Source organism: Ornithorhynchus anatinus, chromosome 3 (genome assembly GCF_004115215.2).
Source record: "Ornithorhynchus anatinus isolate Pmale09 chromosome 3, mOrnAna1.pri.v4, whole genome shotgun sequence".
Taxonomy (NCBI): domain Eukaryota; kingdom Metazoa; phylum Chordata; class Mammalia; order Monotremata; family Ornithorhynchidae; genus Ornithorhynchus; species Ornithorhynchus anatinus.
The window spans coordinates 17,964,426-18,025,373 of NC_041730.1; the positions used below are offsets into that span (position 1 = coordinate 17,964,426).

The window sequence follows — 60,948 nt, forward strand, 5'->3', positions numbered from 1 at the left end:
CATCATCATTTACTGTCCCCACCTTCAGAGCCTTATGGAAGGCTCCTCTCCTCCAAGAGGCTTTCCCTGATTAAACCCCTATTTCTTTTTCTCCCACTCTCTTCTGCATCACCCTTGCACTTGATTTTGCTCCCTCAGCCCCACGGCACTTATATACATACCTGTAATTTACTTATTTATATTAATGTCCGCCTCCCCCTCTAGATTATAAGATCCTTATGGGCAGAAAATGTATCTACCAACTCCGTTGTATTGTACTCTCCCAAGAGCCTCCAGTCCTTCCCCACTCCGGTCCAGACTTCCGGATCATTTTTCTACAAAAACGTTCGGGACGTAATAATAATCATAATGATGATGGCATTTGGAAAGGGCTTACTATGTGCCAAGCCCTGTTCTAAGCACTGGGGTTGATAGAAGGTAATCGGGTTGTCCCATGTGGGGCTCACACTCTTAATCCCCATTTTACAGATGAGGTTACTGAAGCACAGAGAAGTTAAGCGGCTCGGCCAAGGTCACACAGCAGACAAGAGGGGAATCGGGATCATATCCTCTGACTCCCAAGCGCCTGCTCTTTCCACTAAGCCATGCTGGTTCCAACCTGTCACCCCGCTCCTCAAAAGACTCCAGCGATTGCCCATCCACCTCTGCATCAATCCAAAACTCCTCCCCATTGGCTTTAAAGCACTCCACCACCTTGCTCCCTCCAGTGACTGGCATATAGTCTTAACAAATATCATAATTATCACCTCACCTCGCTACTCTCCTATTATAACCCAGCCCGCACACTGTGCTCTGCTAATGCTAACCATCTCACTGTGCCTCGATCGTGCCGCCGACCCCTCGCCTTTATCCTGCGTCTGGCCTGGAACGCCCTCCCTCCTCAAATCCCACAGACAATTACTCTCCCTCCCTTCAAAGCCTTCCTGAAGGCCCATCTCCTCCAAGAGGCTTTCTCAGACTAAGCCCCTCCTTTCCTCTTCTCCCACTCCCTTCTGTTTCTCCCTGACTTTGTTCTTCCCCCATCCCACCCCCACAGCACGTATGCACATATCCGTAACTCATTTATTTGTATTAACGTCTGTCTCCCCGTCTTCTAGACTGTGAGCTCGTTGTGGGCAGGGAATGTGTCTGTTTATTCTTGTAATGTAACGTTCAGTGCTCTGCACACAGTAAGCGCTCAATAAATGCAACTGAATGAATAATTGTGGAGTTTAGCACAGTGCTCTGAACACAGTAAGTGCTCAATAAATACGATTGATTTTTTGATTAATCCATCCTCCTCCTCCTCCTCATCTTCTGCTACTATCCATCCCGCCCTGCCAAAGACCCGCCGACCCCCTCCTCCGCCAGCTTTCCTGAGCACCACTCACTCTCCCAGTTCAGAATCGGTGATGTGAACTGGGTTTTCATTCCACGGGAAAAGGAACAACTTACCTCATCAGAGGAATGGCTCTTGGCTGTGCATGAGAAAATGACCATTGCGATTGCTGGCAGGAATTCCAGGGCTGAGAAGACCATCAGGACTATCTCAAGCTGCTGAATATGCAACTGTGGAAGATACAAAAGATCTGCCTTAAACCACAGCCAAAGTCTAAGTCAAGGGAGGGAATAACCCAGGGTCTTATCTATGAGAAAAGAATAGGTGGTTTCCACTTTGGAGGGAGATTGGCTCTCCCCGGTGACTAGGATACCTATTAAGCTTCGACTCCTTCCTATTCACCCGGTGGTAATTTAAGGGGCCGAAGCAGTGTGGCCTAGTGGAAAGAACAAAGACCTGAGAGTCAGAGGACCCGAGTTCTAATCCCAGTTCCATCACTGGTCTGCTGTGTGACCTTGGGCAAGTCACTTAACTCCTCTGTGCCTCGGTACCCTCGCTTGTAAAATGGGGATTCAATACCTGCTCTCCCTCCTATTTAGACTGTGAGCCCCGGGTGGGACAGGGACTGTATCCAACCTGATTATGTTGTAACTACCACAGTGCTTAGAGCAGTGCTTGACACGTAGTTAGTGTTAAACAAATATCATGCTTATTTATTATTATTTATTCCTGAGGGTATTGATTCCCAATCTAAAGAAAGGGAGCCATATATGGAAAATTCTATGGCTACACACACCAGAACGACTGAAAAGATAGGCTGTTCTGGAGAGAACATGCCCATGGGGACGTTATGAATTGAAATCGACTCGCTGGCGTATGGAAAAGATATTCTTTATATTTTATTTATTTTATTAGTGATAGGTATATATCTATAATTCTATTTATTTATATTGATGCAATTGATGCCTGTTTACTTGTTTTGATGTCTGGCTCCCTCCTTCTAGACTGTGGGACAAAGACTGTAACCAACCTGATTATGTTGTAACTATCCCAGTGCTTAGAGCGGTGCTTGACACATAGTTAGTGCTAAACAAATACCATGCTTATTTATTATTATTTATTCCTGAGGGTACTGATTCCCAATCTAAAAAAAGGGAGCCATATATGGAAAATTCTATGGCTATACACACCAGAACGACTGAGAAGATAGGATGTTCTGGAGAGAATATGCCCATAGGGACGCTATGAACTGAAATCGACTCGCCGGCGTATGGAAAAGATATTCTTTATATTCTGTTTATTTTATTAGTGATAGGTATATACCTATAATTCTATTTATTTATATTGATGCTACTGATGCCTGTTTACTGGTTTACTTGTTTTGATGTCTGTCTCCCTCCTTCTAGACTGTGAGCCCGTTGCAGGCAGGGATTGTCTCTACTTGTTGCTGAACTGTACTTTCAGTACAGTGCTCTGCACACTGTAAACGCTCAATAAATACGATTAAATGAATGAATGAATGAATATGTGGAAGGATAGTTGCCTAGGGGAAAAAGCATGAGCCTGGGAGTTGGAGGACCTGGCTTCTAATCCCAGTTCCCTCATTTGCCGTCTGTGTGACCATGGGCAAGTCACTTAAGTTCTCTGTGCCTCAGTTTCCTCCTGAGTAAAATGGGGATTCAATGGAGATTCTCGCTCTCTCTTAGACTGTGAGAAGTCTGTGGGACATGAACTCTGTCTGACTTGATTATCTTGTATCTAGCCTAGTGCTTATTATAGTGCTTGACTCCTAGTAAGCACTTAACCAATGCCACTATTTATTATTATTATTATCTTTATTTATTTTAGTATATTTATTACATTTATTTATTTATACTATAAACATATTGCATTTATTATTAATAATAATATGCATGGAACTGGGAGTCATTCCCCATCTGTAAAATGGGGACTAAGATGCCCATATTTTACACCTTTTTAAAATTGTATTTTTTAAGCACTGACTGGGTGCCAAGCACGGTCCTAAGTAAGCACTGAGGCAGATACAAGATCATCAGGTCAGACCCAGGCCTTGTCCCACATGGGACTCACAGTCTAAGAGGGAGGGTGAACAGGCATTGGACTGAGTCTTCATTTTACAGTCAGGTATTGAAACTGAGGCGCGGAGAAATGAAATGACTTACCCGAGGTCACACAGGAGTCAAGTCCTTGAGTCAGGACTAGTTCGCAGTTCTTCTGGTTCTTCATTCGTTCAACCGTTATTTATTGAGCACTGACAGTGTACAGAGTACTGTACTAAGTGCTTGGGAGAGTGCAAAATAACAATAAACTGACACATTCTCTGCCCACTATGAACTTACAGACTAGAGATGAGCTTACAGTCTAGATGATGATGATAACGGTATGTGTTAAGCGCTTACTATGTGCCAAGTACTGTTCTAAGCGCTGGGGTAGAGACAGAATTAGCAGGTTGTCCCATGTGGGGCTCACAGTCTCAATCCCCATTTTACAGACGAGGTAACTGAGGCACAGAGAAGTGAAGTGACTTGCCCAAAGTCACACAGCTGACAAGTGGCAGAGCCCGGATTAGAACCCACGACCTAGTAACCTAGAGACTGGTTACTAGGCCTGTGCTTTTTCCACTAGGAAACGCGGCTTTCATTAGGTTGTGAGTCCAGTGAAGGACAGGGTCTCTCTCCAGTCTGACTGTAAGCTCCTTGTGAGCTTCATCACACTGTACTTCCCCAAATGCTTAGTTCATTCAATTCAGTCGTATTTATTGAGCGCTTACTGTGTGCAGAGCATACTCTATACACAGGAAGTGCTCAGTGAATACCATTGATTGATTAATTGGTTATTTTGTGTCTGTTTCAGTGCTTAGCACAGTGCTTGACGCAAGAAATGGCTTAGTGAATACCGTTCATTTTTGCGTCTCAGAATACTTCATCATCACCTCACCACATTGGTAGTGGGGAGTAAATCGAGGAAGTATAAGATATTATCCCTGCCCTGGAACAGCTGATCATCTAATGGATGGGAAAAGCCAAAATAGAGCTTGACAACATAAGCCATTTTTAAAAGAGTGAGAGAAAACAACAACCCCAAAACAACTATGTATATAAATAAATAAAACTAGTAGAGTCAAACTTTAGAGGACGCGGGCCTCGGACCATATGGTTATAGTTGGAATAGTGAGAGGAAAAGAAACCCAACTATGTACATAAATAAATAAAGTAGTAGAGTCAAACTTTAGAGGACGTGAGCCTTGAAGCATAGGCTTCTGGTTAGAACAGTGCTTGGCACATAGTAAGCGCTTAACAGATACCATCACTATTAATTAGGGACAACCTAATTACCCTGTATCTACCCCAGCGATCAGAACAGTGCTCGGCACATAGTCAGCGCTTAACAGATACCAACATTATTATTATTATTATTAATTATGCATTCACTTTGTGCTTGGCATCGTGCTAAGTGCCGGTTGGGAACCGAATAATTAGGTTAGACAGTTTCTGTGTCCCCAGGCCCCACGATCTAAATGAATCCATACATTTATTTATTTAATATTAATGTCTGTCTCCCCACTCTAGATTGTATCCAAGCGCTCAATAAGTATGATTGAATGAAAGAATGGATGATTGTAAGCTTGTAGGCAGAGAATGTGTGTACCAACCCTGTTATATTCTAGCCGGTGAACCTGTTGTTGGGTGGGAATTGTCACTACCTGTTGCCAAATTGTACTTTCCAAGCGCTTAGTAGAGTGCTCGGCACACAGTAAGTGCTCAATAAATTTGATTGAATGAATGAATGAATATCGTGTCTCCCAAATGCTTGGTAGGGTGCTCTGTTCATAGTAAGTGCTCAGTAAATATGATAGATTGACTGCCCCTCCCCTCATCCTGTCCTGTTTTCCAAAGTCAGTAGCCTGTGAGAAAAAGCTTTTGCCAGAAACCTTGGGGTGAAGAAATCTCATTTTTTTAGGCAGGGATTGTGTCTACCTATTCAGCATGGCTTAGTGGCAAGAGCCCGGGCTTGGGAGCCAGAGGATGTGGGTTCTAATCCCGGCTCTGCCACTTGTCTGCTGTGTGACTTTGGGCAAATCACTTAACTTCTCTGTGCCTCAGTTGCCTCGTCTGTCGAATGGGGATTAGGACTTTAAGCCCCATGTGGGGCAACCTGATGACCTTGTATCTACCCCAGCTCTTAAAACAGTGCCCGGCACATGGTAGGCGCTTAATAAATACCATTGTTATTATTATTCTGTCATACTCTCATACAGTGCTCAGTGTGTGCTTATTAAATACCAGGGCTTGACTGATGTTTTCAGGGTTTGAAAGGCCCCTAGGGTGGGCAGTGATTAGTTCTGAAGGAACCTGGATACTCACTATGTAGAAGGGATACAGAGTCCATAGAGGAAATACGTTCTCCAGAAATAGGTCCTTAATGAATACAAAGACTCCAGACAGTGCACAGAAGATGCTAAAAATGTTCATCACCAAGCAACAAGGTTTCTGAAAGAAAAATAATACTTTTATCTAACATCCATTTAGTGAAAACCTAGAAAAGTGCAGGCTCTTGGGTAAATACCATCTGATTTGTGAAAAACAAGTTCTAGGCTAATCAAATAAAGAAAAGTAGTGTGGCCTAGTGTATAAAGTATAGGCCTGGGAGTCAGAGGACCTGCATTCTCATCCTGGCTCAGCCTCCGGTTTGCTGTGTGACCTTGGGCAAGTCACTTCCCTTCCTCGTGCCTCAGTTACCTCACTGGGGATTAAAACTTTGAGCCCCCTGTGAGCTCTATACTGAAAACTTGTTGTGGGAAGGGAAATTATAATAATAATTTTGGGATTTGTTAAGATCTTACTATGTTCCAGGCACTAGTTTAAGTGCTGGATCTGCTAACTCTATTATATCGCATTTTCCCAAGCACTCTGCACATAGTAAGCACTTAATAAATATCACTGATTGACCGATGTGGGACGTGTACTGTGTCCAACCTCAATAGCTTGTATCTACCCCAGGACTTAACAAATACCATAAAAAAAGTCTTCTCTGAATGGCCCTGGTAAATGAGAGAAATCAATAGATCATGTCACCAACTATAACTTCGCCCAACTCATCAATTCCAGCTTCTACAGAGCACGCTACAAGCAAACCATGCGACATATATGCTGTTAAAACCCTAAGAGTGTAAATGTGGCCTAGAGTGAGAACCTCATTTTAATAGAAAACAAGGGCTCTGTTATATTAATAATAATGTTGGTATTTGTTAAGCGCTTACTATGTGCAGAGTACTGTTTTAAGCGCTGGGGTAGACAGAGGGGAATCAGGTTGTCCCACGTGGGGCTCGCAGTCTTAATCCCCATTTTATAGATGAGGTAACTGAGGCAATGAGAAGTGACTTGCCCACAGTCACACAGCTGCCAAGTGACGGAGCGGGATTGGAACCCAGGACCTCTGACTCCAAAGCCCGGGCTCTTTCCACTGAGCCACGCTGCTTCAATGTGACCACATGATTATCTTGGGTTAGAATACACCCTACTTCTAACTGATATTTTTCCTCTTTTATTAAATGCTCATTATCTCAAAGTTTTACGGATGGTGACATCTTGAGTCGTCGTCTCGAATCAAATCTTGGAAGGTCTCTTGAGGTCCCACCGTAGGCCAACATCCTGAATGCATTCAGTTTTGGATCCCTTAAGTGTCTTGCATGACATCACCTTACTTTACGTTCACTGCCGCCGCATATGTCTGTAATCTATTTATATATCTGTTTATTTCTGCCTATTAATGTCTGTCACCCCCTCTAGACTGAGAGCTTGTTGTGGGCAGAGGATGTGTCTGTTTGTTGTTATATTGCACTTAGTACAGTGCTCTGCACACAGAGAGCGCTCGATAAATCCAACTGAGTGAATGAATGATGAACATTGTGTCCAGAGGCAACATATTAGAGAAGTTGGAATTTTCCAGTCTCGCCACTGGGATCTTGGGAGATTCCTCTTAGGAAACAATCTACTCCCTTGTGGAAGTGGGAGAGGAATTCCCCACTAATAATAATAATGATACTTATGGTATTTATCAAGCGCTTACTCTGCAGTCCTGTGGGCTTGCGCTCAGGCTGCTTCCTCTTCCAGCCCAACATTCCCTTCCCTTCAATCGACCCATTTTGCACTGCAAATATCACTCAAGTCTTGGAGAGGATGGAAGTGAGCCAACTTACCATACCCCGTTTGGGAATTTTCTCTACGATCGCTGATAAGCCTCCAGAAAGGAAATACTGCACAGAAAATTAGAACATGGAAAGGAAGTTGTAATCTCCTGAAACTGGATGCCCCTTAGAGGAAACTGCTTAAGCACAGGAATATGAGGACCCGGGTTCTAATCTTCCCTCTGCCATTTGCCTGCTGTGTGACCTTGGGTAAGACACTGCAATTCTGTTTCCTCGTCTGTGAAATGGGGATTTTTTTCCTCCTTCCTTAGATCAGGAGCTCCATGGAGGACAGGGACTGTGTCTCATCTGATTATCTTCTATATCCCCAGTGCTTAGTAGAGCGCTTGGCACATGGTAGGGACTTATCAAATATTAACAAAATAATAGTAATAATAATGATGATGGTATTTGTTAAGCGCTTACTATGTGCCGAGCACTGTTCCAAGCGCTGGGGTTGATACGAGGTCATCAGGTCGTCCCACGTGAGGCTCACAGTCTTCATCCCCATTTTACAGATGAGGGAACTGAGGCACAGAGAAGTTAAGTGACTTGCCCACGTGGAGAAGAGTCGGAGCCGGGATCGGAACCCACGTCCTCTGACTCCCACCCTCGTGCTCTTGCCACTAAGCCAACCTGCTGCTCTAATAATAGTTACTATTATCATTAATAATGAGGGGCAGAGTGGTCCCTTCCCTCACCGGTCCAGGCAAGCAGAGGAACACTGACATGGAGAAGGAATAAACTGAGGAAGAGTCACCGGTTTGGTCTCTGGTGGGCTTCCGCTGGTCCCAGTTTCCCCCAGCTTGGTCCGAGGGGAGAGGGGCCATTTCGATGCAATTATCTCTTAGACTCTCCTGTTTGCTCCTGGGGGGTCTGGGGATTGTAGGCCGCTCAAGCTATGGGGAAGGGGAACTTCCACTGGAACCAGAAGAGTCATCGATTTTTCTGGCCATCACTGGTATTCACTGAGGGCTACCGAGGGCCACCCCTCTCAGGGCGGCACCTGGAGAGTTTCCAGTCCTCTACCGGTCTCGACTACGGGAGGGAGAGTCGAGCAGAGGCCTGTCCATTCCATTCCTAGCTTGGCCAGTGGCTAGCGAGTGGAAGGCCATCTACTACGTCATCTACTCCAGCGCTTAGAACAGTGCTCTGCACATAGTAAGCGCTTAACAAATGGCAACGTTATTATTACGAGTCAAAACTCCCCTGTGCCGGGCAGCAGCGGCACGGGAGAGAGTCGACTGCCATATTTTTACCAAGAAAACTCCATGGATACTCTACCAGGACGATCGCAGCTGGAGGTGGGATGTTCTGGGAATGGCGTGTGCTTGGGGTCGCTACGGGTCGGACGTGACTCGACGGCATAAGGCAAGACAAGACTGAGTGCCGAGCACTGTACTAAGCCCTTCAAAATGCATGCTCCTTGCCCTCAAGGAGCTTGGAGGCTCCAGTTGGATTATTGTAGACTTCCAAACGGACCTCTCTCCCGGGAAGATGACTCCGATGACGCACCGTTCAAGTGAAGTCCCTAGGTTGAAACAGTCCTCAGAGAAGCAGCGTGACCTATTGGCAAGAGCACCAACTTGGGAGTCAGAGGGAGTGGGTTCTAATCCCGACTCCACCACTTGTCTGTTGTGTGACCAAGGTCACTTAACTTCTTTGTGCCTCAGTTACCTCACCTGTAAAATGGGGATTAAGACTGCGAGCCCCAAGTGGGACAATGGGATTGCATTGTATCTACTCCGGTGCTTAGAACAGTGCTTGGCACATAGTAAGCGCTAAACAAACACCATCATTACTATTATCATTAGAGGTCCAACACCTTCCCCAGGCTGCCTTGGGGGATGGCTATAGTGAGAAGCCTGGTCATCCCCAACTCTTCTGCGATCACCTGAATCCCGGTAGAATTTATTTAGAACTAACTGCTTCCACTCACCGAGAGGCTTCCCCAGATTGGATACCAACTTTTCAGAGCTACCAGGTGGAGATTCTGGGAGATAGCCATCAGCCAGATCCCAAAAGAGAAATGAATTATCGCACTCATGAAGTGGAAGATCTGTGGAGAAAACAGGGAACAGTGAGCAAAGGGAGACAATTCCAGTTTTACAGATATCTAGGTGACCTGTGTCATCCCGGCATCTTCTGCAGTGTAAAAGAAGCCAGAGTTTCAAGCACATTTCATAAGGACGGTAGGAACCATCGGTATATAATGGGACTCATCATGGCCTAGTGGATGGAGTCAGGAGACCTGGGTTCGAATCCCGGCTCTACCACATACCTGCTGGGTGGCTTTGGGCAAGTCACTTCACTTCTCTTTGTCTCCGTTCCCCCATCTCAAAATGGGGGACGTGGAATCTCAAAAGGGACTAACCTGCCTGTTTTTCCCAAGAATCCTAGTTAAGGTGCCAGATAGATCTCTAAATTCCTTGTGAGCAGGGATCGTGCCTACCAAATCTCTTGTGCTTTTCTGGGCTCTAAGTACAGTGCACTGCTCAATAAATACCACCGATTGAATGACGAGGCGTTACCTGTGATACCATCTTCCCTCCCAGTCAAATTAAAGGTCGGGTCCACGAACCATTATGACTATCCAAAATAAGGGGCCATTCTCTGTCTGGTTTGCTAACATCAATTACCACAGGGGATAAGGGATTGCCTCACAGATTTGTATTTGTCCTCTTCTGCCCCTCATTTAACAATTCCACTCCCTTCCCTTAGTCATTTCCAGGTTCCTTCTACTGCTCCCCTTAAAAATGCGGAAAGCAATTTGCACCTGGACTTGTCTGAAGTACTAGGGTTGCCGTCTGACCTCAGCCAAGTCACTTCACTGCTCTGTGCCACCCGGAAAATGGGGATTAAGGCTGTGAGCCCTATGTGGGGCAGGGACTGGGTCCAACCTGATAATCTTGTATCTACCTCATCTTAGAACTGCGCTTAACACAAAGTAAGTGCTTAACAAATACCATCACTATTATTATTTTTATTATTTCATGGAGTCGTGGAATACTGAAGGACTCGGGAGAGTTCACGAAGGCAAAATGCTTCTGCCTTCAGGTGGGATCAGATTTTTGAGGATATCCACAGCCTTGTCAGTAATCGATCAATCAATCAATCAATGGCATTTATTGAGTGCTTATTAAGTGGAGAGCACTGTACTAACTTCTTGGGAGAGTTCTATATAGTGTAGTTGATAGACACTTACCTGGTACAAAAAGAACTCGTAGACTACAGGGGGAGACAGATGTTATTACGATAAATGAATTTTAGATATATGCATGAATTATGGCTCTATTCCAATATTAAATGACCCTACTGACAGAAATCTTTCCCATTCTAACATATCCACCCTGATACAGTTTAATTCCATCTTCTTCTTCTGTTCTCTGGGGAGGATTATAGTTAGGCTTTATCAACTTCCCTTCATCTAGAGCATTTTTAGGTGTCATTCCCATCATTTTGTCTAAAATATAACTAAAGCTTTATTTGTGAAAATGCAAATAAAACAATGAAACAACTGGGAGATTTGTTTATGCTTTTTCCCCTCCCACGTCGTCTTCATGAGTTTCCCACACCAGCCCCTTTCCCCTCAGCTTGGCCTCCCCCAGAGCATAAATGTGCGTTATTACGGAGTCAAGGGTCAGGGGAAAATCACACTCACTCCCATCTGTTCGGAAAATCTTCTCTTCGGATTTCCAGATAGCGCGTTCTCTCCAGGCTGGATTCCCAGTGCTATGACTTGCTGGCTTCCACAAGGCGCTTTCCACACGGGTTGGGAGGGAGTGAGGTACTCCCCTTGATCTCTAAAGGTGCCATCTATTATCGGGGCAGGACTGTCAGCATCTCTGCAATTGTCCTCATTTGCCATGGCTGTTGGGTTGAAGATCCTGCAGCGGCAGACCAGAGAGGAGCAATTGACTCAGGGAGATGTGAGTGTTTATCAAAACCCGTCTCTGTGTTAGGCTGTCGAATCGTCTCCGACCCACAGCGACTCCACCGACGCATCTCTCCCAGAACGCCCCACCTCCATCTGCGAATGGTCTGGTAGTGGATCCGTAGAGTTTTCTTGGTATAAATCTGGAAGTGGTTTACCACTGCCTCCTTCCGTGCGGTAAACTCGAGTCTCCGCCCTCGACTCTCTCCCGTGCCGCTGCTGCTCAGCGCGGGTGAGTTTTGACTTGTAGTAGATGGCCTTCCACTCGCTAGCCACTGCCCAAGCTAGGAATGGGACGGGTAGGCCTCTGCTTGACTCTCCCTCTCATAGCCGAGACTTACAGAGTACTGGAAACACTCCAGGTGCCATCCCGAGAGGAGCGTCAGAACTGAAGCGCCGCTAAATAACATGCCCCGGTTGGTCCAGAGTGTCCCAACTCAGAGCGTCCTCGTCCAGAGTGGCTCTGCCCAGAGTGGCCCGAGAACTTCTCATGGAGGAGAAGCGAGGACTGTGAAGCAATGTTCCTCTCCCAGGCTCTGTGACGTGATGGGGTCCCTATTCTCGGGGTAGTGTAGGGAAGGGAAATAAGAGAACAGAATTGCTTTGCCAAAAGAAAAAGGTGACAGACTGTGAAGAACAGTGACAGAAATCAATTTTGCTGAGCTAAGATTCCCAGAGAATCCTGTTCAGAGGAACGTCCTTATCAGTCGAGTCCCTTCCCCTCTGGTTTAAGCGGCAGTTCTCGCCAGGTGGGTAGCAAGATTTCCGAGCTTGGCCTTCCCCTTTGTGGTAGGGGCACCGAAACCCCCAGGATTTTGTTACAGGTGAGGGGTGCTGCTGAAGGGTTCTACCCAAGGAGAGAGAGAGAGAGAGAGTCTATGTGAGATGAGTCTACTCAGTGAAAAAAAAGCCTCTCCGGGAAGGCCTCTGTGGGAAGCGGCGTAACCTAATGGGAAGAGCACGGAAGGCTCTGCCACTTGTCTGCTGTGTCATTTTGGGCAAGTCATTTAACTTCCCTGTGCCTCAGTTTCCTCAACTGAAAATGGAGATTAAACCTTCTTCCCTCCCATTTCGACTCTCAGCCCCATCTGGTATAAGGATCGGGTTCAAACCGAATATCTTGTATCTACCCTAGCGCTTAGTACAGTGCCTGGAAACCTTGTGAGTGCTTAACAGGTACCAATGAGAAAAAAAAAAGGCCCCAGGGAATCCCAGGTTTTAACAGAGTCTCCGATCCTACCCTAAGCCCCGCTCGCATTACGTTGTGGGGTGGTGGGATGGGGAGGAGGCCTATTCCTTTTCTGTGAGGAAGGACAGGTGGGAGGATTTCTCTTCCAAAATAAACTCACCCTTGCTGCTCTTACTACCTCTTAATAATAACGGTGGTATTTGTGAAGTGCTAACTACATGCCAAGAACTGTCCTAAGCACTGGGATAGATACAAGAAAATAAGGTACCCCATGGGACTCACGGTCTAAGTAGGAGAGAGAACAGGTATTGAATCCCCCTTTTGCAGGTAAGTGGCTGAATCAGGATTAGAACCCAGGTCCTCTGATGCCCAATCCCGTGCTCCAGCAGCGCGGCTCAGTGGAAAGAGCACGGGCTTTGGAGTCAGAGGTCATGAGTCCGAATGCCGGCTCTGCCACTTCTCAGCTGTGCGACTGTGAGCAAGTCACTTCACTTCTCTGTGCCTCGGTTACCTCATCTGTAAAATGGGGATTAAGACCGTGAGCCCCACGTGGGACAACCTGATTCCCCTGTGTCTACCCCAGCGCTTAGAACAGTGCCCTGCACATAGTAAGCGCTTAACCAATGCCAACATTATTATTATTATTAGGCCATGCTGCTTCTCCCTCTCGAGAAGGTGCAGAAATGATGGAAGGCTGGCAAACTGCATTGCTTATCTAAGTGGCTAGACTATAAGCTCCTTGTGGGCAGGGAACATGTCTATCATCTCTGTTATATTGTGCTCTCCTTAGCGCTTAGTACAGTGCTCTGCGCACACTAGGTATTCAATGTATATGACTGGTTGATGGCTGGCTTCAAGGGTTTTCCATTGCATTTGACATGGCTAAGTGGGGACTCTGACCTTATTGTGATCTTACTGTGGGGTTTTTAAGCATTTCATGTAAATTAAATTAAATTGAGAAGCAGCACGGCTTAGTGGATCGAGCACGGGCCTGGGAGTCGGAAGGACCTGGGTTCTAATCCTGGTTCTGCCACGTGTCTGCTGTGTGACCTTGGGCGAGTCATTTAACTTCTCTGGCCCTCAGTTACCTCTTTTACAAAATGGGGATTAAGAGTGTGAGCCTCGTGGGGGACAGGGACCGTGTCCAACCTGATGAACTTCTATCTATCCCAGTGCACGGCACTGAACATGTACCACATTTAATTAATTGATTAATGTCACCATGAGGGAGAGATGAAAGTAAGGATGTTGAGCGAGAAAGTAAGCTCCCCTCAAGGACGGGGACAGGAATGATAAGAAGTCACTTTTAGGGAGAGCACAGAGAGCTCCCATTAGAGAATGACATTCTTTTTTTTTATGGTATTTGTTAAGCGCTTACTATTTGCCAAGCACTGTCCTAAGCATCCGGGTGGATACAAGTTAATCAGGTTGGACACAGTCCATGCCCCACGTGGGACTCACAAGCTTAATCCCCATTTTACGGATGAAGTAATTGAGGTACAGAGAAGCTAAGTGACTTGCCCAAGACCACACAGCAGACAAGTAGCAGAGTCAGGATTAGAATCCAAGTCCTTTTGACACCCGGGCCTGTGCTCCATCCATTAGGCCGCACTTTATTCCACAAGAATATTCTTCTCTTGGGGACCCCGTGAATTTTGTAATTATAAATTGGAATCAGAATCCACCTCCTTTCCTAGTGGAGAAGTATTCCTAGATTCCAAGGAAGAAGAACCCAGTTTTTTTCTGAAGCTGCTCCCAGAGTGAATGTCATCACCATGTCATTAATTCACAGTAATTCACAGTGCTCTCTCTGCTCCCTAGAGGTACCTGTGGTGTTGACAGTTAGTCTCGGAAGTCATCATTTCCTGTCTGTCATAACTCGATTATATCGATGAGAATTTGCCCTTTGCTCCTTTACTTCTATGTTTAACCTTTGCAAAGTTCCACTCGTAGGCTGAAGGCAATTTCTAGCAAATACTAAACTAAGAGGAAGAGATAAAAGACTAGAGAAACTGCCACTGGACTTGAAAAACAACAAGAGGATGTATATTGCAGTGAGAGGGACTGAGGTTAGCATTTCTTACAGGTGAGCCCTAGATTGGATTTCTAATAAAGGCTGAGACTTGATTCTAATACAAGAAGGGACTGTTTTAGGTGAAATCTGGACGGAGGTAAGATGTGTGGGGGCCGTGGATTAGGTGATCTCTTAGAAGGACCTCTATAATCCTCGGATTCTAAGTGGGAGGTCTTGAAATAATCAGTGATATCCTATGTGGCTCAATAATCCCACTGGTTTATTATCCCAAACTTCACCCGAAAATATGTCTAGAAGCAGTCTCTTGTGTTCAAAGATGCTGCTGCTGATCACGAGATTTTAATCAGGATTGTGGGTGTGATGAATAGTCCATTCCACAGTGTTTACCTGTCGAGAGAGTTCTTTGTTGATAAACAATCAATCGTATTTCTTGAGTGTTTACTCCGTGCAGAGCACCGTACTAAGCAGTTGGGAGAGTAAAGTACAGCAGGTAGACATGTTCCCTGCCCACAGGTTCATTAGGGGACGCAGCGTGGCTCAGTGGAAAGAGCCTGGGCTTCGGAGTCAGAGGTCATGAGTTCGACTCCCGGCTCTGCCGCTTGTCAGCCGTGTGACTGTGGGCGAGTCACTTCACTTCTCTGGGCCTCAGTTCCCTCATCTGGAAAATGGGGATTAACCGTGAGCTTCACGTGGGACAACCTGATTACCCTGTATCTGCCCCAGAGCTTAGAACAGTGCTCTGCACATAGTAAGCTCTTAACAAATACCAACATTATTATTATTATAAGATGAGTTTGCAATCTGCAGCATCAATTATTGTTTCCAAAACTGCCTCTTGGCCTCCTGAACTTCCCTAAGTCTCTGCTTGAGGAAAGCAATGCCTTTCCCGATGGCACCGTGACAGGCTAGACTACCTACCGCTCTCGTCTCCCCCCTATCTATAGCTGCCGTTCCCCAGATGTCCGATGCTATTACTGCTTTCCAACCGTCCAGTATTTCTGCCTCCCAGCTCTCCAGTTGTTTTCCGTCGACACCTCAAGCTTACCACGTTCAGAACGGAATTCATCTACCCACCCGAAACGCATCCTACCACCGCCTTTCCCATCACTGTAGACTGCACCACCGTCCTCCCTGTATCACAAGCCCCGAACCTTGGCGTTATCCTCAACTCATCTCTCTCATTCAATCTACATATGTACTCAATCTGTCACCGAATCCTGTTGGTTCCTCCTGTTTCTTCACAACCTGGTCTGTACTTCACTCTGCTGCCTGGATCATTTTTCTGAAAAAATGCTCAGTCCGTAGCTTCCCATTCCTTAAGAATCTCCATTCGTTGCCAATCCACCTCCGAATCCAACAGAAACTGCTTACCATGGGCTTGAAAACATTCATTCACCTCGTCCCCTTCTATCTTTCCTTGTTGATCTCCTACTGCAGTCCCGCACACTCACGTCACACCCGACACCAACCTATTCATTGTACCTTGATGAACTGTACATTCCAAGCACTTAGTACAGTGCTCTGCATACAATAAGTGCTCAATAAATATGATCGAATGAATCAATCTCCTTTCTTTCACCGCCGATCCCTTGCACGCGTCCTTCCTCCGGCCTAGAATGCCCTCCGTCTCCATATACGACAGACCAACACTCGTCCCACCTTTAAAGCCTTATGAAAATCACATCTCCAAGCCGTCTTCCCCATTTAAGCCTTCTTTTCCCCTATTCCCTCTCCCATCTGCGTCACCTGTGCAATTTTATCTATCCCCTTTTAGCACCTGATAGTCACCCTACCCTCAGCCCCGCAGTGCATATATACATATCCATTATTTACTTATATTACTGTCTTTCTCCCCATCTAGACTGTAAGCTCTTTGTGGGCGGGAAACAAGTCTTTTAGCTCCGTTGTATTGTACCTTCCCAGTGCTTAATGCAGTGCTCTGCACACGGGAAGTGCTCAGGAAATCCCACTGAGTGGTTGATTGATAATCTAGTCAGCATGAAGACTGGAGAGAAGGGAAATCATTCCGCCACATGACTGCATTGTTAGTCATTATCCTCAGTTACTATGCTAGTAAGTACTCAGTAAATATCATTGTCTGATGGATTGACTGCTAATCTATTCAGCATGAAGATTGAAGAGAAAGAAAATCACTTAGCAAACCGGCTGCATCTAGTAACGTTGGTATTTGTTAAGCGCTTACTACGTGCAGAGCACTGTTCTAAGCGCTGGGGTAGATACAGGGTCATCAGGTTGTCCCACGTGAGGCTCACAGTTAATCCCCATTTGACAGATGAGGTCGCTGAGGCACAGAGAAGTGAAGCGACCCGCCCACAGTCACACAGCTGACAAGTGGCAGAGCCGGGGGTCGAACCCATGACCTCTGACACCGAAGCCCAGGCTCTTTCCACTGAGCCGTGCTGCTAGTCACTGTGATGTGGAAGAGACCAGATAAGAAAGAATATGGAATTTGCCCATTCCTTCTGTCACCTCTGCTCAGAAGCCGAACTCTTGCAGAGCTGTTGAGAAGGGGAGGATAAAAGAAGATTTGGCCTTGGCCCATTTCTATGGCATAGGCTCCAGCCTCCTCTCCATTCTTCCCGCTTGGAAGAGGGAAGAAGCAGGACTTTCGATTAATCGTCAGTCATGAACTCCCTAGACAGGATTTGTCCTGGAATTATCCCCGCCGGAAATCATCAAGACCCTAGGCAGGAAGTTCCTGCAGGGATTCAGTCGGAGAACCAACCGGGCGTCAACCGTTTCCTCCCCACATGTAATTCCGTTAGCCCGGCCCCCGGTCACTCAACTCCGAAATCCCGGTAAATTGTACTCACTCTCTGCCCAGCTGCTCAGGGCCGTCTTAGCTCTCTCCCTTGGGCTGTGAATGTCTTTAAGACCTTATCCGGGAGTCTCCAGATCTTTGTATCCAAACATATTTATTGGCTTCAGACTTTGAGTCCTCTTCGATTGACGAACGCCGTGCTCCTTTCGCAAACCTGGCTGCAGATGAGACCTCAAAGTCCTTCGTGGCCTGGTTGCCCTCAGAAGAAAGGTTGTGCCACTCTCTGTCTGCTGTCAATTTGTTTTTGTCCCCAGGTGCTCTAATAGGAAACCACAACACCAGTGACGGTGTGTCTGCGGTCGGGTAGAGGAAGTGCAGGGAGGCTCTCTGGCCCTGCCTCTCCATCCCCTCTCTTGGTCTTGGTGTCTCCTGGGCCTCCCCTACTTTATCTCTACCATCTCTGCCGAGGGAAATATAATACTAATAATGGCATTTGCTAAGTGCCTACCGCGTGTCAATTCACCGTTCTCGGCACTGTCGTAAGATGCGAGCTAATCGGGTCGGACGCGGATCCCGTCCCACGTGGGGCTGGCATTCTTAATCCCCATTTTCCGGATGAGGTAACTGAGGCCCAGAGAAGTGATGTGACTTGCCCAAGGTCACCCAGCCGACAAGTGGCGGAGCCGAGATTAGAACCCAGGTCCTGACTCCCAGGCCCTTGCTCTATCTACTAAGCCACACTGCTTCCCCTGTGCCCCCTGCATACCCTTGACCCTCCCACCGTGGGTGAGGAATCCTCTCTCTGTTCCTGGCTCGCTCCGTGCACGCCTGGTCAGGTATAAAACCTGACACGGTGTCTTTTTGGCTTCTCTTCATCTCTGTCATAGAACAAAATGCCTGGCATTTGCTCTCAGCCCCACTCGCTGTGGCCAAGTGAACTGTCTTCCCTCCCTGCCACCGGGACCAGCACCTGCTCCCCTCCACACCACCGAGGCATTTTGGATCGCCGGGACGCTCGGGAGGGAACGAGAACAGTCCCTGCAGCGCTAGGTATCCTAGAGTCTTGGGGAAATCCAGTTGCTTAGCTGTCGCTGTGGACTCTGAATTGCTAGGAGAACTTCTGCTCCTCTAGCCACACCTCCTTATTGACTTTTGTTTTTATCTTACGCACTGCATATCCATCCTTGTCCTTTATGCTGTTCCACTATTTTAGCGTTCCACTGTCCAGATCTGTTTTTCTCCGGTCTTCCCCGCAAAACCCACCTACAGTCACAGATTGGGCTTAGTGCAGTGCTCTGCACATAGGAAGCGCTCAATAAATACCACTGATTGATTGATTGGGATTGAGGGGCAGGGTTCGCGCCCAGTTCCCACCAGAATACTCCTATCCCAGTGCTTAATATAGTGCTCTGCGCACAGTAAGCGCTTAATAAACACCATTATTAATACTTCTACTACTCAGTGCTTAGTACGGTGCCTGGCACGTAGTGATTGCTTAACTACAACGCAGCCCACACAATTCGCTCCTCTAATGCTAACCTTCTCCCTGTACCCTGATCTCGTCTATCGCGCCGCTGGTCTCTCACCCACGTCCGGCCACTGGCCTGGAATTCCCTCCCTCCTCACGTCCGACAGACAATTATTCTCCCTCGCTTCCGAGCCTTATAGAAGGCCCATCTCTTTCAAGAGACCTTCCCTGACTAAACCCTCCTTTCCTCTTCTCCCATTCCCTGCTGCTTCGCCCTGACTTGCTCCCTTTATTCATCCTCCTTCCCAGCCCATAGCACTTATATTCCTACCTATAATTTATTGATATTATCGATCAATCATCTGAACCCCCTTCTAGACTCTAAGCTCATTGGTGGGCAGGGAATGTGTCTACCAACTCTGTTGAACCATACTCTGCCAAGTGTTGAGTACTGTGATCTACACACAGTAAGCACTCAAAAAATACCATCGATTTATTGATTTCTAGCCCCTCACCCTCCTAGCCCCACCTTATTTTGAGCCTTTAGAGCTGTTTCCACCGACTTGATATTCCGTGAGCTTCTTGAGGGCAGGAATTGTGTTTACCGACTATACTGCCGAGTGGCTCAGAGTAAAGAGCCCGGGCTTGGGAGTCAGAGGTCACGGCCTCTGATCCCAGCTCCGCCACTTGTCCGCTGTGTGACCTTGGGCAAGTCCCTTCACTTCTCTGTGCCTCGGTTCCCTCATCTGTAAAATGGGGATTAAGACTGAGTCCCAAGTGGGACAACCTGATTACCTCGTATCTACTCCGGCGCTTAGAACAGCGCTTGGCACACAGTAAATGTTTAACAAATACCATCATTATTAGTCTCATCCGTTTGCCACTGCCGTCTTCCTCTGCCCTGCTTTCTTCTGCCCCGAGAACCAGCTGCCTTTACCTCAGCCACCATTCCTTGCCATCCCTTGCGGCCACCACCTCCACCCAGTTCGGTATTTTCATCCAGGAGCAGCAACCGGGGCAGCAAGGAATAGGAGGAAGTAATGGAAGTGAGGGTGGAATGGGGAATCCGGGAGCCAAGGCGATCCCAGCTACCAGAAATCCTATGAAAATGCAGTCCCAGAGGATAGCTGAGCAATGGCCACAGGGGTGAAGGTGACAGAAGCAATAAAGGAGAAATCTTTTTTTCTTTTAAATGGTATCTGTTAAACACTTACTACGGGCCAGGCACTGTACTAAGCACTGGGGTAGATACAAATTAATCAGGTTGTACACAGTCCTTGTCCCACGTAGGGCTCATCACCATTTTACAGATGAGGTAACTGAGGCCCAGAGAAATTAAGTGACTTGCCTAAGGTCACACAGCAGGCAAGCGGTGGAGCCGGGATTAGAACCCAGGCCCTGCTGACTCCCAGTTCTGTGCTCTATCCGCTAGGCCATGCTGCTTCCAAGTCGTTCCTAGAGAGTCTTTCTGCTTAACATCCTTCTTGGGAAAGAACCAGTCCATCCCCATTAAATGTTTAAATTGCCTTCGGTAGATAATTAGCAAAGTCACCAGGATGGGGCTCTAGGCAATTAGGTGCCTGGTTCTGAACTTCCCCTCTTGGTCAGCAGGATGTCGTTCTAAAGGAACACTTACTTTCCAAGAAGAGAAAAATACATTTCTCCTTCCTTCATCCTAAGCAGCTGAAGGGCAGCAGCATTTTTTGAGCAACCCACTTGGTGCAAAGCATTTTTCTGGGTGCTTGAAAGCCTGCAGCAGGGGATCTGGAACACAGACACACATTCCTTTTTTATTAAGCACTCATTATGAGTCAAACACTGTATTAAGCCCTGGGGTAGATACTGGGTCAGCCACAGCCCCTGTCCCATAAGGGGTTTGCAGTCTAAGTAGGAGGGAGTGAGATTTAAACTCCATTTTACAGATGAGGAAACTGAGGCCCAGAGCAGTTAAGTGACTTGCCCAAGGTGACACAGCAGGCAAGTTGGTGGAGCTGGGATTAGAACCCAGGTCCTCCGATTCCCAGGCCTGGGCATCTTGATTTGTTTGGCGATCTTTCATTCATTCATTCAATAGTATTTATCGAGCGCTTACTATGTGCAGAGCACTGTACTAAGCGCTTGGAATGGACGATTCAGCAACAGATAGAGACAATCCCTGCCCAGTGATGGGTTCACCATCTAATCGGGGGAGACAGAAGGACGAAAACAAGACAACGTAATCACGATAAATAGAAACAAGGGGATGTGCACCTCATTAACAAAATAAATAGGGTAATAAAAATATATACAAATGAGCAAATGAGCACAGTGCTGAGGGGGAGGAGCAGAGGGAAAAGGGGCTTAGCTGAGGGGAGGTGAAGGGGGAAAGGGGAGGAGCAGAGGGGGGAGGGGGAGCAGAGAGGGAGAAGAAGGAGCAGAGGGAAAAGGGGTATCTCAGTGTGGGAAGGCCTCTCGGAGGAGGTGAGCCGTCAGTAGGGCTTTGAAGAGGGGAAGAGAGTTAGTTTGGTGGAGGTGAGGAGGGAGGGCATTCCAAGTCAGTGATAGGACGTGGGCCCGAGTTCGATGGCGGGATTGGCGCGAACGGGGGACGGTGAGGAGGTGAGAGTCAGAGGACCAGAGCGTGCGGGGTGGGCGGTAGAAAGAGAGAAGGGAGGTGAGGTAGGAGGGGGCAAGGTGACGGAGAACCCTGAAGCCCAGAGTGAGAAGTTTTTGCTTCCTGTGGACGTCGATAGGCAACCACTGGGGGATTTTAAGGAGGGGAGTGACAGGCCCAGAGCGTTTCTGCAGGAAGGTGAGCCGGGCAGCGGAGGGAAGAATAGACTGGAGCGGGGAGAGACGGGAGGAAGGGAGATCAGAGAGGAGGCTGACACAATAATCCAGTCGGGATATTATGAGACCTTGTACGATAGCCATTTGGACGGAGAGGAAAGGGTGGATCTTGGTGACATTGTAAAGGGGAGACCGGCAGGCGTTGGTGACGGATTGGATATGGGGGGTGAAAGAGAGAGCTGAGTCACGGATGACACCAAGGTCGCGGGCTTGAGAGACGGGAAGGATGGTCGTACCTTCCACGGTGATAGGGAAGTCAGGAAGAGGACAGGGCTTGGGAGGGAAGATGAGCTCAGTTTTGGACGGGTCGTTCTAGGTGGCGGGCAGACATCCAGGTGGAGACGTCCCGGAGGCAGGAGGAGATACGAGCCTGCGGGGAGGGGGAGAGGACAGAGGCAGAGATGTAGATTGATGGTCCGGGTGGGCGGCGGTCTGGCTTACATGGAGTGGGAAGGAAGTTCCAGGCCAGAGGGAAGATGTGCAAAAGGGATCAGCAGGGAGATGGAGGAGCAACGTGGACGGAGACGGAAAAGCAGCGTGGCCTACTGCGCCACAGACGTGGGAGTAAGGACCTGGGTTCTGATTCCTCCTCCACCACTTGTCTGCTGGGTGGACAAGTCACTAGACTTTTCCGTGCCTAAGTTATCTCCGTAAAACGGGGATTAAGACTTTGAGCCCCTCGTGGGAAAGGAACTGTGTCCAAGTGCTCGGCACACAGTAAGCCCTCAGTAAATACCACTGAATGAACGAACCTGATTAGATTGTATCTTCCCCAGCGCTTAGAATAGTGCTTGACACAGAGTAAGCGCTTAATAAATACCATCATCATCAGATGGATGAAATCGAGGTTACGGTGGTTTCTCTCCTTCTCCAACCCAGACGGCGCACTTCGCTCCTCTGGTGCTAACTTCTCGCCTGTGACACCATCTCGCCTGTCTCGCCCCCGACCCCTGCCTCCGGCCTGGAACGCCCTTCCTCATCAAATCCGCCAGACAATTACTCTCCCCGGGCCTTCAAAGCCTTACCGAGGTCACGTCTCCTCCGAGAGGCCTTCCCAGACTGAGCCCCACTTTTCCTCGGCTCCCACTCCCTCCTGCATCACCCTGACCTGCTCCCTTTGCTTCTCCCCGCTCCCTGCCCCGTGCCACTAGGTTAATTTTATTTATATTGATGTCTGTTTATTTGTACTGACGTCTGTCTCCCCCAGTCTACAAGTGGCCGAGCTGGGATAGAGCTGAGGGACCGGGGTGGGGCTGGAAGCGTGGGTGGTCTCTCCCGGCCTCACCCCACCGGGATGGGAGGTGGGGGAGCCCACTCCCCTGCCACCACCTCTGTCCCAGAGCACCCCTTCCTGAACTTATGTTTCCTTATAACAGTGGAAATTACTCTTCAACAGGAAAAAAACTCAAAGCAAGATGTGCCCTCCAGAGGTCATGAAGTTCAAAATAAACCAATGAAGTGAATTATTCATCTAATGATAATAAAATGTAAAAGATTAACAGGAGGCGAAGACTAACCCCGCAGAAAGAGGCCAGAAATCACTTTTTCCTGGTTCACATCAGATGGAATGGTTTCAATATTTGCTTAGGCGCTATGACTTTCTTACAAGAAAACATTAAGCCCTTCACGTCAAAGGAGTGCTTTTATCTTAAAGGGGCATATTGCTCTAACCTCTCCTCTAGTTGTTTTTTGGGGGTTTAATATCTAACTTGCCGGGTTCATTTCTGTTGGGTTTAGGAGGTGAGGGTGGGGAAACTAGTACCAGAGGAAGGGGTAAGGAGGGTCAAAAAAAAAGCTGAGGTGAAGGGAGAGAGTGACCTTCCCACTGGCTAAATTCCCTGAAGTGGTCTGCTATCCAAATAAAACCGGAACCTCTCCAGATATCTCACTCACATCTACTTCAATAGATCCATCAGTGATGGTTGAGAGTCGTATTAATAACAATACTATCCCTGGTATTTATTAAGCACCTACTACCTGCCCAGCACTGGAATAGATAGAAGGTACTCAGATTGGACATGGCTTCTGTCCCACATGGATAGTCTAGCGGATAGAGCACGGGCCTGGCAGTCAGAAGGACCTGGATTCTAATCCCAGGTCCTCCACCTGCCTGCTGTGTAACCTAGGGCAAGTCCCTTAACTTCTCTGTGCCTCAGTTTCCTCATCTGTAAAATGGGGATTAAGACTGTGAGCCCCATGTGGGACAGGGACTGTGTCCAATCTGATTAACTTGTATTTACTCCGGGCCTTACTGCAACGTCTGGCACACAGAAAGAGCTTAACAAATACCACAAAGAAACCCCATAAAACCAACAACAAAAACAACGAAAACCCAGTATTTAGTCCCCATTTTCCCATTTTTCAGAGGTGGAAAGTGTGACAAAGAACAGTTAACTGGCTTAGATAAGGTCATATATAAGAAAGTAGCAGAACCAGGACTGGAACCCGGGTCTGCTGATTCCCGGGCCCATGCTCTTTCCACTGGGCTATGATGCCGTACTAAGCGCTTGGGAGAACGAAGCAGAAGCCTTGTGTTCCTTGCCTTTAAAGAGTTTGCAATCTAATGGTGAAGAGAGGCAAAATTTAGGAAGCACAAGACTAGAGCAGAAGAGGCAGCCTGGCCTAGTGGAGAAAGCAGGTCATTTGGTTGGCCGGGCGGCCTGACACTTCTCCGGATCTCGAGTGAAAGGGGCTGATTTACAAAACACCATGGTGCCGCAGGCCCTTTGATTGACATCTGCTTGTCGTATGATATATCCTGATGCCGGCCTGGTGGCTATCATCTGGTCCACTTTCAGCCCCCGGATCCAGTCATAATAATAATAATGTTGGTATTTGTTAAGCGCTCACTATGTGCAGAGCACTGTTCTAAGCGCTGGGGTAGATACAGGGTCATCGGGTTGTCCCACGTGAGGCTCACAGTTAATCCCCATTTTCCAGATGAGGTCACTGAGGCCCAGAGAAGTGAAGTGACTTGAAGTCACACAGCTGACAAGTGGCAGAGCCGGGAGTCGAACTCATGACCTCTGACTCCGAAGCCCGGGCTCTTTCCACTGAGCCACGCTCATTCAGTCGTATTTATTGAGCGCTTACCGCGTGCAGAGCACTGTAGTAAGCGCTTGGGAGAGTATACTACAACAAGAAACAGGCACATTCCCCGTCCACAACGACCTTACCGCCTAGAGGACCGTAACGCAATCCATACACGTCCCCTATCCCCGGCAGGAAAAACTCTGTTGACTCTGCATTTCACATCTCTCCCGGCGTCACCTCTCTGTCCCACTCTTGTGGCAAGGTGGAGCTGGGGCATTTGTGAACCGGGTCAGGACCCCGGGCGCCTTCTGCCCCTGTGCCCCCACCATAGGGGCCAGCAACAGACTGGGTCGGGAAAGTGGACTCGTGGATAACGACGGTACTTGGTAAGCGCTTACTACGTGCAAAGCGCCGTTCTAAGAGCTGGGGAGGATACAAGGTGATCAGGTGGTCCCACGTGGGGCTCACAGTCTTCATCCCCATTGGACAGATGAGGTCACTGAGGCACAGAGAAGTGAAGTGACCGGCCCAGAGTCACACGGCTGGCAAGCGGCGGAGCCGGGATTAGAACCCACGACCTCTGACTCCCAAGCCCGGGATCTTTCCACTGAGCCGTGCTGCTTCTCTAAGGATGGATGTGGCCCCTGGAGGGGAACTGGAAGTTGGGGTGTGCGGAGGAAGGAAGGGCCATCAGGCGGGTAAAGAGAATTTAGGAATACTTAAATTATGCTCTTCTCCCATTTTCCATTATTTTAATAATGTTGGTATTTGTTAAGCGCTTACTATGTGCAGAGCCGTGTTCTAAGCGCTGAGGTAGACACAAGGGAATCAGGTCATCCCACGTGGGGCTCACAGTCTTAATCCCCATTTTCCGGATGAGGGAACTGAGGCACAGAGAAGTTAAGTGACTTGGCCACAGTCACCCAGCTGACAAGTGGTGGATCCGGGTTCGAACCCCTGACCTCTGACTCCAAAGCCCGGGCTCTTTCCACTGAGCCACGCTGCTTCTTTTGAATTCATTTCATTTTCAATGAATTCACTCAACTGTATTTATTGAGGCTTTCTGGGTACAGAGCACTGTAATAAGCGCCTGGGGGAGTACGACAGAAGCAGCACAGCATGGTGCATAGAGCACGGGCCCGGGAGTCAGAGGGTTGTGGGTTCTAATCCCCGCTCCGCCACGTGTCTTCTGTGTGACCTTGGGCAAGTCACTTTACTTCTCTATGCCTCAGTTACCTCATCAGTAAAATGGGGATTGAGACTGTGAGCCCCACGGGGGAAAGGGGCCGTGTCTGAGCCGATTTGCCTGTATCCGCCACATCGCTTATTACTTTGCTTGGCACACAGTCAGCGCTTAACCAGTACTGAACCTCTCCCTCTGAGGGCAAGACGGAAATCTGCAAGTCACTTAACCTCTAGAGAAGCAGCGCGGCTCAGTGGAAAGAGCCCGGGCTTGGGAGTCAGAGGTCATGGGTTCGACTCCAGGATCTGCCACTTGTCAGCTGTGTGACCGTGGGCGAGTCACTTCATTTCTCTGTGCCTCAGTTACCTCACCTGTAAAATGGGGATTAACTATGAGCCTCACCTGACTTCACTACCTTGTACCTACCCCAGTGCTTAGAACAGTGCTTGGCATATAGTAAGCCTTTAACGAATAGCATGTGGTCATGGGTTCGACTTCCCAGCTCCGCCACTCGTCAGTTTGGGACAACCTGACGACCCTGCATCTACCCCAGCGCTTAGAACAGTGCTCTGCACATAGTAAGCGCTTAACCAATACCAACATTATTATTCTCTGGGCCTCACTTTTCTCGTCTGTAAAATGGGGATAAGAAAGATGGTGAACGAAATTCAACCTCATAACCTTTCATCAACCCAGCGCTTAGGATATAGTAAATGCTGGATAAAAGCCATTTCTCTTCTTAGGAATTAGTAGAGATGTACCAGGAGTGCAGAAGAAACATGGCCTCCTGGAAAGAACACGGGCCTGGGAGTTGGAGGACCTGGAGTCTAATCCCAGCTCTGCCGATTATCTCTTGCGTGACCTGGGTCAAGTCACTTAACTTCTCTGTGGCTCAGTTTCCTCACCTGCAAAATGGGGATCCACTACCAGCCTTTCTACTTAGAGTCCCAAGTGGGACGAGGCCTGTGTCTGACCTGATGATCTCTCCCATTTCTTAAGAACAGTCCTAGACACATAGTAAGCGCCTAACAAGTACCATCATTACTAGTGCAAATATTAATAAATGAATACGCAAATTAATAAATGACTACATATCGAAATACGTTCAGATATGCCTACGTCTCTACCTAAGTACCGAGGAGAAGAATAAAATACCTAAGAGCTGAGGATGGGTGTTGGGTTGACATAACTGGGGTACGGTGAATGAAAACGCCCCATTTAGGACTGACCCTGGAGAGTTTCCAGTTCTCTACCAGTCTCAACTACGGGAGGGAGAGTCAAGGAGAGGCCTACCCGTTCCCTTCCTAGTTTGGGCAGTGGCTAGCGCGTGGAAGGCCGTCTGCTCCAAGTCCAAACTCACCTGTGCTGGGCAGCAGCGGCGCCGGAGAGAATCGAGGGTGGAGACTCAAGTTTACCGAGGGGAAGGAGGCAACGGTAAACCGCTTCCATATTTTTCCTAAGGAAACCCCGTGGATCCACTACCGGAACGACTGCAGACGGAGAGCGGGACGTCCCGGGAGAGATGCGTCCGTGGAGTCGCTACGGGTCGGCGACGAAGCGACGGCCCGAGACGGGAACGAAATTGAAAAAGGTTTGTCCTTCTTGACTCTCTTTTAGGAGAGGGGAGGCTGATTTGGGCGGAACCGAGGAACTGGAGGAGCGTGGGAACGGGGCGGGGGGGCACTGGCACGGGGTTTCGGCAGAGGCTCCGCCGGGGTGATGGGGCAAGCCGGCAGATGGAGGGAAATCGGATCAGAATGACCCCCCGAAAACCTGCAGTGAGGATAGATGGTATTAACTACTATTCACCCCAGAAGGCTGGTTTGATTCACAATGTTTATTGGCAATAGTAGAACATCAAAAAGGAGCCAGGCGGAAGCAGCATCCAAACATTTCTCCAGAACTGTGCGCGCCCTGGGCCTTCCCCTCTAGACCGTAAGCTCACTGTGGGCAGGGAATGTGTCTGTCATACGGTTATATTGTACTCTCCCAAGTGCTTGGGACGGGGTTCTGCATGCAATGAGCGCTCAGTAAATACAACCGACTGACCTTTTCCGGTCTCGGGCGGATTTTGGAGAAAGAAAGCAGAGGGTTCAAGACCTTACAGTTGGACAGTGTTCCCTCCCTTGCGGTGTGACAGCAGGGGAGCAGTCAGTGAGGCTTGACCTTTTAGAAGGCGATTCCATGAGATCCGCTAAACTGTTGGGAAATTCGGCACACACGTACAAGGCGGGGGGGAGACGCAAAGGGTACTTCCGGTTGGAAACCGGGAGTACCAGCAGCTGCGAGGCAGGGAGAGGATGCTAATAATAATAATAATAATATTAATCACTGTGGCATTTGTCAAGCGCTTACTAGGTGCCAGGCACCGTACGAAGCAGAACAGAGAAGCAGCGTGGCTTAGTGAAAAGAGCGCGGGCTTGGGAGTCAGAGGTCATGGGTTCGAATCCCTCCTCTGCCTCTTGTCAGCTGTGTGACTCTGGGCGTCACTTCACTTCTCTGTGCCTCAGTTCCCTCGTCTGTAAAATGGGGATTAAAACTGTGAGCCCCACGTGGGACAACCTGATCATCCTGTATCTCCCCCAGCGCTTAGAACAGTGCTCCGCACATAGCAAGCGCTTAACGAATACCAACGTTATTATTATTACTCTAATCCCGACTCTACCACTTATCAGCTGTGTGACTTTGGGCGAGTCACTTAACTTTCCTGTGCCTCAGTTACCTCATCTGTAAAATGGGGATGAAGACCGTGAGCCCCACGTGGGACAACTTGACTACCTTGTATCTACCCCAGGGCTTAGAACAGTGCTTGGCACATAGTAAGCCCTTTACAAATAGCGTGCGGTCATGGGTTCGACTCCCAGCTCTGCCACTTGTCAGCTTGGGACAACCTGATTACCCTGTATCTACCCCAGCGCTTAGAACAGTGCTCTGCACATAGTAAGCGCTTCATAAATACCAACATTATTATTATTATTATTATCACCTAGTGGACGGCAGTCGGAAAGAGATCATTTCCCTGCATACACCTCTGCTGGAAGTGGAAGCGTCTCAGTGCGACCGCGGGATTGGGGGTCGGGGGAATGGTTGCTGTGTGGACTAGTGGAAAAGGCCTGGGCTTTAAGAGTCAGAGGACCTGGGTTCTAATCCTGGCTCTGCCATTTGCCCGCTGTGTGACCTTGGGCAATTCACTGAACTTCTCTGGGTCTCAGGTTCCTCAACCTTAAAATGGGGATTCGGTACCCGTTCACCCTCCTACCTAGATAGTTAGCCCCATGTGGGACAGGGACCGTGTCTGACCTGATTGACTTGTATAATAATAATAATGATGATGATGGCGTTGGTTAAGCGCTTACTCTGTGCAAAGCACCGTTCTAAGCGCTGGGGCGGGATACAAGGTGATCAGCTTGTCCCACGTGGGGCTCACAGTCTTAATCCCCATTTTACAGATGAAGGAACTGAGGCACAGAGAAGTGACTGGCCCGAAGTCATCCAGCTGACAAGTGGCGGAGCCGGGATTAGAACCCATGACCTCTGACTCTCAAGCCTATGCTCTTTCCACTGAGCCACGACCTTACTGCTTAGAAGACTGCTTGGCACGTATTAAGCGCTTAACAGATACCATAAAAAAAAAACTTGGGGTCCTGCTTTTCAGAGAGCTGGAGGTCCCCCTGCTTAATCATCTCTCTTCCATCAGGTCTTCCCTGACTAGGCTCATCTCCTCTTCTCCCACTCCCTTCTGCATCACTCTCGTATTTGGATTTGCACGCTTCATTCACCCCTCCCTCAGCCCTAAAAATACTCATGTACGTGTCCATCATTTATTTATTTCCATCCATTTCTGTCTCCCCGTCTAGACTGTAAGCTCACTGTGGGCAGGGAACCCGTCTCCCAGCTCTGAAATATTGCACTCTCCCAAGCGCTTAGTACAGTGCTCTGCACACCCTAAGCATTCAATAAATGCCACCGACTGATTGATTTCTCCCTGATTCTGGACGGCCAGAGAACGGGGTCCCTTCCCTCTCTTACGGGGGGTTTACCACACCTGAGCCTGAGCAGCTCAACTTCCGTTCCGTGTGGATGTGAGAGAGAAAAGAGGACGTGATACGGAGAGGACGGTACCTCTTCAGTGAGAGGGTGACACCGGAAAGAATAATAATGCCGGTATCTGTTAAGAGCTTACTATGTGCAGAGCACTGTACTAAGCGCTGGGGTAGATACAGGGTGAACAGCTTGTCCCTCATGAGGCTCACGGTCTTCATCCCCATTTTACAGATGAGGGAAGTGAGGCCCAGAGAAGTGAAGCGACTTGCCCCCAGTCACACAGCTGACACGTGGCAGAGCTGGGATTCGAACCCATGACCTCTGCCTCCCGTGCTCTCTCCCCTGAGCCACGCTGCTTCTCTAGGAGGATAGAATGGAGCAGAAGGGGTCGGTGGTTCTTTCAGGGAGGGCACACATGGAATTCCTCTTCCACCTTCTACTCATTCAATTCCTTGGGCAGATAAGCCACGTTGTCATAGGCCGGGGGAGGGGTGGCGGCTGGACCGGGGATACCGAAGTCACTGCTGAAGGCATTCGGCAGGAAAATCACCGGCTGCAAAACACAAACGCGGCCATCTTTCGATCAATCCATCCGCCGGCGGTATTTACTGAGCGCTCATCATACGCAGTGCACTGGACTAAGTGAATCAGTGGTTCGCACGGAGTGCTTCCTGTGTGCGGAGCGCCGCGCTCAGTACTTGGGAGCCTACCAGCACGAAACCGACTTAGTAGATATGATCTCTGCCCACGGGGATCTCAGAGTCTAGAGGGAGTAGCCACTCAAGTCTGGCGCTCAGAACAGTCGCTGGCACATAGTGAGCGCTTAACAAATCCCGTTATTATTATCATTCACTTCGTCACGAGAGGCAACTTCCGGCTTTCCCCGAGGGGCTGCAGCCAAACGCTCGTTTGCATCGGAAGGAAGCGCGGCTCTCGCCGCCTGCCCGTGCCACGCCATTCCAGGCCGCGTGGACTGAAGCGGGAGGGTACCGGCATCCCGACCATCCCTCGGGGGTTGGATTCAGTGGTTGATATTTCCCGTCTCTGTATTAGAGCTCCTCTATGTGGACACTCGTAAGGTGCCACTATTTTTCATCATTTATTCTCTCACACCTCTGCCTGAGAGGTATTTATTCCGCGCTTATTCCTTCGTCTCCTTGGCATTCAACTCAGTGTCCCCTTTGCACGGGGAGGAGACGCCTTCTCGACAGGTAACCAGATGATTTTCTCTGCCAGTTGAGGTGAAGGAGACGAAGATAGCTGGCCCCAGGTAGTTAGAAGGCGATTCCACGAGAGCCGCTGAACTGTTGGGAAATTCGGCACCCACGTACAAGGGGAGGACTCAAAAAGTACTTCCGGCTGGAAACTGGGACTACCGGCGGCTGCGAGGTGCTCCGCCTTTTCACCCACGGGCGATTCGCCTTTTCACCGAGGCCCCGGGGAGTCTGGCTCGCCGCTGTACCGCCTGAAGGTTCCTATCCCTTCACACATTCGGGAGCTGGCATTTGGACTGCTTTTCCCCGGAGAATCTCTATCCCAACTTTCTCTGGGGACACTGGAGGTTACTCTGAACCAGAGAGACGTTGAGTAGAATCCCCCAACGTGAGGAGAGCCTGTGAGTCGCCTTTCTTGGCCCCATCTTCGACGTCTGCCCGTCCAGGACGTATCGGTGTATTCCCCTCGTCCGCCTCTCCTCATCAATAATAATAATGTTGGTATTTGTTAAGCGCTTACTATGTGCAGAGCACTTCTCTAAGCGCTGGGGGAGACCCAAGGGAATCAGGTTGTCCCACGTGGGGCTCACGGTCTTAATCCCCATTTTCCAGATGAGGTAACTGAGGCCCAGAGAAGTGAAGTGACTTGCCCAAAGTCACCCAGCTGACAAGTGGCAGAGCCGGGATTCGAACCCATGATCTCGGACTCCAAAGCCCCTGCTCTTTCCCCTGAGCCATGCTGCTTCTCTTCTCATTCCCATATATCTGCAGGAAAGAATCAGAGAAGTACTGTCAATATTTTGGGTTCCTCAGCACAGTGTTCTGCACCCACGAAGCGGTCGATAAATACCATTGATTGATTTCCCGAGGAGCGCATAAGAACAAAGGCACTTCAAGAGGTCAGACCACTGGTCCAGCCAGTCCCAGGATTTGGCCTCCGACGTGGCCTCAAAGGATTCTAGCTCTGTGTTCTCTGTCACCTTCCCCATCCGAGCAGATCAGGAGGAGAAAGTAAAAGAAGCAGCGTGGCGTCGTGGCGAGAGGACGGGCTTGGGAGTCAGAGGTCGTGGTTTCTAATCCCGGCTCCGCCACTTGTCCGCTGTGTGGCCTTGGGCAAATCACTTAACTTCTCTGTGGCTCAGTTACCTCATCTGTAAAATGGGGATTAAGACTGTGAGCCCCACGTGGACAGCCTGATTCCCTTGTAATTACCCCAGCGCTTACAACAGTGCTTGCCAGATAGTAAGCGCTTAACAAATACCATTATTATTATTATTATTAAAGTTAAAACAGCCTTCCCAAGACATTCTGTCCCCTCCCTCTCTCCTCCCCTCCTCCCGGGGGAATGGGAAGCACTCACTGCATTAGAGCCGGAGCGAGCGGCCTGGCACCCAAAATGCGAAGCGACGACGGCGATGAAGAACTCCAAGATGGTGAAGATGACAAGCACTGCCAAGTAACCCCTCCCCACGTCCTGGAAACACAAAACCATGCTGGGAATGAAGATGACAAGAGAGCACCCTGTTCCTGGAAGTTGGGTAGATTGATGGGTTTAAAAGGGAAAGAACTAAAGTTGAGTTCTCATCCCCGCTCGGGATTCTTCCCTTTCGATGGGAGGAGAGCCCTTCACAGAAGCAACTAAACACTATCGGAGTCCGAGACCCGGTATTTCTGGAATTAGAGGTCCTTTATTCCCTCCCGGTTTACTCCAAATCGAAAAACCTTCCTTTCCCCTCTTTCTAAATCTAGGGGTCCTGGAGCCATCTGAACGTTCTGGAATCTTTGCCCCTGGAGGTTTGTTTGGGATACTGTATCGTCTCCCCCCTCGATGTTAAATCAAGTTCAACAGTTTCAGAATTCAAAGCCCCGGGTAGAGTGTGACTACTTACCCAGTTAGTCACTCCAAAATCCATCAGCAAGATGGCTGTCCCAGCAAAGGAAGCGATGGTACTCACTAGATTCATTCCTAGACTGCTTTTCACCTGAAGGACAGATATCAATAGCTTCAGGCGCCAGAAATAATGATTTTCTCCACATTTCAGAAGTACTGTAAATATAGTCTGTAAACACTGCAAACATCATCTCCGGAAATGAATGAAATCAGTTCAGTTTCACTTATGGTGAGTGCTCTTTGGTGTCCCGATAGACCCAGATCTCAATGAACCGGGTCCCATTGCCACGAGACATGAGTTCGTCCGATATCTTGGATTCGTGATTTGGATGATTACGGACAGACCGATGGACTCCACCACCAATGCCTTTCACTTGGTCTAGGCCACGTCTCTGCTCTTCTAGAGGAACAAATTTGGCAGGCATTAGCTCTTTTTTGCTTCATATTGCTCTAGGGAAATCTAGATACGTTCCAGGAACACCGGCCTGAGTATCTGAAAGAGAGCTGGTGGATTTCAATCGATCTGTATCTCTCTCGGTGTGGGATTCAACTGTAATTGCAAGGAAAATGGGGGAGATTTAAATGCTTATTTTAACGTGAGGCAGAATATCATCATTTCCACCTGTCTGATCTCTTCGACACAGAGGAGAAAATGTCTCCGGATTCATCCTACGGATATTTCTTTTTGGTTCTTCACGTTTCGTATCCAAATACTTTCCAGGGGGAGCCCGCCCGTAAGGTATAAAATGGGGATTTCGTGTTAACTTCATCCTCGACTTCATTGTCTCCAAATTTCCCACACAACTCTAGAAGTTGTCGTGAAAGGACTATCTCCATCTCTCCTTCCCTGTTTATCCTTCACAGTCTTCATCGAAATAAGCGATCAAATTCCTTTTTCTTCTAGACTGACTTCACTCAAGGATTTGGCTGCGCAAAGCAGAGCTATGGAGTCATTAAAGTAACCATCTCCCTGACTTTCTACTGAGAAATAAACAAAAAAGAGTTAAAGCTCACCAAACAGTTGGTATGATTCTTTTCGGCTGCCACGGAGAGGGATCCAGAAATGATGAACTTGAGGGAGAAAGGCAGGGAAAGCTGTTGAATTAGCCCTCAGACCAATTCGTTTTCACAGGAATGACAGTTGGATATGGAGGGTATGGGCAGGGAATGCGTTCACCAACTAGGTTATATCGTACTCACCCAAGCACTTAGCATGGTGCTCTGTACCCAGTAAGCACCCAATAAATACCACTGACTAGTTGATTGAGTGGGAAGACTGATGATAGTGGTGGTGGGTGATGTGGAAAGTGGAGAGAGTGAGTGAGAAAAGAAAAGAAGAGGCTTTTCTTGGATCACACTGGCCTGAGGTGAGAAATCTTAAAGCCTGGGGTGAAAAGGAGTTGACTGTATCATGGACATACGCAGAGAGCTTTTAGCTGAGGATTTTTCTCATAAATTGTATCTACAGAGTGTCTGATGGAAGGAGGGAAGCATTGTGGCCTAGTGGATTTGGGAGTCAGAGGATCTGGATTCTAATCCAGGCTCCACTATGTGCCTACTGCGTGGCCTTAGGCGAATCACTTAAATTCTCTGTGCCTCAGTTCCTCACCTGCAAAATGGGGATTCAGTACCTGTTCTCCTTCCTACTTAGAGACTGAGAATGAATAGGACTGGTTGACTGGCTTCAAGTGTCTTCCACTGCATTTGACATGGCTAAGTGAGGGCTCTGATCTTATGGGTCCCTTTAGAGGCCCTTACTGTGGGGTGTTTAAGCATTTACAAATTAAATTAAATTGAGAAGCAGCATGGCTAAGTGGATAGAGCCAGGGCCTGGGAGTCAGAAGGATCTGAGTTCTAATCTCCACTCTGTCACTTGTCTGCTGTGTGACCTCGGGCGGGTCGCTTAACTCCTCTGTATCTCAGTTACCTCATCTGTAAAATGGAGATTAAGACTGGGAGTCCCGTGTGGAACATGGACTGCATCCAACCTGATTGAGAAGCAGCGGGGGCTCAGTGGAAAGAGCCAGGGCTTGGGAGTCAGAGGTCATGGGTTCGACTTGGCAGCTGTGTGACTGTGGGCAAGTCACTTCACTTCTCTGTGCCTCAGTTCCCTCATCTGTAAAATGGGGATTAAGACTGTGAACCCCACGTGGGACAACCTGATTCCCCTGTGCCTACCCCAGCGCTTAGAACGGTGCTCGGCACATAGTAAGCGCTTAACAAATACCAACATTATTATTACCTCGTATCCATCCCGGACTTAGTACAGTGCCTGGCACAATATAAGTGCTTAACAAATGGCGTTATTATTATTATTATTATTATTATTATTGTTGTTATTAGATTGTAAGCCCCACGTATGACCTGATTATGTTGTATGTGAGCTCCCCCCTCTAGACTGTGAGCTGGTTGTGGGCAGGGATTGCCTCTCTTTATTGCTGTCTGTACTTTCCCAAGCATTTATTGAGAAGCAGCGTGCGTGGCTCAGTGAAAAGAGCACGGGCTTTGGAGTCAGAGGTCATGGGTTCGAATCCCGGCTCCGCCACCTGTCAGCTGTGTGACTGTGGGCGAGTCACTTCACTTCTCTGGGCCTCAGTTACCTCATCTGGAAAATGGGGATGAAGACTGTGAGCCCCACGTGGGACAACCTGATTCCCTTGTGTCTACCCCAGCGCTTAGAACAGTGCTCGGCACATAGTAAGCGCTTAACAAATACCAACATTATTATTATTAGTTCTCTGCATGCAGTAAGCACTCAGTAAACACGATTGAATGAATAAAAGATTGAATATAGCAAGTGCTTAACAAATGCCCCAGTTGTCCTGGTTCCACCACTTGACTGCTGTGTGACCTTTGGGCAAGTCACTTCACTTCTCTGGGCCTCAGTTACCTCATCTATAAAGTGGGGACTGTGACTGTGAGCCCCAAGTAGGACAGGGACTGTGTCCAACCCGATTTGCCTGTATCCACTCCAGCACTTAGTAATAATGTTGGCATTTATTAAGCGCCTACTATGTGCCGAGCACTGTTCTAAGCGCTGGGGTAGACACAAGGGAATCAGGTTGTCCCACGTGGGGCTCACGGTCTTCATCCCCATTTTACAGATGAGGTAACTGAGGCCCAGAGAAGTGAAGTGACTCGCCCACAGTCACACAGCTGACAGGTGGCGGAGCCGGGATTCGAACCCATGACCTCTGACTCCAAAGCCCGTGCTCTTTCCACCGAGCCACGCCGCTTCTCTGCACAGTGCCCGGCACATAGTAAGTGCTTAACAAATACCATTATTATTATTCGGATTATTCCCTCACACACACCAATGCCCTCCTGCAAAATAAGAATAATAATAATAATCATCGTATTTGTTATGTGCTTAGTATGTGCCAGTCACTGCTCTAAGCACTGGGGTGGGTATAAGTAAATCGGGGTGGACACAGTCCCTTTCCCTCGTTGGGCTCTCTGTCTCAATCCCCATTTTACAGAGGAGGTAACTGAGGCATCGGAAGAGCGAAGTGACTTGTCCAAGGTCACACAACGGACCAGTGGTGGAGCCGGCATTAGAACCCATGACCTTTTGACTCCCAGGCCCGTGCTCTATCCCCCACACCATGCATATTCACAAGAGAAGAGAACCCATCCTTTTGTTGGGGTCCAGAGAGCTGCCAGTACACAAGATGATAATAATAATAATAATAATAATGTTGGTATTTGTTAAGCGCTTACTATGTGCCGAGCACTGTTCTAAGCGCTGGGGTAGACACGGGGGAATCAGGATGTCCCATGTGGGGCTCACACTCTTAATCCCCATTTTCCAGATGAGGGAACTGAGGCCCAGAGAAGTGAAGTGACTTGCCCACAGTCACACAGCTGACAAGTGGCCGAGCCGGGATTCGAACTCATGCCCTCCGACTCCATAGCCCGGGCTCTTCCCACTGAGCCACGTAGAATGTTGTCTGCTATGAGACAAATACCATGAAGTTATAACTTCGAAATATCAGCCTTTTCCTTTCGGCCTAAAGTGACCCAACTCAGCCCAACCTCTGGCTCCCTGTTTTTCTGAAATCTTTTTCTGGAGATTTCCGCTTCACAGATCAGAATCAGAAGTACGTGTAAGTCGGAGACCTGGTCTTCTCTTTCCAAGTCAGGCTAGTGTTAGATGCCGTTAATCGTATTCGCCTGTCCAGAATCTGAATCCGGATTTCCCGAAATAGAGGACCAGTGCCCCGGGAGATTTTTTAAAACGGTATTTGTTAAGGCATACCAGGTACCAGGCACCGTGCTAAGTATTAGGGTAGATACAAGCTAGACAGGTTGGACACAGTCCGTGTCCCACACGGGACTCACGGTCTTAACCGCCGTGTCCCGCACGGGACTCACGGTCTCAGTTAACTCCAGATGAGATAACTGAGGCACAGAGAAGGAGTTGGGATTGGAAAAGTCGCTCCTTTTTGTGACTTGCTCAAACGGCAGAGTTGGGATTAGAACCCAGGTCCTTCGGACTCCCGGATCCGTGCTTTATCTACCAGGCCATGCCGCTGGATAGGATTTTGATTCTCTCTGTAGTGCTATCACTTGCAGATGCAATTTCTGTTGCTGGAGACAGTGTCGTTTGAAATTTCACCAACCTCTTTGCAAGTCCCCAGATAGCAAGATTACTCAGCTAGACATCTATTTCTGTCCCGGTTGCTAACTCTGTTCCTTATCTAGATACCACCCCCATCCCCTTTGTCCTTATCCTTTTATCGGTTGTTCTTTGGCAACAGTTTCACAGTGCCGCTCAGATGATCCATCAATTATCCCGACTTATCATTAATCTCTAATGATGGGAAGCTTCTCAAGGGCGGGCACTCAGGCCAACTTACTCATCAGGCCTCATCGTCATCTCTCTCGATGCTCCCGGGTTGATGAACGTATCTTTAAACCGTACCTAGGGGCTCGGGAGTCGGAGGACCCGGATTCCAATCCAGGCTCCACCCCTTACCTACTGTGTGGCTTTAGGCAAGTGATTTAAATTCTCTGTGCCTCAGTCTCCTCATCTGCAAAATGGGGACGTGTGTACAAATCTTTAAATTCTCTTCCTTCCCCTAGCCTGTGATGTGTTTTCATGTCGGTCTCTGATTGTAAACTCTTTTCGGGCGGGGATCGGGTCTATTCATTCAATTTTACTCTCCCAGACTCTTAGTACAGTGCTCTGTACAGAGTAAGGACTCAATAATGCTGCTGATTGTTTAAGAGACTAGACCCATTACTCTAATTTATTTTAGCATCGATCTCCATCTCTAGACTTAAAGATCCTTCTGGGCAGGGCTCAGATCTACCAACTCCATGGCACTGTACTCTTCCCGAGTTCTTAGTACCGTGGTCTACACCCAGTACACACTCAATGAATACACTGTTTGATTGAATAATTGATAAACTCACACTCCAAGCCCCTAGTTAATTAACCGTCTTGGATCCCGAGGCTACTAGATTCAGACCTGTTGACTGGTGGCCTGACAGTGTTCCTTTATGCCTAAGAGATTTTGGGATCTTGGTTTTATCCTCCTCACAATAGCCATCGATCGGCCCCAGTTATCCCAGAAACCTTCAAGACCTCCTTCCATTTTTTTTCCACTCACACACAATCCTCCCCAGAAAGGGATCCCTCCGTCGATGAAGAACATGCCCATGTGACCTCTCCGGAACATCAGCAACACGCTGCCAAAACTGATGTAGATTAAGCCAATCAGGATCTGCACCGTCTGTGGAAAATGAACGGGGCACGGTGGATGGAAACTGATTTACAGGGACGGAAGTCACGCGCTTGCAAAGAGAGGGAGACACATACTGAGATTTGAATTCTGGGTTTGTTGATTTCAACTACTAACCCTCTCTGGTTCTGCCCGATTTCTGCTCCGTCACCTCTCCGTCCCTCCTCTATCCTTCACCAAGTTCGGACCCTTGTCGTCGGGCGATGGTTCTCCCAGCTGGGGCTAAAGAGAAGCAGCGTGGTCTAGTGGATAGAACACGGGCCTAGGAGGCAGAAGGACCTAGGTTCTACTTCTGGCTCTGCCACCTGTCTGCTGTGTGACCTTGGACAAGTACTTCTCTTCTCTGGGCCTTGGTTACCTCATCTACAAAATGGGGATTATGACTGTGAGCCCTATATGGATCAGGGTCGGTGTCCAACACCATTACCTTGTATCTATTCCAGTGCTTAGTACAGTGCCTGGCACATAGTAAGCACTTAATAATACCACCGTTATTATTATTATTATTAAAACAATAGATAGGAAAATCCCAGAACTCTATAAAGTCATTCTCTTACTGCTGAGTGCCCTCCCAGCAGTATCTCAAGAGGAGATCGTAATAATAATATTATCTTAAAATTCACCTCCTTGACCCACATTCTCCTAGACCCAAACCCCTCAGTGCCTAGAATTAATGACTCTCTCCCTAGACTGCAAGCTTGTTGCGACCAGGGAAGGTGTCTACCAACTCTTGTACTGTACTCTCCCAGGTGCTTAGTACAGTGCTCTGCACTCAGTAAGTGCTCACTAAATACAATTGAATCAATGAATGAATGAAAGGACGGGGGTGATGAGGGTGGGGAAAAGCGGACACATGGGCAGGTTCCAGGAGGCCAAACTGGGGCCCTGGGGGCTCATTTCTGGTTACAACTTGTGTCTCTTTACCTCTCCATCCAAACCACGTTAATACAGTCCCTCATCTTATCATCTTATTACTGCATCAGCCTCCTTGCTGACCTCCCAACCTTCCGTCTCTTCCCATTCCAGTCCATACTTCACTCCACTGCCTGGATCATCCTTCTACAAAAACATTCAGTTCATCATTCCCTCCTCCTCAAAAATCTCCAGTGGTTGCCCATTCACCTCCATTTCAAGCAAAAACTCCTCACCATCGGCTTTAAAGCAGTCCATCACCTTGCCCCCTCCTACCTCACCTCACCTCTCTCCTTCTACAGCCCAGCCCGCACACTTCACTCCTCTAGTGCTGACCTTCTCCCGGTGCTTCTATCTCACCTGCCTGGCCGCCGACCTCTGGTCCACGTCCTGCCTCTAGCCTGGGACGCCCTCCCTCCTCAAATCCAACAGACGATTACTTTCTTGAGGGCGCATCTCTTCTAAGAGGCCTTCCCAGACTAAGCCCCACCATTTTTCATCTCCCACTCCCTCCTGTGTTGCCCTAACTTGCTCCCTTTGCTCTTCCCCCCCAGCTCCAGCCCCACAGCACTTACGTATATACTGTCATTTTACTTATTTGTGTGAATATCTGTCTCCCCGCCTCTAGACTGTGAGCTCGTTGTGGGCAGGGAATGTCACTGTTTATTGTCGTGGCGTACTTTCCCGAGCACTTAGTTCAGTGCTATGCTCACAGTAAGCGCTTAATAAATAGGATTGAATGAATGGATTTTTTCTCTCTCCACTTTCTCCAAGGGGTAAGGTGTGAGGTTTATCAGTCCTCAGACCCTTCCAGGTCGAAATGATCCGCTTCCTCTGCTCCCCATCTCCTAAACCATTAGAGATACAGTTCTTCCCCAAAGTATAAGGAGGCACTTGGGCGACTTACTTACCCCCAGGGCTTTGGGTTCACCATTCAGGAAAGTCTCCAGAGGCCTGAGGCTTGCCGACCGTGGGGGCCTCGGGGGCTGCATTCCCAGAGGTTGGTCCTCAAACTGCATTATCCCTGGAGGGTGGCACAGGGTCCGGGGAAGCCCAGCTGGAACTGGTTGGATGCCACTGCTGTTATTCGGGGGGATGACCACAAACACCCCATCGGAGGAAGCGGCTGAAGTCATTCTGGCCAAAGAGGCTGGAAAGCGAATGAACACGGAAGATGAGCTTGTCCACTTTAGGCTTAGGCAAGAAGAGAGGCTTCTGTTTGTTAATTCTATCCGATCAACAATCAGTCGTGTTTATTGAGCTCTTGCTATATGCAGGGCATTCATTCATTCAATCTTATTTATTGAGCACTTTACTGTGTGCAGAGCACTGTACTGAGTGCTTGGAAACTACAGTACAGCAATAAAGAGAGACAACCCCCGCCCACAACAATCTTGCAGTCTGGTGGGAGGAGGGGCGGGGGAGCAGACAGACAGCAGTACAAGTAGACAGGCATCAATATAAATAGAATTATAGATATAGCCATATATATATATATATATAAGTTCTGTGGGGTGGGGAAAGGGGGGGGAAGAGCAAAGGGCGAGAGTTGTGGTGACGCGGAAGGGACGGGGAGCTGAGGAAAACCGGGGCTTAGTCTGGGAAGGCCTTTCGGAGGAGGTGTGCCTTCGGTAGGGCTTTGAAGGGGGTCAGAAGGGCTTTGAAGAGCACTGTACTAAGCGCCTGTGAGAGAACAACACACAAAATAACAGACATATTCCCTGCCCACAAAGAGCTTAGAGTCTAAGATCTTAGCAGAGAGAATCGCACACAGTAAGAGCTCAGTAAATACGATTGAATGAATGGAGGAACTCTGTTGTGCTCTCCCAAGCTCTTAGTACAGTGCTTGACACATATTAAGCACTTAACGGATGCCCTCCTTATCGATGCAGTGCTTGGCACATAGTAAATGCCCAATAAATACCACTGATCGATCGATCGATTGATGCCTAGACTGTCACCAGAGGGAATTTTCTTTGGGATTAGCCCCGGCGATGGGAGCTGCACCCGCCGTCCCGAACCAGATGCTTCCAGGCCAATTTAGCCAGGAGAAGCAGACTTGCCGAAAGGATAGACTCAGTCAACTGTATTTTTTGAGCGCTTATTGCGTGCAGAGCGTTGTGCTAAGCACTTGGGAGAGTACAGTGAAACAATATACCAGACAGCGCAAGGGCTTGGGTGTCAAAAGGCTGAGTTCTAATCCCGGTTCAGCCACCTGTCTGCTCTGTGACCTTGAGCAAGTCACTTCACGCTTCAGTGCCTCAGTGACCTCGTCTGTAAAAAGGGGAGTAAGACTGGGAGCCCCATGTGGGACAGGGACTGTGTCTAACTTGATTAGCTTGCATCTAATTAGTACAGTGCCCGACACATTGTAAGGGCTTAACAAATTCAATACAAAAACCGTGTTACTATCTTCGATCCCAGAACACCGAGACTGAGGAAAGTGGACCTCTGGATCTTCGACGGAGCAATGATCCTTCTGGAACAACGGCTTTATGCTGAGCTCTAGACCATGTGAACACCAGAGTAGCCAGGGGGTTTGTCAACATGTCATCATCCAGGCAAACCGGGCCCTCTGAAGATGAGGGAGATTGTGGTTTTGAACTCCTTGGGATCCAATCCAGGGAGGGAAGCCACTTCCTCTACCCAGAACCCCGACGGGGTGGGGCCCAGGGAAGGAGGGCAACCCTGGTAGCCCTGAGCCGGAGTTGGGACTAGAAGCAGGGCATAGATCTGCCGTCCCATTGGGTTGGGGATTTTGAGATGGCAGAGACACCAGAGCCGGAATAACTGTACGAAACAGCCAGGACAAATCTACTCTGGCCATAATTTTTTTTGAAATGATATCTGTTAAGATCTTATTATGTGCCAGGCACTGTAATAAGTGCCGAGGTAGATCCCAGCTACGTAGGTGGGGCACGTGGGGTTCACGGTCTTAATCCCCATTTTACAGGTGAGGCAACTGAGGCACAGAGGAAGTGAAATGACTCGTCCAAGGTCCCACAGCATACAAGTGGAGGAGGCAGGATTAGGAGCCGGGTCCTTCTGACTCCCAGGCCCACGCTCTCTCCACTGAGCCCTGCTGCTTCTCTAAACCAGAGAGGCAGGGACCCGTGTCTCTATGGGTTCGGCAGGATGATGGCGATGGAGAAAATGGCGTTGCTACTTAGCAACCTCTGAGCAACCTCATTAAAATCACATCTCTTCTAAGAGGCATTCCCCAACCAAGCCCTCATTTCCCTGCTTCCTCTCCTTCTTCATCACCTATACACTTGAATCTATACCCCCTCTGTACTGTAAGTTCACTGTGGGCAGGGAACATGTCTACCAACTCTAATAATGTTGGCACTTGTTAAGCGCTTACTATGTGCCGAGCACGGTTCTAAGCGCTGGGGTAGATACAGGGTCATCAGGTTGTCCCACGTGAGGCTCACGGTTAATCCCCATTTTACAGACGAGGTCACTGAGGCACAGAGAGGTGACTTGCCCTAAGTCACACAGCTGACAAGGGGCAGATGCGGGATTCGAACTCATGACCTCCGACTCCCAGACCCGTGCTCTTTCCACTGAGCCACGCTGCTTCTCTGTTCTATTATACTCTTGCAAGTGCTTAGTGCAAGGCTCCGCACCCAGTAAGCACTCAGCAAGTACCATGGATTGACTGATATTCACCCCACCTCAGCCCCACAGCATCCACTGGTCCGTAAATTATTTGAAAGTCCGTCTCCCCCTCTAGACGATTGGCTCCTTGTGGTCAGGGCACAAAAATACCAACTCTGTTATATTATACTCTCTTAAGTGCTAGTACAGTGCTCTGCCCACAGTAAGTGCTTCATAAATACCTCTGAATGACTGACTGATTGATCAAGTCTGTGAAGGAGACCATGGGGTGAGCATTTCTTGAACATGGTGTTCGTATTTCATTCTAGGAGAACTGGAGGTGCTTGGAGTGGTCTCTTCCCGGACATTAGAGGTCAGTTTAGAGTCAGATGTTTCGACTCGGGATCCCTGGGTCGTTCACGAGTCAGGCAGCATGCAGCTTTTGCGATGAAACGGAATTACGTTTCTTTCTCTGCCTCTCCAAAATAACGACGCTGGCCACATCAGAGAACTCTGCAGATGAAACTGCTAACTCGGTTTTCCCTGGGAGTCAGAGAAGACTAGTCTCAAATCAGAAATCCAGTGGGAACTACTCTTGGGCCTTTTGAAGCAATCTCCCTGGGAGAAAACCCATTCTGCGCCCCACTGTTTTAGAGAATGGATATAGGTAACGCTGACAGACGCAGAAAGATCAGTGTATTCCATCACCGGTAGCACCCCCGAGGGGAAACTTTCATGACCTAAAAACTGACTGGAATCTCTCCCTGTCCTCTCTCTTCCTTTCTGATGATGAAACAGAGGCTCCTATTACAAAAGGAGACTGCGGAATCTCTTCTCTTGAAGGTGTTTAAAAACATCAATCAGTGGTATTTACTGAGCAATTAGCAAGTGCGGAGCACTGCACTAAGCACTTGGGAGGATCCGGTGCAGCAGAGGTGGTAGACACGTTCCCCGCCCACAGTGAGCTCAGTCTACAGGGGAGAGGTTCAGCTATCTGCAGTGGTTTAGGATTCAACCTGACTGGAAACAGGGGGTTGGACTAAATGACCTCTGAAGGTCACTGACAGCTCTTGTATTCTCTTTTCTGAGAAGCAGCGTGGCTTAGTGGGAAGAGCACGCGCTTGGGAGCCAGAGGACGTGTGTTCTAATCCCCGCTCTGCCACTTGTCGGCTGTGTGACCTCGGGCAAGTCACTTTACTCCTCTGCGCCTCAGTTACCTCATCTGAAAAATGAGGATTAAGAGTGTGAACCCCGTGTGGGACAACCTGATCACCTTATCTCTACTTCAGCTCTTAGAACGGTGCTTGACAGAAACCGTCATTATTCTCGTTACCCTCTGATATCGTTTGTTTCCTTTCGTTTCTTTCTCCCATTGATTCAGTCCTTCATTTAATCAGTCGTATTTACTGAGCGCTTACTGTGTGCAGATGACTATACTAAGCGCTTTGGAGAGTACAATCTAACAATTAACCCACACACGACCTGCCCACAATGAGCTTACGGTCTAGAGGGGCAAACGGACATTAACAGAGATAAACAGATGAGAGATACGAACATCTCTCCCCTGTTCCCTGGGGTGGCTTGACTCTTTTCACGAGGCTCAGACGGACATCCGGGAGCGGAGTTGTGTCAACCGGGTTGACGCAGGTCGGGAGAGATTACCGTGGGACCAGTGACGTGGAATAATGCTGTTGGGGCCGGTGATGCGGAAACCAGTGATGCCGTGGGGACCATCCACCTTGGGCGACCAGTCAGGGGCAGAGAACCGCCTCAGACAGATGGATTTGAGTCTTCTCTAACACGTCCGTTCATGTGGTGGAGAAGGAGGTGGATCATTCCTTCACAGGTTGATACTAATTTGGGAGGTGTTATCAGTGAGAAGAGAGATCAGACAAAGGGACCCCGAGGGAAAATAGAATGGAAACAGCCTCTTCGGTTTTCCTCTTGGATCGCGGCCTTCAGGTAGGCTGCTACCTGAACAGAGGGACTGGGTCGGGTCTCAAATAATAATAATTGTAACGGTGGTATTTGTAAAGTACTTACTATGTGCTACTTTGCTTTGCTAATGGTAACCTTCTCACTGTACCTTGATCTCATACATCTCACCGCAGATGCTACTGACCTCACTCCCAGACCTGCCTCTGGCCTGGAATGCCCTCTCTCTTTATACCCGACAATTACTCTTGCCACCTTCAAAACTCTCCTGAAGGCACAGCTCCAAGAGGTCTTCCTTGACTAATCCCTCCTTTCTTCTTCTTCCACTCCCTTCGGTCACCCCGACTCGCTCCCCTTGTTCATCTCCCCGCCCCCTTTCCGGACCCACGGCACTTACGAACGTTTCTGTGATTTTATTTATTCATATTAATATCAGTCTCCCCCTCTACTTTGTAAGCTTGTTGTGGGCAGGGAATGTGTCTTTTTCTTGTTGCATTGTAGTCTCCCAAGCGCTTAGTACAGTGCTCTGCATACAGTAAGCGCTCAATAAATACCACATGAATGAATGAATGCCAAGCACTGTGCTAAGTACTGGGGGAGATAGAAGATAATCAGATCTGACCCAGTTCCTGTTCCTCATGGGGCTGACAGTCCATTATGTAATCAATCAGTAGTGTTTATTAAGTGCTCACTGTGTGCAAGACACTGTACTAAGCACTAGGGAAAATACAACAGACTGACACATTTCCTGCCCGCAAGGGGCTAGGAGGAGAACAGATGTTTTAATCCCCATTTTACAAATGAGGAAACCGAGACTCAGAGAAGTGAAGTGACTTGTCCAAGGGCACACAACAGGTGAATGGTGGAGCTGGAATTAGAAACCCAGGTCCTTTGACCCCCCCAGGCCCATGCTCGGCTAGGCCTCGCCTCTTCTCTCCCCCTTGTCTCTCCCCATGGTCCCAGAGAGTGGGGGACCGAGCGGGGAATCTGACTCTCCTCACTTCCTTCTCCACCCCGAGCCATGTTCCTGGCTGGCCCACGTGCCGGAGACATTCAGGGAGCTCCCGGCTGAGCCCGGAGCTGGACCTCTGCAGAGGGGTCAGTAGGAGCTCCTACTGACCCTCACCGAGTACTAAGAGGAGTTATCCTCCTCCCCCGACCCCATGAGCACAGCCGTGAGAATCACAACAGCGGCGAGGATTAGTGAATAGAGCAGGCCTGGGTTTTAATCTCCGCTCTGTCACTTAGCTGTGCGACCTTGGACAAGTCACTTCACTTCTCTGTGCCTCAGTAACTTCTTCTGGAAAATGGGGATTTAAACTGTGTCCAATCCAATTACCTTGTGTCTACTCCAGCGCTAAGTACGGAGCCTGGCACATAGTAAGCACTCAACAGATACTATTATTATTATTATTATTATTATTAGTGAAGCAGCCTGGCTTAATGGGAAGAGCCCGGACTTGGGAGTCAGAGGTCGTGGGTTCTAATCCCACCCCCGCCACTTATCAGCTGTGTGACTCTGGGTAAGTCACTTGACTTCTCTGTGCCTCACTTACCTCATCTGTAAAATGGGGGTGAAGACCGTGAGCTCCATGTGGGACAACCCGATTACCTCGATTCTACCCTGACCCTTAGCACAGTGCTTGGCACGTAGTATGTGCTTAACAAATACGAACATTATTATTATTGTTCTTATTAGAAAGGTGAGGACTTGGGAATCCCTCAGTTTCTATGTTTCTACTCCCTACTCTGCACCTGGCTCACTGTACCTTTCATCAAGAAGCATCTCTTCTTCTTGCCTCTCCTGGCAACAAAATGAGGGATTCTGTACTTACTGTACTCTGACTCACAGCCTGTTATGGGGGATAAAGAAAAACAACAATCAAAAGCCATCTGTCAGTACAACGTTTTCGATAGCTAGGTAGCTCTCCCCAGAGAGCAGAAGCACACAATATAAAAGGGCCGGGGAGGGTCTTTTTTGACCTCGCTAGTTGACCTCTCTAGGAAACACAGAAAACACAAAATTATCATTCAGAATCTAGGATTTGCAGACCATTCGTTTTTACGATACTCTCTCACCCCCGGGTGTAAAGGCATCTTCTCCGGCAGGATACCCGTCATTGAAAAGACAGGAGTGGAGACAGCCTGGCCAAGAACTAAACTGGCAAACAAATCCACAAATTGGAAAAACTGATCCCAGCAGGAGGAACAGGCAAGAGACATTTTCCATTGCAATCAATCAATCAACCAACGGTATTTGTTGAGGTCTTATTGTGTGCAGAGCACGGGACTAAGAGGTTGGGAAAATGCATTATAGCAGAGTTGGTAGACATGTTCCCTGCCCACAAGGAGCTTACAGTGTCCGGTAGAAAATTTTCATTCCTCTAGCCGTGATCCAGGCAAATAATCCAATGCCCATTTTTAAGGTTGCTAGGAGCTTCAACCACAGGTGTGAGCAGGTTTAAAGGGGGGGGGGGGGTTTCCCCCTTAAAGGAGCCAGGCAAGTCTCGGAATCCCAACTCCCTCCCCTTACCCTTCTCTCCGGCTTATTGATGTCTGTTTTCTCTCTTGTCTTCAAGTAATCGGATTCATCGTCCTCACCGATCTGCTTTCTTCACCACCCAGGAGCCAGGAGAGTTCCAGGGTTCACCCCTTCTTTGTAGAAGGGTGATCTTCCCCCCAGCCCCAAATATTTATAATGAATTTTAAAGGTAATATACTCACATGGTTTCCTCTGCTCTGCTGGACCTGTTTCTTCTCCCCCTGAATCTGTGCAGCTCCACCACCTCGCCCTGAAGTTCACACATACTCATGTGAAATGCTTCTTCTTAGTGGCCGGCTTGGAAACTGGTCCTGATCGCGATTCTCTTCTCTCTCTTTTCTCTCTTCAGCCCCACTGCACTTACATACAAATCCTTATACTCTATTTTCCTTATCCATAATTTATTTTAATGTCTCTCTCCCACTATAATAATAATAATAATAATTATAATAACGTTGGTATTTGTTAAGCGCTTACTATGTGCAGAGCACTGTTCTAAGCGCTGGGGGAGACACAGGGGAATCAGGTTGTCCCACGTGGGGCTCACAGTCTTAATCCCCATTTTCCAGATGAGGGAACTGAGGCACAGAGAAGTGAAGTGACTCGCCCACAGTCACCCAGCTGACAAGCGGCAGAGCCGGGATTCGAACTCATGACCCCTGACTCCAAAGCCCGGGCTCTTTCCACTGAGCCACGCTGCTTCTCTATAACCTGTAAACTCCTTGTTGGAAGGGATCAGGTAGTGTATTGTACTTCCGTGTTTGGTATATTCCTCTGCCCACAGTAAATGCTCAATAAATCCCATCGTCAGATTGATTGATTGATTAAATGAGGAGCCCTAAAAAGCCAGTTTTGAGGAAGACATTCCTGTGATTTAAACTCTCACCCTGATTCTCTGACATTCAAACCAGACCCCCGACTTCCTGCACCATCCCCTTTCTCCACTCCTGCCTACAATCCCAGATTCCAGTCGACTGAACACTGATATTTATTGAGTGCTTACTGTTTGTAGAGCACTGTACTAAGCACTTGGAAGAGTACAACAGAGTTGGTAGTCACATTCCCTGCCCACAAGGCGCTTACAGTCCACCTGCCTTTTATCCCTCCACTCCCCAGCTTAACGGATGATCATCTCCACTTTCGAAAACCCTCACAGTCAAGATGATAACGGCCACTTTCTCCCTGATCTCTCCTCTCTCCGATCATCAGTCGATCAAGCAGAGCTATTTTGGGAGCATTTACTATGTGCAGAGCACTGTACTAACTGGGTGAAGATCTGGGGAAAGCACAGTACGATAAAGTTGGTAAACATGATCCCCGCCCACACGGATCTTACAGTCTAGTGATTCGAAGGACAAGGTGTTGGACCTACTTCAAAGCAGGCAGTGCCGAATTGAGAAAATACCTAGCTCTTCAGCGCGGCTCACTGGAAAGAGCCCGGGCTTGGGAGTCAGAGGTCGTGGGTTCTAATCCCGCCTCTGCCACCTGTCAGCTGTGTGACCTTAATCACTTAACTTCTCTGTGCCTCAGTTCCCTCATCTGTAAAATGGGGATGAAGACTGTGAGCCTCATGTGGGACAACCTCATTCCCTTGTATCTGCCCCAGCGCTTAGGACGGTGCTCGGCTACGTAGTAAGCGCTTAACAAATACCAACATTATTAATATTATTTATGGCAGGGGGGGGGCCTCATGGAAAGAGCACAGGCTGGGGAGTCAGAGGACCTGGGTGCCGATCCTTGCTCGGCCACATACCTACTCTTTGGCCTTTAACTTCTCTGTGCCTCAGTTGCCTCCTCTGCCAAATAAGGATTCAGCATCTGTTCACCCCCTCTACTTAGATTGTCAGCCCCTTGGGGGGATCTTATCTTGTATCTACTCCAGCGATTAGTTTAGTGCTTGGCACGTAATAAGCACTTAGTAAATACCACAATTATTATTATTACTGTTATTCAGGAAGCTATTTCTCTGAGCCCTACCTGACAGGGCTTTCTCTGTACTTTAGAGCACTATGTACCAGCTTGTATACTGACACAGAAGCTTCCTCGCTGATATCCGCTGGCCTAGCGGACAGAGCATGGGCCTAGGAGTCAGAATGACCTGGGTTCTAATGCAGCTCCTCCACAAGACTGCTGTGTGACCTCAGGCTAGTCGCTTAATTTCTATTTACTACTACGTTGGTATTTGCTAAGCGCTTACTATGTGCAGAGCACTGTTCTAAGAGCTGGGGCAGGCTCAGGTTGTCCCACGTGAGGCTCACGGCCTTCATCCCCGTTTTACAGATGAGGTCACTGAGGCCCAGAGAAGTGAAGTGACTTGCCCACAGTCACACAGCTGACAAGTGGCGGAGCCGGGATTCGGACCCATGACCTCTGACTCCCAAGCCGGGGCTCTTTCCGGTACTTGAGTTCCCTCATCTGTAAAATGAGGACTGTGAGCCCCGTGTGGATCAGGGACCGTGTCTTCCCCCTCCCCCTGCGCTCTTCCCCACCAAACTCCCTCCACCCACCCTCCCCCCTTCCCTCTTCCCCACCCACGTCCCATCCCAGTCCTCCTGTCCCACCACCACCCCTCATCCCCTTTTCCCTCTGCTCCCTCTGCTGCCTCTCTGCCCCCCCTTCACCGCCCCTCTGCTAAGCCCCTTTCCCCCCGCTTCCCTCTGCTCCTCCCCCTTTCCCTTCCCCTCCCCTCCGCACTGTGCTCATTTGCTCATTTGTATATATCTTTCTTCCCCTATTTATTTTGTTAATGAGGTGTACATCCCCTTGATTCTATTTATTGCTATTGTTTTTGTCGGTGTCTTCCCCCGACTAGACTGTAAGCCCGTCAATGGGCAGGGATTGTCTCTACCTGTTGCCCAGCTGTCCATTCCGAGCGCTCAGCACAGTGTTCTGCACAGAGTAAGCGCTCAATAAATACGATTGAATGAATTAGCTCAGATCTACCCCAGCGCTTGACACACAGTAACAGTGCTTAACAAATACCATTATTATTATTATTATTTTTATCGGATGGAGATCCTCTTCTTACGGGAAGATCGTCGTCCCCCAACCACCGGCCGACACGTCCGCCCCGACTGGACCTAGGTACGTTTTTGACTCACCCACCGAGAACCAGCTCAGCCGGGGTAGATCCTCAACTTTGTGATTTATTTTGGGGTAATACTTATGTAGGGATGGTCCCGTATCAGTTAGAGATGGGTGTCCTTTTCGACAGAGCCCCGGCCCATGTGGATTGGAACATCGATCCCCTTGGAGTGAACTTGGGCTGGGAAGACCTGGTGTTCACTGCTGTCAATCAATAGGCATGTGATGTGTTGGTTCCCACACACCCACCCCGGTCCCTCTTCTCCCCCTGAGCCTGCCCCGTGGGGAGGAGGGAACTAGGGTATAATAACGTTGGTATTTATTAAGCGCTTACTATGTGCAGAGCACCGTTCTAAGCGCTGGGGGAGAGACAGGGTAATCAGGTTCACGGTTAATCCCCATTTTCCAGATGAGGTCACTGAGGCACAGAGAAGTGAAGTGACCCGGCCGCAGTCACACAGCCGACAAGTGGCAGAGCTGGGAGTCGAACCCGTGACCTCTGACTCCGAAGCCCAGGCTCTTTCCGCTGAGCCACGCTGCTGAGTCCCCCCAGCTTTCACCCACTTACCTTTTGGATGTATAAGTAGCATTGGATTTCATTATGGCACTGGACAGGAGGGATCTAAAAAAGAATATTTCCGGTGGGGGAAAAAAGGACAAAAACATTTTCCAAAGATGCTTATCCATGGCAGTCACGGACACTTCAACAGAAGGGGAAGCACAGCTCAGTTCTTCATGGTTTTTGGCAGGATTACTCTGCTTTTTATCCTTATCGGGCACTATCAGTTTGACGCTACCGTTTTCCCTATCCCTAAATCTACTTTAATGTCTGCCTTCACCTGTAGACTACAAGCTTCTTGTGGGCAGGGATCATATTTACCGACTCTGTTACATTCTACTTTCAAGATCTTAGTACAGGGCTCTGCACACAATAAACGCTCAATAAACGGATGGATCGATTGGTGGTACTTGTTAATCGCTTCCTAGGTCAAGCACTGTTCTAAGCATTGCGGGTAGATTCGAGTTGATCAGACCGGACCCAGTCTCTATCCCACATGAGACTCACAGTTTAAGTAGGAGGGGGTAGGGTTGAATCTCCATTTTACAGTTGAGATGTCTAGCGTGGCTCGGCGGAAAGAGCCTGGGCTTCGGAGTCAGAGGTCATGGGTTCGACTCCCGGCTCTGCCACTTCTCAGCTGTGGGACTGTGGGCGAGTCCCTTCACTTCTCTGGGCCTCAGTTACCCCATCTGGAAAACGGGGATTACCTGTGAGCCTCACGTGGGACAACCTGATTACCCTGTATCTACCCTAGCGCTTAGAACAGTGCCCTGCACATAGTGAGCGCTTAACAAATACCAACATTATTATTATTATTCTATCTGAGGACAGGGAAATTAAGTGACTTGTCCAAGGTCACATAGGAGGTACGTGATGGAGCTGGGATTAGAACCCAGGTCCTCTGACTCCCAGGCCCATGCTCTTTCCACTAGCCCGCTCTGCCTGCTTGACTGACAAGGACTTTGCTTCCTCAGAGCTTCTCGGGTCTGCAGTGGGGCAAGAGGACCGGACTCTGGTGAGTTGGGTGGAAAGACCTGCAGTGGTTGCCCGTCAGTCGAGTACAATCAATCAATCAGGTCAATCGATGTGCTGCCTTCGGGGTTCTCTGGGGGAGCCTGGTGGTACAGTGCAATTAATCTAATTGATGACTGGCTGACAGATCATTAGTTTTGCCCTTATGGATCAGCGTGGCCTAGTAGAAGGAGCAGAAGCCAGGGTGTCGGAAGGCCGAGATTCTAATTCAGATTCTGCCGCATATGGGCAGGGGCTGTGCCTGTTACAGTGTTAGCGTTGTACTCCCCCAAGGACAGTGCTCTGCACACAGTTAGAGAAGCAGCAGGGCACAGTGACTACAGCACAGGCCTGGGAGTCAGGAGATCGTGGGTACCAATCCCGGCTCCCCCACTTGTGTTCTGTGCGACGCTGGGCGAGTCACTTCCCTTCTCTGTACCTCAGTTACCTCATCTGTAAAGTGGGGGTTGAGTCTGTAAGCCCCAAGTGGGATAGGACCTGTTTCCAACCCCATTTGCCCTTATTCAGTCAATAGTATTTACTGAGCACTTACTAGGTGCAGAGCTTGGAATGTACAAATCGGTGCCTTTATCCACCCCAGTGCTTAGTACTGTGCCTGACGCATAGGAAGCACTTAACAAATACCGTGATTACTAGTATTATTATTATTTTTAGTAGTAAGTGCTCAATAAATATCATTGATTGATTACCTGTTGTGTGACCTTGGGAAAGTCACTTACATTCTCTGTGCCTTGGTTTCCTTCTCTGTAAAATGGGATTTCCATACCTGTTCTCCCTCCCACTTAGACTATGAAATCCATGCGGGATAGGGACCGTTTCTGACCTGATTAATTTGTATCTATCCCAGTGCTTTGAACAGCGCTTGACATATGATAAGCATTTAACAAATATCATCATAATGATTTCGCTATCATTATCATTATTATTGTATGAGCAATCCAACCATAAATCAGTCTTATTTATTGAGCGCTTACTGCCTGCAGAGCACTGTACTACATGCTTGGGAGAATACAGTATAGGAGATTTCCCTGCCCCAATCCTTGGGAATATCTGGCACGACAGTTTTGTGGGTCAAACCGGGATATTTCAGTGGGGAAAATATATTAAAAAAAATTTGCTTAATTATATAAGACTGTTCCAGATATTCCGGTTAGGTTTCCCTTCTCCTTCCCTTTCATTCCAGCTCATCCTCTTCTCCCACTGCCTTCTGCTTTGCCCTGATTTGCTCCCTTTATTCACTTCTCTGTCAGCCCCACAGCAGCTATGAATGTATCTGTAATTTATATATTTATATTAATGTCTGCCTCCCCCTCTAAACTGTAAGCTCATCGTGGGTAGGGAATGCATCTACCAACGCTGTTATAGTGTCATATTGTACTCCCCCAGGCGCTTAGCATGGTGCTCTGCACACAGTTAAACATTCAAAAATATGACTGATTGATCCTTTTTTTTTCAAGCTCTCGTGGCCTCCCCCATCATTCAGATGACCATAGACAGTGATGTTATCTCTGAAAAGCCCTCTGAAATGTACAGCTAATATTAAAATATGCAACTTTTAACCTTCTTAACTGAGGGACAGTGGAAAGGGTCTAGTCTAACGTCCTCATATTTCTTTCCAGATTATCAGGCCTCTGATCAAACTTCTCCTCCTCCTCAGTCTTCCAAGTTATAAAGTCATTTCAGAATTGAATACTGTGGTAGAAATTGGACACTTACCTTGCTGGAGATGAGAATCAAATCAGTCAGATGAAGAACCATGCCCGCCAAAGAGAAGACGGCACTGGTGATATTCATTCCAACGCTGCCGTTCACCTGAAACAGTCGCACCAGGGACGTGGTTATGAACGATGTGTGGATGAAAATAACATCCCAGTGGGAACTCCCTTGGAGATCATATTTGATCAGAGAGATTTGTAGATCGTATCCGACTGGATGGAGAAGATCTCTCTCCAGATGGAGACTGAGAACAGGGCTGGCTTCAGACCATCACCTATTTAAGTTGGGGGTACAGGCCCCCCCCCCCGACCCCCCCAAAGGTTCCAAATGATGTCATCCAGTTGCACCGTGCTGTGCCTCTCTCCCTCTCCAGTTTTCTCCACCACGCTTCATCTTTCCCCTCTTTCCTTCTGCTTTCAGACCTGCTCCCAGAAAAGCCATTTATGCTTACCGTGTGGAAGGTCTGTGCTGCGGATGGGATCAGGCAGCGTGGCTCAGTGGAAAGAGCACGGGCTTTGGAGTCAGAACTCGTGAGTTCGAATCCCAGCACTGCCACTTGTCGGCCGTGTGACTGTGGGCAAGTCACTTAACTTCTCTGTGCCTCAGTTCCCTCATCTGTAAAATGGGGCTTAAGACTGTGAGCCCCATGTGGGACAACCTGATTCCCCTATGTCTACCCCAGCGCTTAGAACAGTGCTCGGCACATAGTAAGCGCTTAACAAATACCAACATTATTATTATTATTATGAGGGAAACCTGAGGAACATTGGAGGGAGGGAGATGCCAGTACGACTCCGGCATCAAAAGCACAAATCAGTTCTTCCTGGTTTTTGGCAGGATTACTCTGCTTTTAACCTTTATCTAGCACTATCAGTTTGACGTTACTGTTTTCCCTATCCCTAAATCTACTTTAACGTCTGCCTTCACCTGTAGACTACAAGTTTCTTGTGGGCAGGGATCATATCTACCGACTCTGTTACGTTCTACTTTCCCAAGTGCTAAGTTCTAACACTTCCCGTCCTTTTTCCAGGGGAATGTAGATGTGTGGGGGGAAAGTCATCTCCTTTCTGACTCCCTCTTCCAGTCTCCAGCTGGAGAGGCTCTCATGGAGCTCAGGACTGTCATAGCCTCCATCAGTCTGGCAGAATTTCTCTCTCCCTTTAATCCCGCTACACAACCAACTGGAAGAACAACTGGTGGCATGAGAGGCTATTCTTGACCTTTCCCTTGCCTCTGACCGGGTCACCAAAATGGGGATATATTTGGAGCCAGTTGGGCTGGCTCTCGGGCTCAGTGCTGTCCTGTAGAGTTCCTACATCCACACCTCATCTTTCGGTGGGGTAAAACCCAGCCGGGGGCCCTCTTCCCTCCCTTCCTTCCGCTACTGCCCTCGTCTTTATGGAGAACTCCTCTCCCCACCTGGAGAAAGAATCAGATCCACTCCAAGTCACCCTGCAAGGGTTCGGGCTCTTTGCCGCAGACACAGAGAGGGATCCCGAAATGATGAACTGCTCCAACAGGAAGAGAATCATTTGAAGAGGGAGGTTACCTCTTTTTGACAAGCAACTTTCTCTTGTCCCCAGAATCTGTCTCCGACTGTTCATCTCCCTCCACCCCTGACCATCCTGGAGGCTCTGAGGGTCTGGGCCAGCTAACGTAGATCACCAGGAGACAGAATAGTGAACCGGCAAACTGTCAGCGCACTGTTTTTCTAGCTGAGGTTACGGGATCCCATCCTTCACCACAGTTCCCATAGCTGCGTCCCCTGACTCAGGCATGGCCCCTGAGTTGACATGGACCCAGGAAGGAAGTGCAACGGAACGGGAGCTGTTTGGGTATCCTACCGTTGTCCGTTCTCCTCACGAGTTCCGCCCAGAACAGTTATATCCAAGTGCATATATTCAGGGCTAGGAAATTGACTGTCCTAGAATCTTATTATAATTATTGTCTCTTTGCAAAGTTCCATCAGCATCATTTGTGAGTTAGGCTGGATCCCAGTGGCAAGGTAGGATCAAAAACTGCAGCAGGCATAATGGAGAGAGCACGGGCCTGGGAGTCAGAAGATCATGGGTTCTAATCCTGGGGCCGCCACTTGCCATATTATTATTATAATAATGATATTACCATATAATATTAATGCATTATATCATAATATATACAACTATTACTAATAATTATTATAACTGTGGTATTTGTCAAGCGCTTTCTACGCACCGGGCACCGTAGTAAGCACTGGGATGGATGCAGGCAACTTGGGTTGGACACAGTCTCTGTCCCACGTGAGGCTTACAGTTTCAATCCCCTTTTTCCAGATGAGGTAACCGAGGTAAGTGAAGTGACTTGCCCGAGGTTACACAGCGGACACGGGGCAGCATCAGGATTAGAACCCATGATCTTCTGACTCCCAAGCTTGTGCTCTATCCGTTATGGCACGCTGCAGTTTTTGATCCTACCTGGCCATTCGTGTTGAGCCTAACTCATGAATGATCCTGATGGAACTGTTCAAGCAGACAAATACGGTGTTCGAATGGAGTTTAGACTTCAAGTTTGGTTTTGAGTCCAACACTGTGCTTTTGGCCACCTATCTGACCATCTCCCTCAGGATATGCTGGCCTTCTTGATTCTATCACTGCAGCACCGCGTTGCCTACGTGACAGAATTCCATGACTGCGTTTAGTTCTGTATTGCCCACATGAATGTTTAGTCACGTGTTTGGCTTCGCGGGTCCGGGCTGATCCATCACCTCTGTATTCTTTAAGCGCATCATCAGCCCATTCATTCCATCGTATTGAATGAATTGAGCGCTTACTGTGTGCAGAGCGCTGTACTGAGCCCATAAGGCCTGGCTGATTCGGTGAAGTGGTTGATAATCATTTGCACGTCTTCTCCGGGGTGGGCCTCCAGCGCCCACTCAACCTCAAACATCAGTTCTTGCTTGACTGTCCTCAGGATTTAGGATGATCAAATTTGGTTGAGTTTTAAGAGTTTCCCGGAAGTCCAGCAGCACATTCTAACTCCCGCATCTAGGTCTGCTTGTTTCATTTCGATCTAGACTGCAAGCTCGTTGTGGGCAGGGACCGTGTGAGTTTATTGTTATATTGCACTCTCCCAATCGCTTAGTATACGCCCTGCACACAGTAAGCACCCCAAAAATACCACCGAATGAATAAATTTTCCAACGTGACTGCATAGAATAAATTGAATAGGGTGGATCAATGACACATCTCTTTTTCTTCCATTGGTGGTGGGCAGGAAACATGTCTACCAACTCTGTAATCTTCCAAGCTCTCAGTAGAGTGCTCAGTAATTACGTCTGATCGAGAACGGATTAGACAGGGTATCCCCATCTCTTACTTGGTTAGCCGTACCGTCATGAAATTCTCTTCGAACCTTAATGAATTTTTCAGGGAAGCCCGAATTGGCTAAGTGATTTCCAGAGACCAGATCATCCGATGGTATCCATTGCTTTTGAGAGGTCTTCGAAGACCGTCTGATGGGTTTTCTGAATTTTTCCTGGGTCGGACACGCTGCAAATTCCATGTCTGCTCTGCTTCTCTATTACCCGAAGACTCTTCGTGATTCTGGGAGTGTTTGGCCTACAGTATTCTTCAGTAGTTGAACCTGGAATACTCTGGCTAGGATCGTCACACACGCACATGGTTTTAATACTCACCGATAGTCCACCCCAGTATGGGTATCCTCCCCAAAACGCAAGTGAATTAGGGTTAACAAAGCATGCTTCAGTAGACCCAAAGCCAACCTGTATTAGGCCAATCATGATCTGGATGGCCTGTTAAAAGATAACATGGTTAGTAATGACACTGTATTTAAGCGCTTAGTTCAGGGCTATGCACCCAGTAAACGTTCAGTAAATACCATTCATTGAATTTGTACTGGGAAAGGTGTTGCTGTGGCTCTCTGTCTGAATCTGGGAAGCAGCATGGTCAGGTGGAAAGAGCAGGGCCTGAGAGTCGGAAGGACCAGGGTTTTAATTCCGGGTCCTCCACTTGTCTGCTCTGTGATCTTGGACAAGTCACTTCCCTGGTCTCAGTTCCCTCATCTGTAAAATGGAGATTAAGACTGCGAGCTCTATGTGGGACAGGGGCTGGGTCCCACCCGATTATCTTGTATCTACCCCGGCGCTTAGTACAGTGCCTGGTACATAGTAAGCACTTGACAAATACCACAGTTATTATTGTTATTAGTCCCAGATCCTCCCTTTGCCTGCTGTGTGACCACGGGAAAGTCAGTTAATCCATCAACAGATCAATGGTATTTATTGAGTGTTTACTATATGTAGATCCGTGTACTAAGTGCTTGGGAGAGTATAATGCACCAGAATTAGCAAAAAAAATTCCCTGTCCGTAACGAACTTACAGGTAATATTAATAATAATAATGATGATGGTATTTGTTAAACGCTTACTATGTGTCAAGCACTGTTCTAAGCACTGGGGTAGATACAAGATAGTCAGGTCGTCCCACGTGAGGCTCACAGTCTTAATCCCCATTTTACAGATGAGGGAACTGAGGCGCAGAGAAGTTAAGTAACTTGCCCAAAGTCAAACAGCTGATAAATAGCAGAGCCGGAATTAGAACCCATGACCTCTGACTCCCAAGCCTGTGCTCTTTCCATTAAGCCATGCTGCTTCTCAATAATCATCTAGACTGTAGATAATAATAATAGTGAATTCTCAGTTTCCTCATCTGTGAAATGGGGATTCAATACCCAACCTCCCTCCTCTTTAGACTTTGAGCTCCATAAGGAGCAGGGACTGTATCTGACCTGATTAATTTATATCTACCCGGTGCTTAGAACAGTGCTTGAAACTTAGTAAGTGCTTAACAAATAGAGTAATAATAATGACTTACATTTTTTTAAATGTTACAATTTGTCCTAGTACTAATCCCTGTAGGTCCCCAGTCTTTATTATTATTGTTGGTAATAATAATAATGATAGTAAAATGTGTTAAATAGTTTTAATATGTGCCATGCAATATACTAAGCACTGGAGTCGATACAGGATTATCAGATTGTGCTCCAAATGGGGCTCACAGTCTAGGTTTAGGGGAGGACAGGTATTTTACCCTCCGATTTTGCAGATGAATTCACTGAGGCACAGAGAAGTAAAGTGACTTGTCCAAGGTCATATAACAGACAAGTGTCAGAACTTGGATTAGGACCTAGATCCCCTGATTCTCAAGCCCATGCCCTTTACATTTCTCCAGCTAGAAAAAAGGACAGTTTGTCCCTCATATTTATTTATGAATATAAAGCAGCGTGGAGAAGCAGCGTGGCGCAGTGGAAAGAGTACGGGCTTATGAGTTCGAATCCCAGCTCTGCCACTTGTCAGCTGTGTGACTGTGGGCAAGTCACTTCACTTCTCTGGGCCTCAGTTCCCTCATCTGTAAAATGGGGATGAAGACTGTGAGCCCCACGTGGGACAACCTGATTCCCCTGTGTCTACCCCAGCGCTTAGAACAGTGCTCTGCACATAGTAAGCGCTTAACAAATACCAACATTATTATTATTATTATTATTATTATTTCCTTTTTAGATGATTTTCTATCCATGACAGAATAATCTTTCCAATCCATGATTACTCAGTTTGGTGAAAAATTTGGATAAAGGTCTATGGAAAATTGAAAAATAAAGTCAGATATCCCCTACCTTGTGTTTTCTGTTCCACATTCTGGGAATGAAACTGCCAGCCGATTATCTCTAGAGCCTTTTTATAGTTGGGTCTTATAAGAATGTTGGTATTTAAGCGCTTACTATGTACAGAGCACTGTTCTAAGCGCTGGGGTAGATACAGGGTCATCAGGTTGTCCCACGTGAGGCTCACAGTTAATCCCCATTTGACAGATGAGGTAACTGATATCGGTGACTTACCTGTCCTCCGGTACAGTGGCCATTTCTAATGATATTCTAGGCCAGTAAGCATTATTTGGAGTTGGCTTATTATCATTCTTTACCCATTCCCCCCCTTACGATTTTCCCGTTGGCTTCTATCCGGCAATCCCCCAGGTCTTCACCGGGAAGGCCCACAGGATAATGGATATCATACTCACTCCCAAAGTCCTGACCTCCTGGTTCACGAATTCCCGTATGTCAAAAGAAGGAAAGGTGGAGAACCCTGGGTTAGCGCCCCGGAATTGGTACCCGCTGTTGTGGAGCCCAGGGTTGGGGCCCGGAGATGACTGGTCCCCTGAAGTCTTTAAATTTCCCATTCCCAAAGGCTGTCCAAGGCCTTCGGAAACTTGGAGATGTCCAGGTTGGATGACCCTGATGTTTGGATCAATAACCTGGACACTCTGCAAGTTCCCCATCCCTACAGGCTGTCCAAAGCCTCCAGTAACCACAGGGTGTCCGTGCTGGATGACCCTGACGTTGCTTGGGGCGATGACCACTGGCACCTCATTGGCTCCAAACCCCGAGGACGTCCCTGCCGACGTCATCGTATCTCAGTTGCCGCAAAACACACGGAAAGAAGAGGCGGTCAGAAGCAAGCTCAGTGAGGTCCGTTTCCTTCTGGGGATCGAAGCAGAGAAGAGCTGAGGAGGGGTCCAAGCCCTCAGCAGCCGGAAGGCCCCCCGATTGGAGACCTTTCTGTGGCGCCTCGTAATAATAATGTTGGTATTTGTTAAGCGCTTACTATGTGCAGAGCGCTGTTCTAAGTGCCGGGGTAGCCAG

General features: G+C 48.3%; 3 protein-coding genes across 3 annotated transcripts; all 3 read right to left on the reverse strand.

The window, feature by feature from the left end:
* Positions 1 to 2,435: 2,435 nt before the first annotated feature.
* On the reverse strand, positions 2,436 to 17,684 carry MS4A10 (membrane spanning 4-domains A10). Its single transcript, XM_039911292.1, has 7 exons — positions 17,519 to 17,684; positions 11,188 to 11,413; positions 9,466 to 9,585; positions 7,539 to 7,595; positions 5,692 to 5,829; positions 4,277 to 4,372; positions 2,436 to 2,462 (listed from the first exon to the last, which is right to left on the reverse strand). The coding sequence occupies exons 2-7, from the start codon at positions 11,392 to 11,394 to the stop codon at positions 2,436 to 2,438; spliced, it is 645 nt and encodes a 214-aa protein (XP_039767226.1). The 5' UTR covers positions 11,395 to 11,413; positions 17,519 to 17,684.
* Positions 17,685 to 30,348: 12,664 nt separating this feature from the next.
* On the reverse strand, positions 30,349 to 40,931 carry MS4A15 (membrane spanning 4-domains A15). The gene is made up of 6 exons (XM_007670604.3): positions 40,699 to 40,931; positions 38,744 to 38,866; positions 34,143 to 34,199; positions 33,127 to 33,219; positions 32,598 to 32,711; positions 30,349 to 30,576 (listed from the first exon to the last, which is right to left on the reverse strand). Exons 1-6 carry the CDS (start codon positions 40,921 to 40,923, stop codon positions 30,460 to 30,462), a joined length of 729 nt encoding a protein of 242 aa, XP_007668794.3. The 5' UTR covers positions 40,924 to 40,931; the 3' UTR covers positions 30,349 to 30,459.
* Positions 40,932 to 50,888: 9,957 nt separating this feature from the next.
* On the reverse strand, positions 50,889 to 60,720 carry MS4A18 (membrane spanning 4-domains A18). Its single transcript, XM_039911293.1, has 6 exons — positions 60,327 to 60,720; positions 57,929 to 58,045; positions 55,707 to 55,763; positions 54,256 to 54,351; positions 51,517 to 51,570; positions 50,889 to 51,026 (listed from the first exon to the last, which is right to left on the reverse strand). Exons 1-6 carry the CDS (start codon positions 60,711 to 60,713, stop codon positions 50,889 to 50,891), a joined length of 849 nt encoding a protein of 282 aa, XP_039767227.1. The 5' UTR covers positions 60,714 to 60,720.
* Positions 60,721 to 60,948: the final 228 nt, after the last annotated feature.

What these genes read in the sequence shown, in the direction of transcription:
- MS4A15 (XM_007670604.3), bottom strand. Translation starts at nt 40,923, where the DNA reads ATGACTTCAGCCGCTTCCTCCGATGGGGTGTTTGTGGTCATCCCCCCG. An exon ending in CTTTCTGGGGAGGATTGTGT is followed by an intron (nt 34,200 to 38,743) that starts GTGAGTGGAAAA and finishes TTCTCCCTCAAG; the next exon opens with TTCATCATTTCTGGATCCCT. An exon ending in AGAATCATACCAACTGTTTG is followed by an intron (nt 33,220 to 34,142) that starts GTGAGCTTTAAC and finishes TCTGTCCTTCAG; the next exon opens with GTGAAAAGCAGTCTAGGAAT.
- MS4A10 (XM_039911292.1), bottom strand. Translation starts at nt 11,394, where the DNA reads ATGGCAAATGAGGACAATTGCAGAGATGCTGACAGTCCTGCCCCGATA. An exon ending in AAATTCCCAAACGGGGTATG is followed by an intron (nt 5,830 to 7,538) that starts GTAAGTTGGCTC and finishes TTTTTCTTTCAG; the next exon opens with AAACCTTGTTGCTTGGTGAT. An exon ending in TCTACATAGTGAGTATCCAG is followed by an intron (nt 4,373 to 5,691) that starts GTTCCTTCAGAA and finishes TATGTTGTCAAG; the next exon opens with CTCTATTTTGGCTTTTCCCA.
- MS4A18 (XM_039911293.1), bottom strand. Translation starts at nt 60,713, where the DNA reads ATGACGTCGGCAGGGACGTCCTCGGGGTTTGGAGCCAATGAGGTGCCA. An exon ending in CATACTGGGGTGGACTATCG is followed by an intron (nt 55,764 to 57,928) that starts GTGAGTATTAAA and finishes CTGTTGGAGCAG; the next exon opens with TTCATCATTTCGGGATCCCT. An exon ending in GCTACTTATACATCCAAAAG is followed by an intron (nt 51,027 to 51,516) that starts GTAAGTGGGTGA and finishes TCCCTACATAAG; the next exon opens with TATTACCCCAAAATAAATCA.